The 68743-nt window shown below is 52.0% G+C and overlaps 7 protein-coding genes across 7 annotated transcripts; 2 read left to right on the forward strand and 5 right to left on the reverse strand.

The window, feature by feature from the left end:
* Positions 1–1822: 1822 nt before the first annotated feature.
* On the reverse strand, positions 1823–2125 carry LOC136496035 (uncharacterized). The gene has a single exon (XM_066491778.1). It carries the CDS (start codon positions 2123–2125, stop codon positions 1823–1825), a length of 303 nt encoding a protein of 100 aa, XP_066347875.1.
* Positions 2126–9874: 7749 nt separating this feature from the next.
* LOC136496036 (uncharacterized) lies at positions 9875–10995 on the forward strand. The gene is made up of 3 exons (XM_066491779.1): positions 9875–9919; positions 10032–10817; positions 10936–10995. Exons 1-3 carry the CDS (start codon positions 9875–9877, stop codon positions 10993–10995), a joined length of 891 nt encoding a protein of 296 aa, XP_066347876.1.
* Positions 10996–24769: 13774 nt separating this feature from the next.
* On the reverse strand, positions 24770–25639 carry LOC136498432 (brassinosteroid-responsive RING protein 1-like). Its single transcript, XM_066494368.1, has one exon. The coding sequence runs from the start codon at positions 25545–25547 to the stop codon at positions 25047–25049; it is 501 nt and encodes a 166-aa protein (XP_066350465.1). The 5' UTR covers positions 25548–25639; the 3' UTR covers positions 24770–25046.
* A 4608-nt stretch (positions 25640–30247) lies between these two features.
* On the reverse strand, positions 30248–34027 carry LOC136498200 (RING-H2 finger protein ATL56-like). The gene is made up of 3 exons (XM_066494154.1): positions 33355–34027; positions 31438–31555; positions 30248–30628 (listed from the first exon to the last, which is right to left on the reverse strand). The coding sequence occupies exons 1-3, from the start codon at positions 33971–33973 to the stop codon at positions 30595–30597; spliced, it is 771 nt and encodes a 256-aa protein (XP_066350251.1). The 5' UTR covers positions 33974–34027; the 3' UTR covers positions 30248–30594.
* Positions 34028–47077: 13050 nt separating this feature from the next.
* On the reverse strand, positions 47078–47380 carry LOC136496037 (uncharacterized). The gene has a single exon (XM_066491780.1). The coding sequence runs from the start codon at positions 47378–47380 to the stop codon at positions 47078–47080; it is 303 nt and encodes a 100-aa protein (XP_066347877.1).
* A 5688-nt stretch (positions 47381–53068) lies between these two features.
* LOC136496038 (calcium-transporting ATPase 5, plasma membrane-type-like) lies at positions 53069–55099 on the reverse strand. Its single transcript, XM_066491781.1, has 9 exons — positions 54754–55099; positions 54418–54488; positions 54263–54346; positions 54098–54175; positions 53945–54016; positions 53481–53564; positions 53325–53407; positions 53143–53242; positions 53069–53095 (listed from the first exon to the last, which is right to left on the reverse strand). The coding sequence occupies exons 1-9, from the start codon at positions 55097–55099 to the stop codon at positions 53069–53071; spliced, it is 945 nt and encodes a 314-aa protein (XP_066347878.1).
* A 317-nt stretch (positions 55100–55416) lies between these two features.
* LOC136496039 (uncharacterized) lies at positions 55417–56219 on the forward strand. Its single transcript, XM_066491782.1, has 2 exons — positions 55417–55875; positions 56160–56219. Exons 1-2 carry the CDS (start codon positions 55417–55419, stop codon positions 56217–56219), a joined length of 519 nt encoding a protein of 172 aa, XP_066347879.1.
* The last annotated feature ends 12524 nt before the right edge of the window (positions 56220–68743 follow it).

A 68743-nucleotide genomic window follows, 5' to 3' on the forward strand; every position in this document is an offset into this window, starting at 1 on the left:
CTGGGGCCCGTGCCGATGCCATCTTTGCTAGTTCATCCGTGGCCTCGTTGAATTTACGCGCAACGTGGTTGAGCTCGAGACCGTCGAACTTGTCCTCAAGGCGACATACCAGTTTGCAGTACGCCTCTATTTTGGGGTCATGGCAGTTTGACTCCTTCATCACTTGATCGACAATGAGCTACGAATCGCCCCATACATCGAGATGCCGTACTCCAAGTTCGATGGCGATTTGCAAGCTGTTGACGAGGGCTTCATACTCGGCCGTGTTGTTGGAGGCGGTGAAGTAGAGCCGAATCATGTAGTGCATGTGCACTCCGAGGGGTGAGATGAAGAGCAGACCCATGCCTGCCCTGGTCTTCATCAGGGACCCATCGAAGTACATGGTCCAACATTTCGCCTGGACTTGAGCAGGTGGCAGTTGGGTGTTGGTCCACTCGGCCACGAAATTGGCTAAGACCTGAGATTTGATTGCCTTCCGAGGCACAAAAGATAGGGCTTCCCCCATGAGTTCAACAACCCACTTGGCTATCCTACCCGAGGCCTCTTGGTTATGGATTATCTCCCCTAGGGGGAAAGATGACACCACGGTCATCGGGTGGGACTCGAAGTAGTGATGTAGCTTGCGTCGAGCCAAGACTACGGCGTAGATCAGTTTCTGGATGTAGGGGTAGCAAGTCCTAGTCTCGGAGAGCACTTCGCTGATGAAGTAAATAGGTCATTGGATGGGTAGGGCATGCCCCTCTTCCTGCCTCTCAACCACTATGGCTGCGCTAACCACCTGGGTTGTTGCGGTGATGTAGAGTAAGAGGGCCTCGCCCTTGGCCGGTGGTACCAGGACAGGAGGATTGGTCAGTAATGCCTTGAGCTTGGCGAGGGCTTCTTTGGCTTTAGGGGTCTAAGAAAAGCGTTCCGATTTCCTCAAGAGGTGGTACAGAGACAAGCCTTTTTCGCCAAGGCGCGAGATGAAGCAGCTTAGGGCCGCAAGGCATCCCATAATCCTCTGTACACCCTTGAGGTCTCGGATTGGTCCCATGTTGGTCACAGCCGAGACTTTCTCCGGGTTGGCCTCGATGCCGCGTTTCGAGACTATGAACCCCAAGAGCATGCCTCGAAGGACCTCGAAGACACACTTCTTGGGGTTGAGCTTGATGCCCTTCTATCTGAGGCATTTGAAGGCTATTTCTAGGTCATCGATGAGATTGCTGGCTTTCCTAGACTTGACCACGATGTCATCCACGTAGGCCACAACGGTCCGCCCGATGTGTTCACCAAAGACTTGGGTCATGCACCACTGGTATATGGCCCCTACATTTCTGAGGCCAAACGGCATAGTCACATTGCAGTACATGCCGAATGGTGTGATGAAAGAAGTCGCGAGCTGGTCAGATTCTTTCATCTTGATTTGATGATAACCAGAATAAGCATCGAGGAAGGATAGGGTTTCGCATCCCGCAATGGAGTCAATGATTTGGTCGATTCGAGGTAATGGGAAAGGGACTTTTGGACATGCCTTATTTAGACCGGTGTAGTCTATACACATTCTCCATTTCCCATTTTTCTTCTTAACTAATACATGATTAGCTAACCACTCTGGATGGGATACTTCCTTGATGAACCTGGCCGCCAAAAGCTTATGCACCTCCTCGCTGATGGCCCTACGCTTTTCCTCGTTGAATCGGTGTAGGCGCTGCTTCACCGGTCTGGAGCTAGCCCGGATGTCCAAGGCATGCTCGGCGACCTCCCTCGGTATGCCCGGCATGTCTGAGGGACTCCATGCGAACATATCAGCATTCACGTGGAGAAAGTCGATGAGCATGACTTCCTATTTGCTATCGAGGGTGGCGCTGATCCTCAATGCCTGGTCATTGGAGCCGATGGGGTCGACCGGGACGAGCTTGATGGTTTCCGTGGGCTCAAAAGTCCTGGCACGACGCTTGGAGTCAGACGCCTCGTCACCAAGCCGATCAAGGTTGACGATGAGGGTCTTGACTTCCACAAGAGCCTCGGCGTACTCGATGCATTCGACATCGCAATCGTATGCATGCCCATATGTGGACTCGACCGTGATAACGTCGTTGGGACCCGTCATCTTAAGCTTGAGGTAGGTGTAGTTGGGGACCACCATGAACTTGGCATAGCACGGATGCCCCAGGATGGCGTGGTACGTCCCCTTGAACCCAACCACGTTGAAGGTGAGGACCTCCTTGTGGTAGTTGGAGGGAGTACCAAAGCAAATGGGCAAGTCGATGCGCCCGAGGGGTCGCATGCGTTTCCCCAGCACGATGCCGTGGAAAGGCGTGGCATCACCCCGGAGCTACGACTAGTCAAGCTCTAGGAGCTCCAGGGTGTTGGCGTAGAGGATGTTGAGGCCGCTGCCTCCATCCATCAACACCTTGGTGAGCCAGGTGTTGTCGATGATGGGGTCGACGACAAGTGGGTACTGCCTGGGGTTCGAGACATAATCGGGGTGGTCATCCTGATCAAAGGTGATCGCCTCCCGAGACCAATTGAGGTACGAGGAGTGGCCACCTTCACCGAGAAGACCTCTCGGCGCTCCCTCTTCCGCTGGCGTGCTGTGAGGCACGCTGAAGGCCCACCGAAGATCATGAAGGTGTTGTGCACCTCGGGGAACCCGTCATCCCTATCGCCGGTGCCCCTCTTCTTTGCGTCGTCATCGGGGAGCCTGAGCTTGGTGTAATAATGCTGGAGCATGGTGCACTCCTCGAGGGTGTGCTTCACCGGGCCCTGGTGGTAAGAGCAGGCTTTCCTAAGCATATCGTCGAAGAGCCCGAGGCCTCTAGGGCCTCGAGGATTTTTGCGTTCTACGGCCGTGACTAGGCCGGCCTCTAGGACTTCTTGCTTCCTCTGGCGACCCTTCTTCTTTTTCTTGGAGAGGAGGGGAGCTGAGGCCTCAGGGGCCTCGTCCCTCCGCTTCCCCTTGGCGTCGTTGTCAGGGAAGATAGCTCCGATGGACTCTTCGCCCAAGGCAAAGTTGGTGGTGATGTCGAGGAGCACGGCCACCGAGGTCAGCACATTTCGGCCTAACTCTTAGACCAGGTCTCGGTAGGTGGTGCCAAAGAGGAAAGCCTGGATAATTTCCGAGTCATCGACGCTTGGCAACTCGGTGCATTTCTTGGAGAAGCGTCAGATAAAGTCTCGGAGAGACTCATCCACCCCCTGGCGACAACTCTTGAGGTTCCAGGAGTTCCCAAGGCACACGTATGTGTCCTGAAAGGTCTCGATGAAGACCCTTATCAAGTCACGTCAGTCGTGGATCTGTGAGAGAGGGAGGTGTTTGAGCCAGGCTTGCGCCGGGTCTGACAGGAACAACGGGAGGTTGCGGATGATGAGCAGGTCATCGTCCACGCTGCCTAGCTGACAAGCCAGGTGGTAATTGGCCAGCCAAAGTTCGGGGTTGGTCTCACCACTGTACTTTGTGAGGTTGGCCAGTTGCCGAAACCGGGCCGTGATATGAGCAGCGCGGATAGCTCTGCTAAAGACTCAAGGGCTAGGCGGCTCAGGAGAAGGACTACGGTCCTCCCCACTATCATAGCGGCCACCTTAGTGCGGATGGTAGCCTCGGGCAGGCCCCTCATTGTCGTGGCGCCGTCGCCTACTGACCACATCGTGGTCGCCCTACGCCTCGCGTTGGTTGCCGAGGCGGTCATGCACCGAGGGGAACCTGTTGGCCGTTGGTGCCTGAGCGGGCTCGGGGCGAACCGAGACCTCCCTATCCTGCCAAGGCGATGCCGTGGGAAGTTCTGAGGCGCCTCCGCGCCGTCGAGAGGCGGAACTTTTGGCCTGCTGCACCGCGGCAGTCTCAAGGAGGTCCCGATGCTCGCCGTGAGCCCATCGTCCCTCTGTGGTAGAGGGCTTGGGCATCGTCTAGAGTAGCATTGCCGCTGCCGTGATGTTTTGGCTAGCGCAATTGAAGATAGGGGGTTGATTGTCCCCTTCGTCGTTGTTGATGCGGCGGTTGACGTTGCGAGCCCTCCGCTGGGCTGCTCTACCATCATCGCGACCCCGCTGCTCTTGCTCGAGAGTGTCTCGGAGCTGCTACAGAAGGAGTCGGTCTTGTTCAACCTTGGTCTAAAGCTCATGGAGCTGCTCCAGGTCTAGACGTTGAAGTTGCTCGGGGGCAAGGTTCTCGTTCCACGCTGCTCGAGGCTCGATGCGTGGTCGTGCGGCACCGCCCGCCCCCTCGGGGGGGCAGGGAGCGAGAACCTACCCCTTCGTCCTCATTGCCTGTGCTTGGCATCCCGAGCTCGACGTGGATGCACTCATGAGTGGGGTCGTAAGCGCCTTCATCATCGAAGTCAGAGTAGCCAAAGCAGTAGTCGCTCGCGGCCAGGAAGCGGCACATGGCTTCAGGGTCGTGGAGTCTAAAGAAGTCCACTCTGGCCCATGCCTCATCCTCCTCCGAGGAGTCAGTGTGGGTGTGGGTCGAGGTCGTGGCGTCGAGGTCGAGGGCAAAGCGTTGGTGGCGCCCTAAGGGTTCCGCGTGAGTGGAAGCGTAGGCGGAAGCATAGGTGGCGGCAGCATTCCTTAGCCCAAAGGGGTACGGGGATGGTGCCATCGCCGGGCTTTGCTCCACCAGAGTCGACCCCTCAGGAGGTGGCGGGGCAGGGGATACTGGCAGAGCGCGGCGCGGCGCCCTGAGCTTGCACGGGGTCAGGGTGGTCTCGCCCGTGCCGTGCCTGGCGAGCGCGATGAGAGCGGCGGCCTAGGCACCGCCAGCGCCTAGGCTGTCGGGGCGTGACGTCGTCGATGGTCGGTGGGGCTCTGGGTGAGAGGAGTACCATATCGTACTCATGTCCTAGAGACATGAACTCTAGGCTCCCAAACTAGATTATCGTGCCAAGACACAGTGGTCGCACGGGGTCTGCTATCCAGAACTTATCGGGATGACAAAGATGACACGCAGTAGCACCACTACCTAGCGCGCCAACTGTCGGTGTTTTGGACCGGTGAGCCCTCAACCAACTAGTAAATTTGTACTGCGTGTTCCTAATCCCGGATGGTGATGAAAATAGACACAAGGTTTATACTAGTTCGGGCAATAGGTGCCCTATGTCCAGTCTGAGAGATCGATCTTGTATTCCTTGCACCGAGGTGCTCGTAGTAGGGGTTTACAAGCAGGGCGAGAGAGGGAGCTAGTCCTAGGTCTCTGTGTGGAGCGATGTGAATTGCTTGAGATGTTGATCTCAGGCAACGGGGAAGCATGGGTGTTACATAGTGTTGCTTGTGCGAGCGAGTGAGTCTGTCTGTCTGTGTTCGTGCTTGTTCATCTATCCGTCCCTAGAAACGGCTCCGGTCTCTCCCTTTTATAGTTGAAGGGGGGATAGGGGTGATACATGGGGTTGCTACGTAATGTCGTGTGAACAAAGGCGGCATGTCCGAGCCCTGTAGCCTGTCACTGTGGTGGCATGGTTGACGAAGTGGTCCTATTCTTGATGTGCTGGAGCGATGCGCCGGTCACACCCGATCCTGTGCGATATGGGAGCTCCAGTGATAGCTTGACGCAGGGCATGGCGGATGACGTGCTGGTTGCTGTGCGTTGATAGTGTGAAGAGCCGAGGCTCAGTTGGTGCCGAGGCCGAGCCATCGTGGGGGCTCGGCGGGCGCGAATCCCGAGGCTGCCGAGACCCTAAAGTGGATTGCCAAAGCTTGGAGGGAGCAGTTGGTCCTGTACGCTGATTTCGAGGCTACAGTGACCCGGACTTGACTCCCCACGTCGCGTTGTTCCTGAAGCAGGGGTTTAGGTAGCACAGTGCGGTGCGGGCGTCAGTCGTGGGCACAGTGCTGAGCACAGCGGTCGGTAACCCCGGCCCCATCCCGTCCTAGATGGCCTGGTGTTGATGCGACTTCCCGTCTTGTCGGCCACTCTGTTGTGTCGAGCTGTCGTCGGGCTGACATCATGGGAGTGATTGGTCGCGTCAGTTGGACGTGACGTTTTGTCAGGGAAATCGGTCGAGGCGGAGGCGATGAGGCTGTTGCCCAGCCGGCCTCGAGCGAGACGGAGAATTGATACCACGTCCGAGGCCTTACGTGCAAGGCCTCGAGCGAGACAGAGAATCGGTTCCGCATCCGAGGCCTTACGTGCGAGGCCTCGAGCGAGACGGAGAATCGGTTCCCTGTCCGAGGCCTTTCGTGCGAGGCCTCGGGCGAGGCAGAGAGTCGGTGGGCCGTCCGAGGCCTCTCATGCGAGGCCTCGAGCGAAGCGGAGAATCGGTAGACCGTCCGAGGCCTTTCGTGCGAGGCCTCGGGTGAGGCGGAAAGTTGGTGGGCCGTCTGAGGCCTCTCATGCGAGGCCTCGAGCGAAGCGGAGAATCGGTAGACCGTCCGAGGCCTTTCGTGCGAGGCCTCGGGTGAGGTGGAGAGCCGGTAGACTCGGACAAGGCCGGGGGTTAGCCAATATTTGTCTCTTGGCTTTGATTTTGATAGAGTCTAAGCGATTTTTTCGGTTTTCGCTCAGGGGACCCCTTTTTATGGTACCCGACAAATAGGAACATGGAGCTCCTGCAGGAGCTGGCGTAGCTAGCAACACTCGGCCACCACATGAGCAACAACACGGTACTCTGCTTTGGCACTGGAGCGGGAGACCGTGGTCTGACGCTTGGAGGACCAAGAAATCAGATTGTCGCCGAGGTAGACACAATAGCCGGAGATGGAGCGCCGAGAGTCGGGGCAGCCAGCCTAGTCGGCATCGGAATAGGCGACTAGTGACTGAACAGGGCCAACACCAATGTGGAGGCTGGAGGAGAGAGTGCCCTTCAGGTAGCGTAGAATCCGCTTGATCATCGAGAGATGCGGCTCGCGGGGATCATGCATGAAGAGGCACACCTGTTGGACGGCGTATGCCAAGTCAAGACGGGTCAGCGTGAGGTACTGCAGTGCACCGGCAAGGCTCCGATACACGAACGGATCAGCAACAGGGGCACCAACGGTGGCAGAAAGCTTGGCATGAGTGTCAACAGGTGTCGTCGTAGAGTGACACTCAGCCATGCTGGCGCGTTGAAGGAGCTCAACGACGTACTGTCGCTGTGATAAGAACAACCCGTCGGCGGAGCGAGTGACGGAGATGCCGAGAAAGTGATGGAGTGCACCCAGGTCAGTCATGGCAAACTCAGAGTGGAGGCGCCCAATGATCTGCTGTAGCAATGCCGTCGAGGACGCAGTGAGGACAATGGCGCATGGCTCCCGGTTGGCGCGGAAGATCCCTTCAATGGACACCCACAGATCACGGGCGGTGGGATCGGCACCGTCCATGGCGAGGTCGAGGACGGAGCCGGAGATCCAGCCCCGGACACAGCACTCCACGGCATCCCACTGAGGATCATCAGGACGAGGGGGAGCAGAGCCATCGATGTGCGAGCGAAGGCCGAACTTGCCGCACAGCGACTTGAAGAAGAACGTCCACTTAGAGTAGTTGGATTGCAGGTCCAGCGTGAATGGGATGTGGGACTTGACATTAACTGTGGCGTAGTTGTGAGCCACAATCGGGGCAGCAGCACCGGTGCCCATGGCAGGCACGGTTGGAGTGCCTGTCGCGGGCAGGGTGCCGGCACTGGTGGCCGAGGAGGAGGAAGAAGCCATCGGAGAGGAGAGAGGGAGTAGAACAGCCAATGAGGGTGGACGGGCGCGAGAAAGACGCGCGCGGTGGGCTGCTGCGTGAGCAGGAAGATCGCGCGTGGGAGGAAAGAGCAGGAAAAGAGGCTTGTCCTTCATCATTTTGCGCATTGAGAAAGCAAGCCTGACAAAAATAAAGCATGTTGAGTGGCAGGTGACGAAAGCGCTAGCAGAAAGTAACATGCAAACCATGCTTACGTCAGTGTGACCTATTTACACCTCAAGATGGTGAGACAAAAACTGTAAACACTAAAGCAGTATGCATAAACAGAGAACAGAATACCTACAGCCACTGTGAATATTCTACGTATCGTCTGGCCTACACCCATCTTCCCTTTCACATATTGCACAGATCCGTCAGGATTATAAGTATGCCCAGTGAAGTACCTACAAGAAAACAGGGTGATACAGATTGATGTAGATAAACAAGGTAGACAATTAGCACACTAAAATATAAAGGCAATTTTACCTGGCCAACAGTACAACCAGAACTGCAAGGGCAACAGAAAGTCCAACCATTCCAATGAAAGTAGAGACACCATTCAAACGAACCTGCACCAGAACAACAAAGGCACGTAAAGTCAATAAACTTGCACAAAAGCTGGCAGCAACAACAAAATCAAACCTGAAGTGGTGTCGCTTCACCCGAATCTTCAGATATGCTTGCCATTAGCAATCCCCATTCAGTGTTGATTCCAACAGCAGTTACCTGGACATTACAACAGTAGGGTTCAGTTGATAAATGCTCTACACTGTTCCAATCACTACTAGTGATTAAAGAGGTAATAGGCATTATATCATATGAAAGTAAGTTTGATACTGGAAAGTAACAACACTAAAGCTTTAGCACAAACTTGGGCAACAAGAAGTAGTCTACTATTTTCATGTACCTTTATCCACTATTTTCTTCTACACATCTATGAAATCGAATAATCCATAAGATTATTAAAGTATTTTCAAGACAGATCTAAACATACAATTTTCATGTCATAATCTAAATCTTAAAACTGGAAGTCGAAATTTCAGACGTTTGACTGGATTCCTGTCCAGAAAGTAATTGTGGCTGGGGAGTATGTGGATACAGAAACTTACCAGCATTGTGCCATAGCCATCGGCAACTTTGCAACCTGACATTAGAAATGGTGACTTCTGATCTTTATGTACCTTCAAATAACCCCCATGTGGCCAAGTTAGGGTCAGATGTAACGCGTATTACTTCCAAGGCTGCATATTGGAGTAACTTACAATTTTACTTTCTCCCGTCATGCTTGATTCATCTATGGAAAGGGAGTGGCCACTGACAAGTATACCATCTGCGGGGACCTGGCAAAGAAATTATAGGGTATCCTTAGAAATTGAAAGTACACACATGACTCGAAAATGAGGCTCATCCTCAGTGGCCTTCTCTACCTGGTCACCAATTTTGAGTGGGACAACATCTCCAACAACCAAATCATATATTGATACCGTGATTCGCCTTCCACCTCTAACAACCTGAATGATTCGTAACGTTATTTGGGATCAACAAAGAAACCGATAGCAATAGATGCGCCTCTAATCCTCACCTCCAAACGAATGTTCTGTTTTTCTTCATTCAGATTTTGGAATTGCAGTGATTGCTTGTAGTCGCTGATAGCTGAAAATTAACATGGAAAAACAATAGCCACTAGATTTTGAACAACTGTACACAAACCATAAAAGGGATGTGCGAGCCTCCCCGCCGCCCATTCCCAAGGACGCAGAGCGGTGGGCGGCGAACAAGGCGCATACCGAGGTGTATAAGGAGCGGAAGGACGCCGAGGAGGCAAGGCGCAAGAGGAAGAGCCTCGAGCGTGACGAGCTGGAGAAACGTCGCCGGCAGCAGAGGCACGACGGTCTCCCGGTGGAGCCGTCTCCGTCACCGTCGTTGACGGATTCTTCGAGCGATGACGATGAGAGCGAGGCGGGGCGGGGTCCTCTGGACCATCTCTTTGACGTCAGGGGGACGGCGCCCGGGGCGTCGGCGAACGGCCCGACATCTCCAGGAGGAGGAGGAGAGGACGCCTCAGGGCTGGCGATCGCCCGCCCCGGGGCCGAGGCCGACACGCCCGATGCACGGGCGTTGGGGAAGAGCGCCGTCAGCCCGGTGGGCTCGACGGCGAAGGCGGAACGGCCGACGACGGGGGCGACCCAACAGCCTCTGCAGAGGGTCGAGGGGGCGTCGGAGTCCAGCGAGGGCCGGCTGGCACCAGCGGACACGGGGGCCATGCCACCACCGCCGCCATCACCATTGCAGAGGACGAGGGACGCAGTGTGGAAGCTATTGTGTCCCCGTTCGAGGTAAGTGTTTTGTCAGTGGAGTTTGCAGCATCTTCCACTCGTTCTTTGGCCGTACGCTGACCTTGTGAGTGTTTTGTCTTCAGCCGGAAGCGTCCGCCCTGGCGTCACGTAAGGTGCTCAAGGTGAGCACCAGCTCCACCGCCCAATGGGTGGTGGAGGCGCAGGCCGCCATACAGCGTGGCACGGCGTCGGCCAGGGCCGACCCGAAGGAGCCGGTCGCCCAAGGAGAGGCTACCAAGGCGGCCATGAAGCAAGCGGGGGAGGAGGCGCCTACGCCCCACGAGGCCGAGGCCCTCGAGCCAGGTGAAGCCGAGGCACCTTCGATCGCTGAGGCCACCGAGGGCGAGGCCGAGGCCCTTAGGACCTCCGAGGTCGAGGTGGCGGACGCCGGGGCTCCCAGGACCACCGAGGCTGAGGTGGCAGAGGCTAGAGCTCCCAGGACCACCGAGGCCGAGGCGGCGGAGGCCGGCTTGGGCACAGCGGAGCCGGTGGCCCAGGATGCGGAGATGGAGGCGGGGCAAGCTTCAGTACCGCCCCCGGTCCAAGACCCGCCGCCGTCGCAGGAGAGCGTCCGGGAAGTGGAGGTTCATTCAATCTCCTCCGACGATACTTCCCAGGGGAAGGAGGTGGCGGACGCCGAGGCAGCCAGCACCACGGAGCAGCCGGCTCCGACCTCTGGCGAGGGAAGCTCGGCCCTCGTCTGGGTACAACCCGAGCCCCGCGGGTGGGATCACCCGCGTGTCTTGTGGCAGAGCCAGGACGACCCTGAGGGGGAGCCTCTGTTCGCCCTTGAGGATGTGGCCGAGGGGGCGCTGGGGCTCCTTCGAGCAATTCCGCCAACTAGCGGAGCGGTCACTGCGGACAGCGCTGTCCGTCGTGGCTGACGATCTGCCCGGCATTGCCCAGGTGCACGCTTTCTTTCCTTGTGCTGTGTCATCTTTTTCCTGAGTTTTCTCACAGTGCTTGACGTTTGTTCTGCCTATCCAGGAGCTTGAGGCCCGGTCCCTCAGGAAGTCGATGTTCCTCCGGCGGGAGAGGGACGTCTAGGACCAGCTCCGATAGCAAAAGGACCTGCTCGCCAATGCTAATGAGCTTCTGTCGGTGCGGAGCGCGGAGGTGGAGGACCTCCGCCTTTGCTGTGCTGATATGAAGGCCGAGGCGACCATGGCTCGGGAGCAGGCCGTCCCTTTGGTGGCGCGGATCAAGGAGCTAGAGGAGGAGTTGACCTGGGTGGCCAGCGAGCGGGACACCTTTAGGTCCCGGGCCGAACAAGTGGAGGTCTCTACCAAGGCCGTCGTCGGGCAGCTGGGGGTAAAGCAGGGCGCGCACCTGCTAACGAAAGGTGCCCTGGCGGAGGCCCTCAAGGTGGTCGAGGCCTCCCGGGTCGAGGCCTTAGCCTAGAAGGAAAAGGCCGAGGGTGAGTCCCATTGAGCCACGCCCCTTGTTTTATTTGTTTTTCTTGCGTTCGACCCCTGACTCCACGATGCGACGCAGAGCTGGAGAGGGAGGCTTCCAGGGCGGCCGAGGCCTCTCGGGTTGAGGTCCAAAACTAGAGGGAGAAAGCCGAGGGTGAGTCTTGTAGGCTTGCGCCCCTATTCAGCTTGTTTTTCTTTCATGATTGACCCCATCCCGCCTGTCTTGGCGTAGGGTTGGAGAAGGAGGTCACCCGGGCAACCGAGGCCTCCGTCGTAGTGCAAGCAATGCTCGAGGCCAAGATTCGGGAGCATAATGTACTGTAGAGCTCCACTCGTACTGCCTACGAGGCCCTAGAGGTCGGAGGGGTCGAGTCGGGCGGCTCCCTCGGGAGCCGCTTGATCGCGTTGAGCGACCGAGTCCACGAACGGCTCTGGGAGGCGCTGCATATGGGCGTCAAGCGTGCTCTGGCTGTCGTCTCCTCGCACTACACCAGCATCGACCTCAAGGCCGTCAGCGACGGTTACATCGTGGCTGAGGATGATGAGAAGGCCAAGGAGGAGGTCATGAAGCTGGTGGAGGCGGCTGAGGCCCCTGGCATGACGCTGGCCAAGCTTTTCGAAGAGGAGGTGGTTCCTCCTACGCCGACCACCGACGCTGGTGACCCTGAGCTTTGACCTGGGCCAAAGGGGCCATGTAAATAGATTAGGACTTACATTATTGTACCATAACGCTTGTGGCCGTCGAGGCCTTTTAAAGTACTTGCGCGTATACGCTTTTTTAATCATTTTTATTGTATTTCCGAGCCTCTGCCCTCTGTCTCGTCTTCGAACATATCTCTTGCAAAAAACTTTCTCGGAGCCTAAGCTGCCCTTCGGGCAAAAGGTGGTGAGGGAGTTGCCGTAGCCCGGAGGCGTAGGCCGTCTCACGGCTCGGCCGGCTTTTTGCCCCTAGGACGGACTTTCGGTCCTTAGGTTTTTTACAATCGATTTCTCAGAGTACGCGAGAGAGTTTGGCGTAGAAACTTTTTTGAAAAATGACTAAAAATTAGTGTCTAGGACTTAGGGGGGGTCCCCCCTTCTAGCCCCCGAGGGACAGCTTAGTTCTACAGAGGCAGAGCCGAGTCTTGTTCGAGCCCCACGGTGGGCACCTCTGCAGAGGTAGAGCCGAGTCTCCCTTATAGCGTTATCGTAACGCTGAGCTCCGTGATGGGCATGGGGGGTTTCTCGAAAAATTAGAACAACTAAAGAACACTTCTTTATTGTATTTCGAGAAACAATGTATACAATGCTTGGAAATTTAAGGGTAGAAGCGACGTAGCTGTTCTATGTTCCAAGCGTTGGTGAGGATTTTGCCCTTCTCGTTGGCTAGCTTGTAGGTCCTCGGCTTAAGCACTTGGGCGATGATGTACGGCCCTTCCCATGGTGGGGTCAGCTTGTGGAGGCCCTTATTGTTCTGCCTCAGTCTCAGCACCAGGTCACCCACCTTTAGGTCTCGACTTCGAATGCGCCGGGCTTGATTCGAGTGATCGGACGAGCCTCGATCCACATGGAGAACTTGTCGATCGCTACCAACAAATGGGTATAGCCCCCAGGGGCCTTCTGCAGAGGCCCAACCATGTCCAGCACCAACACGGTGAATGTCCATGTAACGGGGATGGTTTGGAGGGCTTGGGCCAGGAGGTGCATCTGCCGCGCATAGTACTGGCATCCCTCGCAGGAGCGTACCAGCTTGGTGGCGTCAGCAACCGCCGTTGGCTAGTAGAACCCTTGGCGGAAGGCGTTTCTGACGAGCGTCCGAGGCGCTGCATGGTGCCCGTAGGCTCCTGCGTGCAAGTCCCAAAGCAGGGCTTGGCCTGCCTCGGTGGTGATCCACCGTTGGAGGATGCCAGATGGGCTTTGCCTGTACAACTCGCCATTGCTGAGGACGTAAGTTTTGGCTCGTCACGTAAGTCGTCGGGCCTCGGTCTTGTCTACAGGAAGCTCTCCTCGAACGAGGCAATCAAGGAACAGGACTCGCTAGTCCATGCCCTGGTCGACCTTGGGAGGCTCCACGTCGATTTCCATGGCCTCGAGCTCGGCCACAGGGGCCTCGGTGATAGAGGGGGCCTCGGGCCCTGTGGTGGGCTCGACCGGTGGGCTCTCTTCTGCCATTGAGGCGTAGTCGATGGAAGGCTTGTGAAGGTCTCTGGCGAAGATGTTCGGGGGGACTGGGGCCCATGCCAATGCCATCTTTGCTAGTTCGTTTGCAGCCTCGTTGAATTTTCACGCAATGTGGTTGAGTTTGAGACCGTCGAACTTGTCTTCTAGGCGACGCACCAACTTGTAGTACGCCTCCATTTTGGGGTCATGGCAGTTCGACTGCTTCATCACTTGATCGACGACGAGCTGCGAATCGCCCCGTATGTCGAGACGCCATACTCCAAGCTCGATGGCGATCTGCAAGCCGTTTATGAGGGCTTCGTACTCAGCTGCGTTGTCGGAGGCGGCGAAGTGGAGTCGAATCTTGTAGCGCATGTGCACTCCGAGGGGTGAGATGAAGAGCAGACCTGCGCCAGCCCCGGTCTTCATCAGGGACCCGTCAAAGTACAGTGTCTAGCATTCCGCCTGGACTTGAGCATGTGGCAGTTGGGTGTCGGTCCACTCAGCCACAAAATTGGCCAAGACCTAGGATTTAATTGCTTTTCGAGGCGCAAAAGACAGGGCTTCCCCCATGAGTTCGACGACCCACTTAGCTATCCTACCCGAGGCCTCCCGGTTCTGGATTATCTCTCCTAGAGGGAAAGATGACACCACGGTCACCGGGTGGGACTTGAAGTAGTGACGTAGCTTGCGCCTAGCCAAGACTATGGCGTAGATCAGTTTCTGGATGTGGGGGTAGCATGTCTTAGTCTCAAAGAGCACCTCGCTAATGAAGTAAATAGGTCGTTGGATGGGTAGAGCGTGCCCCTCTTCCTGCCTCTCGGCTACTACGGCCGCGCTGACCACTTGGGTCGTTCTAGCTACGTAGAGTAAGAGGGCCTCGCCCTTGGTCGGTGGCACCAAGACAGGAGGATTGGTGAGTAGTGCCTTGAGCTTGGTGAGGGCTTCTTCGACCTTGGGTATCCAAGAAAAGCGTTCGGATTTTCTCAAGAGGCGGTACAGAGGCAAGCCTTTTTTGCCAAGGCACGAGATGAAGTGGCTCAGGGCCACAAGGCATCCCATAAACCCTCTGCACCCCCTTGAGGTCTCAGATTGGTCCCATGTTGGTCACGGCCAAGACCTTCTATGGGTTGGCCTCGATGCCGCGCTCCGAGACTATGAATCCCAAGAGCATGCCTCGGGGGACCCCAAAGACACACTTCTCAGGGTTGAGCTTGATACCCTTCTCTCTGAGGCATTTGAAGGCTACCTCCAAGTCATCAATGAGATCACCGGCCTTCTTGGACTTGACCACGATGTCGTCCATGTAGGCCTCGACGGTTCGCCCAATGTGCTCGCCGAAGACCCGGGTCATGCACCGTTGGTATGTGGCCCCTATGTTTTTGAGGCCGAACGGCATAGTCGCATAGCAGTACATGTCGAATGGGGTGATGAAAGAAGTTGCGAGCTGGTCGGATTCTTTCATCTTGATTTGATGGTAACCGGAATACGCATCAAGGAAAGATAGGGTTTCGCATCCCACGGTGGAGTCGATGATTTGGTCAATTTGAGGTAATGGGAATGGAACTTTTGGATACGCTTTATTCAAACTGGTGTAGTCTACACACATCCTCCACTTCCCATTTTTCTTCTTAACTAATACAGGATTAGCTAACCACTCTGGGTGGGACACTTCCTTGATGAATCCGGCCGCTAAAAGCTTCTGCACCTCCTCATCGATGGCCCTACACTTTTCCTCGTCGAATCAGTGTAGGCGCTGCTTCACTGGTCTAGAGCTGGCCCAGATGTCCAAGGCATGCTCGGTGACCTCCCTTGGTATGCCTGGCATGTCCAAGGGACTCCACGCGAATACATCAACATTCGCGTGGAGAAAGTCGACGAGCATGGCTTCCTATTTGCTGTCGAGGGTGGCGCTGATCCTCAGCACCCGGTCATTGGAGAAGGTGGGGTCGACTAGGATGAGTTTGACGGCCTCTGTGGGCTCGAAAGTCCCAGCACGATGCTTGGAGTCAGGCGCCTCGCTACCAAGTCAGTCGAGGTTGACGATGAGGGTCTTGGCCTCCACGAGAGCCTCGGCATACTCAATACATTCGACATCATAGTCGTATGCATGCTTGTACGTGGACTCGACAGTGATGACGCCATTGGGGCCTAGCATCTTGAGCTTGAGGTAGGTGTAGTTGGGGATCTCCATGAACTTGGCGTAGCACGGGTGCCCTAGGATGGCGTGATAGGTCCCCTTGTACCCAACCACCTCGAAGGTGAGGACCTCCTTGCAGTAGTTGGAGGGAGTGTCGAAGCAGATGGGCAAGTCGATGCGCCCAAGGGGTCACGTGCGTTTCCTTGGCATGATGCCGTGGAAGGGCGTGGCATCGCCTCGGAGCCATGACTGGTCGAGCTCTAGGAGCTCCAGGGTGTTGGCATAGAGGATGTTGAGACCGCTGCCTCCGTCCATCAACACCTTGGTGAGCCGGGTGTTGCCGATGATCGGGTCGACGACGAGTGGGTACTGCTCGGGGTTTGGGACATAATTAGGGTGGTCGTCCCGATCAAAGATGATCGCCTCCCGAGACCAGTCGAGGTACTAGGGAGTGGCCACCTTAACCGAGAAGATCTCCCAGTGCTCCTTCTTTCGCTGGCGCACCGTGAGGCACGCTGAAGGCCCGCCAAAGATCATGAAGGTGTTGTGCACCTCGGGGAACCTATCGTCCTTATTGTCGTCCCTATCGCTGGCGCCCTTCTTCTTAGCATCATCGTTGGGGAGCCCAAGCTTGGCATAGTAATGCCAGAGCATGGTGCACTCTTTGAGGGTGTGCTTCACCGGGCCCTGGTGGTAAGGGCAGGGCTTCTTAAGTATATCGTCGAAGAGCCCAGGGCCTCTAGTGGGGCCTCAGGGATTCTTGCGATCTGCGGCCGCTACTAGACCAGCCTCAAGGACCTCCTGCTTCCCCTGGCGACCCTTTTTCTTTTTCTTAGGGAGGTGGGGGGCCGAGGCCCCAGGGGCCTCGTCTCTCTACTTCCCCTTGGCGTCGTTGTTGGGGAAGATGGCCCCAACAGCCTCTTCGCCCGAGGCGAAGTTGGTGGCGATGTCGAGGAGCGCGGCTGTCGTGGTCGGTACATTTCGGCCTAACTCTCAAACTAGGTCTCAGCAAGAGGTGCTGGAGAGGAACGCCTAGACAATTTCTGAGTCACTGACGTGGGGCAACTCGGCGCATTGCTTGGAGAAGCGTTGGATGAAGTCTCAGAGAGACTTGTTCAACATCTGGCGACAACTCTTAAGGTCCTAGGAGTTCCCGAGGCACACGTATGTGCCCTGGAAATTCCTAGCGAAGACCTTTACCAAGTCGCGCCAGTTGTGGATCTGCAAGGGAGGGAGGTGTTCGAGCCAGGCTCGCGCCGAGTTTGACAGGAACAAGGGGAGGTTGCGGATGATGAGCAGGTCATTGTCTGCGCCGCCTAGCTGACAAGCCAGGCGGTAATTGGCCAGCCATAGCTCGGGGTTGGTCTCGCTGCTGTACTTTGTGAGGTTGGCCGGTTGCTGAAACCGGGCCAGGAAGTGAGCGCCACGGATGGCCTTGCTGAAGACTCGAGGGCCAGGTGGCCCAAGAGAAGGACTGTGGTCCTCTCCACTGTCGTAGCGACCGCCTCAATGCGGGTGGTAGCCTCGGGCGGGCCCATCATTGTCGTGGCGTCGTCGCCTGCTGACGACATTGTAGTCGCCTTGCGCCTCGCATCGGTCGCTGAGGCGGTTGTGCACCGAGGGGGCCTTGTTGGCTGTCAGTGCCTGAGCGGGCTCGAGACGAACTAAGGCCTCTCTATCCTGCCAAGGCGGTGCCATGGGTAGTTCCGAAGCGCCTCCGCGCCGTCGAGTGGTGGAACTTTTAGCCTACTGTACCGCGGCGGTCTCGAGGAGGTCTTGGAGCTCGCCATGGACCCATCGCCCCTCCAAGGTAGGGGGCTCAGGCATTGTTCGGAGTAGCATCGCCACTGCCGTGATGTTCTGGCTAGCGCGATTGAAGATAGGGGGTTGCTCGTCCCCTTCATTGTTGTTGATGCAGCGGTTGACATCGCGAGCCCTCCGTTGGGCTGCTCCGCCATCACTGCGACCCCGCTGCTCTTGCTTGAGAGTGTCTCGGAGCTGCTGTAGAAGGAGTCAGTCTTGTTCAACCTTGGCCTGAAGCTCACGGAGCTACTCCAGGTCCAGGCATCGAAGTTCCTCGAGGGCAAGGTTCTCATTCCACGCTGCCTGGGGCTCGACACGTGAGGTGCGGCGTCGCCTGCCCCTTCATGGGGCGCGGAGCGATTGCCTGCCCCTTCATCCTCATCGCCCGCGCTTGGCATCCCAAGCTCGATGTTGAAGCACTCATGAGTGGGATCATAAGTGCCTCTGTCATCGGAGTCAGAGTAGCCAAAGCAGTAGTCGCTCATGGCCATGAAGCGGCGCATGGCTTTAGGGTCATGAAGCCCGGAGAAGTCCGCTCTGGCCCATGCCTCGTCCTCCTCTAAGGAGTTAGAGTGGGTGTGGGTCGAGGTTGTGGCGATGAGGTCGAGGGCAAAATGTTGGTAGGTGGCGGCGGCATTACCCAACCCAAAGGGGTACGGGGACGATGTCGTCGCCGGGCTTCGTTCCGCTGGAGGCGACTCCTCAGGAGGTGGTGGGGCAGAGCTTGATGATGGGGCATCGCTGCGCGCCACCAGTGTCTTTACCCTGCCCTAGCTTAAGCTAGATAGGTCCCCAACCAGGGACTTTGTACCAATAGCCGGGCATGAGATACCGGCGGAGCACGGTGCGTCGCCCTGAGCTCGCGTGGAGTCGGGGTGGTCCCACCCGCGTCGCGCCTGGCGAGCGCAATGAGAGCGGTGGCCTGGGCGCTGCCTGCACCTAGGCTACTGGTGCGTGATGTCATTGTCGGTCGATGGGGTTCTGGGTGGGAGGAGTACCATATCGTACTCATGTCCTAGAGACATGAACTCTAGGCTCCCGAACTAGATTACTATGTCGTGACGCAGTGGTCGCACGGGGTCTGCTATCCGAAACTTGTTGGGATGACTAAGCTGACACGTAGTAGCTCCCCTACCTGACGCGCCAACTGTCGGTGTTTTGGGTCAGGCGGATCCTCAACCGACTAGTGAAAGTGTATTGCGTGCCCCTAATCCCAGATGGTGATGCAAAGAGACATAAGGTTTATACTAGTTTAGGCAATAGGTGCCCTACATCCAGTCTGAGAGAGCGATCTTGTATTCCTTGCACCGAGGTGCTTGTAGTAGGGGCTTACAAGCTAAGCGAGAGAGGGAGCTAGTCCTAGGTCTCTGCGTGGAGTGGGTTGCGTGAGATGTTGATCTCTTGCAGTGAGGGAGCACGTGTGTGTTATAGAGCGTTGTGCGTTGCTTGCCCGTGTCTGTCCTTCTGTGTCCCCTAGAAGCGGCCCGGTCACTCCCTTTTATAGTCGAAGGGAGGCACGGAGGCGGTACATGGATTTGCTACGTGGTGTTTTGTGAACAGAGGTGGCATGTCCGAGCCCTATAGCTCATCACTGTGGCAGCATGGTCGGTGGAGCGGCCTTGTCCTCGGTGCACTAGAGTGACACGCCGGTCATGCCTGATCCTGTGCGACGTGGGAGCTCCTACGGCTTGACGCAGGGTATGGTGCGTACTGCGGACGATGTGCCGGTTGTTGCATGTGGACAATGTAGAGAGCCATGGCCTAGTCGGTGCAGAGGCTTAACCATTGTGGGGGGCTCGGTGGGCGCGAGTCCCGAGGCTACAGGGGCCCAGAAGCAGATAGCCGAGGCTCGGTGGGAGTAGTTGGTCTTGTACGTTGATTCCGAGGCTACAGGGACCCGGACGTGACTCTCCACGCCGCGCTGTCCTTGGAGCAGGGGTTAGGCAGCACAGTGCAGCATGGGTGTCCATCGTGGGCACAGTGCCGGGCACATCGACCGATAACCCCTGCTCTGTCCTGCCCCGGACGGCATGGCGTCGATGTGTCTCAGGTCTCGTCGGCCACTCCGCTGTATCGAGCCATCATTTGGCTGACGTCGCGGGAGTGGTTGAACGCGTTAGTTGGACATGACGTCCTGTCAGAGAAGTCGGTCAAGGCGGAGGTGACGGGGTTGATGCCGAGCCGGCCTCGAGCGAGTCGGAGAATCAGTACCTCGTTCAAGGCCTTACGCGCGGGGCCTCGGGCGAGGCAGAGAATCGGTACCTTGTCCGAGGCCTTACGGGCAGGGCCTCAGGCGAGGCGGAGAATCGGTACCTCGTTCGAGGCCTTACGGGCGAGGCCTCGAGCGAGGCGGAGAATCGGTACCTCGTTCGAGGCCTTACGGGCGGGGCCTCGGGCGAGGCGGAGAATCGGTACCTCGTTCGAGGCCTTACGGGCGGGGCCTCGAGCGAGGTGGAGAATCGGTACCTCGTCTGAGGCCTTATGGGCGAGGCCTCGAGCGAGGCGGAGAATCGGTACCTCGTCCGAGGCCTTACAGGCGGGGCCTCGGGCGAGTCAGGGAATCGATACCTCGTCTGAGGCCTTACGGTCTCATTTTGGGCCGAGCCCGCTTCGGGTGAGCCCGTATATTGTTAGAGGTGGGCCAGGCGGTCTAGCCGAGCCTCGAATAAGGTGGGGGTTTGCCGTAGGTTGTCTCTTAGCTTTGATTTTTACAAGGTCTAAGCAATTTTTTCGGTTCTTGCTTAGGAGACCCCTTTTTATGGTACCCGACAGTACATGTATGCTATTCTTCATCTCTCGGTCACATGAATTCACATTAGTTTATAAATGTGTCTATAAACACTGTGGCACTGAAAATAAAACGTAAAATGCCTAGTGAACATTAATACAGTGTTATTCTTGGGAACCGCAAAACCCACTCAAGTTAGGTCATTGTGAAACCGCAAAGGGCTATTGCCATTGCGGTTTGTTTTGGAAACTAGTTAATTAGCAAGAAATTTATCAACTATTAACTTTCTTTCAGTGAGATTTATGCAATTTTGGTGTGCTCGAGTTTATAGGATGTATTATCCTTTCAGCATTATTATTAGGTAAAATTCACCGTGCTCTACTTGTACTTGATAGCATAACTACCCAGCACCTTGAATGCATGATACCTTGAAATAAATTGAGTAAGTACTAAATAAAATGTACCCTGTTGTTTGTAACTAATGCAAATTGTTCTAATCACCTAGAGACAGTTTTCAATTGTTGCTTTATTATGCGGCTTGCGTCCTTGGTAGCCCCTTCGTGTGCACAGTGGTGTCATGTTTTAGATTTTAGATTTGTTGCAAATGCATGGTTGTTTTTTTAAAGAATTCATCCTCTCACGGGTTTCCCTTGAGATATTGTTGTTAAACCTTTTTTATTCTGAAATCTAAGTGACATTTAGTTAGCTTATAAGAATCCATGCTACTAAAGGTCTTGTGCACCGAATACAACTGTTATGACATCACCTCACATTAGCCTTGTGGGATATACTCCTCAGTCCCAAATTTCTTCATTCCTGAACATGACTCTGTTAACACAGACCATAATATATAATCATTTATGTGAGAAATTGAATTTGATAATTCAATTTTTCCCCTTTGGCAAATATCCATGCTACTAAAGGTTTTATTATAAGCAAGTATTTGCTAACTTTCTGTGCAAGAGAAGGTTTTAAGCCTTTGTAACGAAAAAATTATTGAGTGTGTGTTCTTTTTGTTAACACTTAGCTCAACATTCCACTTACCCATATATGTTATCTTAATTTGGTTACCATAGGTTCGGTGATGTTCTTCCAATACTACTAGCATATTTTCGAAGTCGCCAAACTTCTGCCAAGCCAGTTCTGTGGATTGCTCATAATGCAAAAGGTTTTGATGTCCCTTTCCTTAACCAAGAGTTTGACTGTTGTTCAGCCCAGGTTCCTTTAGATTGGCTATTTATCGACAGTCTTCGTTTAGCGAGAAAGTTGAAGAAAATAGATGGTATGCCATCGTACATCTGGGTTCCTCTCATCATATAATGTTTGCTTGCACCTTGCTAAGACAATCCTAACAGCTCTTCTGGGGCGCTATCTAGGACTTTTTAAGACCGCTACCTCTTTCTATTCATGCATAGTAGTAGACAGAAAGTGTTTCTGTTGCGATGTGTATGAATTTAGTATCACAATTTAGTTAATCATATTTGTTCTAGTATTTGAATGGTTCTTGTGGTATATATCATTTTGCAGTTCTCAGTTTGATTGCATATTTTGTGTTGTTTGCCTATTATGGTATATCTGAAGCACAAGTAGATCTAGTTCTAAGTGGATTTTCTGTTCTATTACAGGAAAGAAAAATCTTGTGAACTTGGAGGCACTAGGAAAAAGCTATGGCATCAGTTCGGAACAATGTATTCAATTGGTAACTGTGGTCCTCCAGTCCAGTGGTTTGGTGTCTCTAGTCATCTTCTTGCATCATAGTATTATATACTGATTCCACTCACTTGTTGGAAATGGTGGAATATTGCACTTGGAGCTAGATTTATCAATTGATTGGACCATCTAAGTGCACGATTGAAAGGTCCTAATAGCTAGAGGGGGGTGAATAGCCTATTAAAAATTTCTACAACAACACTTGACAAACCGGTTAGATAATTATGAGACGAAGCAAGTATTGCGCTAGCCTACTAAAAATGCAAGCCACCTACCACAATTTTAGTTTATATAGTTTCTATCCTCACATTAGCTATGACACTACACTAAGTTAGTGTGCTCTCAAAAGCTAACTAAAGAGCCACACTAACCAAACTAACAAGCTCTCACAACTAGCTACACTAAAGAGCTTGACAACTAGTTTGCGGTAATGTAAAGAGAGTGAGCAATTTGTTTATACCGCCATGTCGAAGGAGCCAGTCAATCATAAAAATGAATACCAATGAAGACCAATCACCTCGGAATTAAATGATGAACACAATGATTTTTTACCGAGGTTCACTTGCTTGCCAGCAAGCTACTCCTCGTTGTGGCGATTCACTCACTTGGAGGTTCACGAGCTAATTGGCATCACACACCAAACCCTCAATAGGGTGCCGCACAACCAACACAAAGATGAGGATCACACAAGCCACGAGTAATCCACTAGAGTACATTTTGGCTCTCCACCGAGGAAAGGTCAAGAACCCCTCACAATCACCACGATCGAAGCCGGAGACAATCACCAACCTCCGCTCGACGATCCTTGCTGCTCCAAGCCGTCTAGGTGGCGGCAACCACCAAGAGTAACAAGTGAATCCCATAGTGAAATACGAAAACCAAGTGTCTCTAGATGCAAACACTCAAGCAATGCACTTTGATTCTCTTCCAATCTCACAAAGATGATGAATCAATGATAGAGATGAGTGGGAGGGCCTTGGCTAAGCTCACAAGGTTGCTATGTCAATGCAAATGGTCAAAAGTATGAGCTTGAGCCAGCCATGGGGCTTAAATAGAAGCCTCCACGAAAATAGAGCCGTTGTACCCCTTCACTGGGCACAACATGGGGTGACCGGACGCTGGACCTCAGCGTCCGGTCACGCGATGCGTGCCACGTGTCCCCTCTCTTCAAATGTTGATCGCCCGATCTCAACGGTCAAGTGATGACCGGACGCAGCAGCTCAAAGTGACTGGACGCTGGACCTCAGCGTCCGGTCGTTTCCAGTAAGCATCCAGAAATGATTATTCACGGCCGGACGTGTCCAGTCATGCTCGACCGGACTCTCCCAGCGTTCGGTCACTCGGCTTCTCCTCTATGTACTGCCATGTCAGCGGGACCGGACACAGCCTGTCAGCGTCCGATCACTGAGTGACCCAGCGTCCGGTTAGAGACCGACGCTGCGTGCCCTCTGCTACCACTGACCAGATGCGCCGGTCCAACAGAGACCAACGTCGGGTCACTTACAGTGACCTCCGTCTTTTCTGTCTAGGGCGCCGGTGGCACCGTCGGACTGTCCGCACTCTATAGGCGGACACTCTGCCGATGAAGTTTCTAACCCTTGCTCAAATGTGTCAACCACCAAGTGTATCACCTTGTGCACATGTGTTAGCATATTTTCACAAAAAAATTTCAAGGGTGTTAGCACTTCACTAGATCCTAAATACATATGCAATGAGTTAGACCATCTAGTGGTACTTTGATAACCGCATTTCGATACGTGTTTCACCCCTCTTAATAGTACGGCTATCGAACCTAAATGTGATCACACTCTTTAAGTGTCTTGATCACCAAAACAAAATAGCTCCTACCATTTATACCTTTGTTTTGAGCCTTTTGTTTTTCTCTTTCTTCTTTTCAAGTCCAAGCACTTGATCATCACCATGGCATCACCATCATCATGTCATGATCTTCATTTGCTTCACCACTTGGAATGTGCTACCTACCTCATGATCACTTGATAAACTAGGTTAGCACTTAGGGTTTCATCAATTCACCAAAACCAAACTAGAGCTTTCAACGATTGGCATGTTAGCTCGGACAGGTTGCGCATGGCTCTGCAAGAGCATGACACTTGGGCCGGGGAGCTGGAAATATGGACGTGGGCCAAGAGAGTCGATCCTGAACATTTGTCCCATATGTGTAAGATGGTTCGATTGTTCGACGAAGACGTCGAATCCTTTAAGGGTGGGTGGATGTGAGATCCAGCCCATTGGGCCAGACCGAATTCAGATTACTATAGCACCGAGCTAGTGTAGCTGTAGGAAACACTGTTCACCCAAGGTTTAGTACCTCTACAGAGATTATGTAATATAAAATGTTATAATCTTGTACGTAATAAAATGTTATAATTTGTGGCGCATCCTTTTTTTTTGAAGGACCATAATATGGGAGCATGAACTCTAGGTGGTTGCTAGCCGTTTTATACCCACTAATATTATGACACGGTCAGCTAACATCCATTTTTTCACTGTGAGGAATCCATGAGGACGTCATTTCAATAAGTCATTTAGTTCTCCATAGGGCTTTTCATCCCTGGGTTTGCCTCCCGTTTCCAAATTAGGCCTAATATTCTTTCTCTTATTACTCTAAATGTAAGTCACTTAGATATACTTTTGTTCAACATTGAGAACACCATCATAAAATTTAATTAAACAAATATTTTTTTCTAATTACTATATACAAATTAGAAAATAGGAAAGCTGTTGGAGAGTGAAAAAAAATATTGAAATGATTTTCCAAATAATTACTTAGTGAGTGAGTTTTAAAAATACTCTTGGAGCTGAACGCTCCACGCTCCAGCGCAGGCACCAAATTTAGCTGGCCGGCGCGGGCATCATCTGCACGGTTGCGCCCAGAAGCCAAAACATGCATTGTGTAACTTGATTTTCTGATATATGATACACAAGAGCGTTGCCCGTCTAACGCAGGCACACAATATATCGCGTCAAGTACGCTTTATGCCAACCTCCAGTTAATTTGGCTGACACATCAGGGTGGTGGTTAGTCGATCGTCGTCCTAATCGTAATCAGTTCGCGGTTGGTCCGCTCCTATCCGGCATCTGTACGCGTACCGGCCGCGCGGCCTGAAGCCAAGCACGTACGTGGCAAGGGAATCAGGGACGACTAGCCGAGCCGTGCCATACCCATGCCAAGTAGGCCGGCGCGCCGACGCGGCAGCAGGTGGGAGCGGCACAGCGGGCACGTCACCTCGCCCAGGTCGATCCAGCGGTCGATGCAGCGCGTGTGGAACGCGTGGGTGCAGTTGCCCAGCCGCCGCACCTCGTCCGTCGCCTCCAGCCTCTCCAGGCACACCCGGCACGTCGGCTCCGCCGCCCCCGACGACGGCGACGAAGCCACCGCCAGCTCCAGGAACTCGACGAGCGGGAGCCGCTGCTTCACCGCCTCCGGCCTCGGGGCGTCCCCGCGTGGGCGGTGGGCCGGGCCGTTGATGACCGGCGCGTGGTCCTCGGGGTCGTAGGGGAACTCGTAGAGGCCGAGGAAGCAGAGCACCAGCACAAACACCAGCGCCACGGCGTGGAGGAGCTTGAACAGCGCGGCCACGGGGCGCGGCACCGCGTTGCAGTAGCAGACCAGCGGGAAGGTCATGACCGGCGCGGCGTGCATGCATCTGCTTAGTTTGGCTCGGGTTTCGGTTTCGGAGGGCACACGAGAAGGCGCGGGGTCCGTCCTTGTGGATATATAGGGACGAGGCAACCGAAAAGAGGAAAAAGGGGTACGGTGTGGCTCACGCTGCGCAAAAAGGGCTGGTGGACCGCGGGGCGGGTGCAGCGTGGCTGTCGTTCTATATACAAGTCGTGGCCGGAACCGGATGGCAAGATGCATTGGGCTATGGCCAGTTTGGGCGAGCGGTTTGCGGAGGGCCGGCGTGGTGTCGTACGGGGCCGGTGTATCTAGATGGCTCATGCAAAAGCGCGAGCGCAATGGCGAAAGTCGTCGTCACGGCACATCAATATTTGGAGGAAGAAGAAACGGTGCATCGCACGGCAGGGACGCGTACCATTTCGGCTTTTCCCGACGGGACTCGTCCGGGCATATGCCATCACATTCGCAGCCATGGGTTCCGCGTGTTCCGGTAACCGGCCTGCCGTCTGAATGTGTGATATGTTTTATTCATTCATTCAGGTTTTGCCAGGTTGGTATACCTCTACTGCCCATATAGACATGATATGCTTATGCATCGTCCGTTATGGTAGCCTTGCAAGCCCTGTTTAGTGGAGTTATAGCTCCAGAAAATATCTAAATTCTTTTAAAATAGGGTATTCGTAGCTTTAGAAAACTTGGATCTAGCTAGAACTGCGGACATGTCTGATGCATTTTATATAACATGTTTTATTTATAGTTTAGATTAAATATAAGCATTTCAACCATTTTAATCTAGTCTCTACAAACTAGCAAATGTAGATCTAACACATGGATCTTGAAGCGAGAGTTATGCCAAACGAGCTCTAGTGTTTGACTCTTTAACGTAGTAATCTAGAAGGGTGAATATGTGATATGTAGTGTTGTTGTATATATGATGTCATATCATATCTTATCTCCCATGTAATCTTGACACGAGTTACGACAGATAATCACTGAAACGGATGGCTGTTCCTGTCTCTTTCTCCTATACTATAGAAGTATATTGATGTCTAAATTTTGACATCTTCTCAGGCGACAGGTTCACTGCCAGGGTTATAATAATTATAATGACCTCATAACTCCACCGTGTATGCTAGATTCAAAGATAACATGTATAGTACGATTTTGTACCACAAAAAATAATTTGTTCATACTACATAGAATTTTCAAATTGCAAGAAGAGCCTAGGAGCTGTGATAGAGAGTGGAGCTGATGAAAGATACATTCTATATATATATATATATATATATATATATATATATATATATATATATATATATATATATATATATATATATATATATATATATATATATATATATATATATATATATATATATATTGATCTTGGCCTAGACTGCTGTATTTAGGCATGTTTGTTCATATGTTTCATATTGTACTCAATCTTTGCAAATAAGAAAAATGAGTATGTGGCGGGTTTGATCCAAGCGAGAGATTCTCGCCCTGTTTGTTTGGGCTTGTTTGGCTTATAAGCCGTACTTTTTCAGCCAACGAACAATATTTTTCTCTCACACCAAATCAGCCAACAGTACTTTCAGTCATGATTTATCAGCCAAACAAGCCTAAACGAACAGTGCGATCTATCACCATCCATGTCCAACCTTATTAAAGGCCTGTTTATTTGCGCTACTTGGGAGCTTTTAATCTCAGCTTATGAACCTTTCAAAAGCCAAAAATCTCGAGGGAGCCAAAAGTCAGAAGCTTAGATGGTGACCTTCTAGGCTTTTGGCTTATCCCTCCAACAGTTTTCTATTTTAATTTTCTAAAACCTAAAGTAGGGTCCACGTAATTTATTATCGGTTCAGTCTGGAGCTAATCCGTGGACCGTGGATACTGCCGCCGCCCTTTCATCCCTGCGTGTGAGTGCTCTGCCGGCGACCATCACCTCACCTGGCACCGCATGCAGACCTGCACCTGCCGCAACTGCAGAGCAGCCAGCTGGGCGTGCGGTGCAGGCTTGCAGGCCCACTACAGGGAGGTTGCAGGCTTGCAGCAAGTGGTGTACTGGAGGGAGAGGAGGTAGCAGGGCTGCAGGTAGAGCCGTAGAGGTAATACACACCAACAACGATCGGGACGGAAACACTCGTGATCTCGAGCCACAAAAACAACGCCCGTGCCCACGGAAACCGTCCGACGAGGAATAGGAAGTTCACTCGACTAGGAACATTTATGAGTTATTAGGAACAATATTTGGCAACTTTTTATTTCGAAGGAGCTCTTAAACTCCTGAAGATGCTCTAAAGACACGTCGGTTGCGAAGGGAAAATTGAAAGTGCGAGGGAGCCAAAGCCATGCGGATAGCCGATGGCTCTGGATCACTACGGCAGGACAGTGGCCAGAGACATAGCGCCTGGGAGGCCACCAAGGATGGGCTCGCTGGTGGGAGGTGGGCCGGGGACGTAATCACTCAAGCCGAATTTGTTCAAGAAGACGAGCACAAGAGGTTAAAGATGAATCAAAACTGATTGCATTGGAGACGTCTTCTCTCCCTCTCTTGTCTGATGCCCTAGGGCACAGCCGTGGCTGCCGCCCCATGCCTCCACCATCGCTGGTTCCCCTCCCTTCCCCCTCCGGCATCTCGGCGGAGGTTGGAGGGAGTGAGGATCCATCTCTTCAATAAGTTTTTCAATAGATCAAATTCTTTGTGGTTAGGATCTCTCCATATCAAATTTCTTGGTATTGGGGGTTTGTGTCCTCCTCCTCCTTCTCGGCGACGACGAGGGGGTAGGGGGTGGATTTAGTTTCTTCATGGCGACTATGATAAAGATGAGGGCGACAACTATGGCATCAACAACTTTCACGACATGACGGCATATAGACTTAGGTTTTCGAACGCCGACATCAAGACGGAGATGATGTTGGCACCATGGAAAAATTTTCTCTGGTCTTTTCTCCATTTTCTTGTGGTTAGATTTAACCACGATGAAGGACTATTGACAATAAGTCTGCCACTCAAGCCAATTATTGGTATTGAGTTAGGAAGATTCATATTAGTTTTTCTTATTCTTCGGTGCAGAAGGAAGAAGGAAGCCACAAGAAAGAAGTTTTTCAACTCCGCCTGCAGAAATGTTGGCTGTTGTTCGCTGGGCATCTGTTCTCAGGCCTTTTGCCAAGTGTTTGCTTGTGCGGTCATACATGCGAATCGTCATACATGTTTGGGTTTGAGATTTGGAGCTATATAATGTAGATGAAGAATAGTTTCTGGGTATACGTACTGTATTCCAGAGTGTGCTAATAACATGATGATGTACTCAGCTATAATTTAATATAATTCTTCTTTCATTAAAAAAAAAGGGTTAAAGATGAATCACGTCTGATCCACGTCCGACTGCAAGGCTGTCGCCTAGGAAAAAAAACAAAAAGCCAAATACATTATGATATATATTGATTTTTCTATGACTCCATAAACTCTAATATTTGGTGGATCGGTGAAGGCAAAAGGAAGCTTTTTTTTTTTTTTTTTTTTTTTTTTTTTTTTTTTTGCGAAGAAGAAAGCTTACCATTGCAACAGATATGGTATAGTGTCCGTTGTTTAATTAGCGCTAAAGTTAACAACAATACAACATCTTGCGAGACTAGCTAGCAAGTAGGAATCCACTATAGACATCGAGCTATACCTGCATGTGATTATTAGCAAAAATGAAATTGAATATAATCGCTGTCACATTGATGGATAGTACTGAAAATTCTTGAGAGAATTATTTTCTTGGCCTAAAAAAAGTTCGGCTGACTTTCTTGGCCCTTTTATTTTTGAACTTACTTATTTAGCCAGAAAAGCTATCTTAGTTCCTTATATGGCCTTTCCGTTAGTTTTGGGACTTAACGGGGATAAATGACGATTTTGCTCCTAGATAAAAAGTAAATAAATGCAAAGTTCTGCTTGTCTGTGTTTCATTTTAAGAAATATTTTGCATGGTTTAAGGTTGTCATATTTATTCCATATTTAAAAATAATATACTCCTTATTTTATGTATTTTTCAGCATGGAAAATATTTTCCAAAGTTAAACACAGGTAAATTGAACTCTGCATTGATTCATTTTTTCACCTAGGGGCAAAATCATCATTTCACCCTTGACTTAACACCGTTAAGCCTCAAAACTAATGGAATACAAGGAACTAAAAATAGTTTTCTAACCAAATAGGCAAGTTCAAAAAAAGGGGAAGAAAGTAAGGCAAACCTTTTTTAGGCCAAGGAAATAATTCTCTTAAAATTATTCTACATAGCAGAGAAAACTTCGAGGCTAGTGCCCGGACGTCCCGTGTTCGGACGCCCACGCCTGCTGCACGTCTCCTGCACGCATAGGCAGGGACCGCCCACGCCCGCGCCTGCTGGCTGCTGCCCACCTCACGTGGGGACGTGGGGACCGCCCGAGCCCCTGTCGCCATCCCCTCCGCTTCCCGCGCCCACCGCTCCGCCGCGCTCCTTCCCTCCGCTTCCCATGCACATGCATAGCGCCCATGGAGCTGCATTAGGCGGCTACGGTAGGTGGGTCCCATTGCAATATGTACAACATCAAATCCACTTTTACAACATCAAGATGAAATACTTGCAATATACGTCCGAAAACAGCTGAAACACTTGTAAATACGTCTGAAACATTTGCAAAACACTTGAAAGCCATTTGCAAATATATGTAACATCTAGATAAAACACTTGCAACATATGTATAAACATATGCAACATCCAGATAAAACACTTGTAACATATGTCGGAAAAACAGATGAAACATTTGGAACAGAGGCTTACAACATACGTGTATAGCCATTGCAATATAAGCAACATCCGGATTTATTTTTGCAACATCAATATGGAACACTTGCAATATTTCTCTGAAACATCTGAAATACTTGAAACATATGCTTGCAACATGCGCTTTCACCGCAACATCTCCTTGCTGCTTGCGAGAATAAAGACTCATCGGCGTGTGGAGTTCACTAGAGGCAGTGGCATCGGCGATGGTCCGGCGGCGACGGCGGCTATGCGACGTGGCGGGGAGACAACAGCAACTAGGAGAGGGCATGTAACACCCCGCGTCCAAAGCTGCTTATATAGCATCCAAAAATAAGGATAAAATCCTTTTCTCAACCTTCAACTCACATATATGGCATTTTAATTTCAAGCTTGAACTATGAAACGGGTGATCGGACGTTCTTCTATTGTCAAAACCTTTTGGTTCTCTAACTGGTTTCAAAAGCAATTTCTATTTTCTAAAAAATATTAAGAACATAGTTTAATCTCTAAAAAATTATAACTAATTTATTTTAATTAGGAAAATACGAAACTAGTATATTTTTTAAATTGTTATCTGTCTACTTGTGATTTATTTAGAGTTATTTGGAACTTCTTTATTTCTATTCTATTGTTTTATTGCTCGATGTCATTCTCATTATTATTTTCCTGCAGATCAACCAATAGTATCTAGGACTATGATTATGTAGAAAGATATGAAAAACAAAGCTAGCATTTTAGAAAAAAGTTATTAGTTTTTTTTATATTTCAAATAAATTATTTATATTTTAGAGATTATATTAGGTTTTTATTATTGTTTTTTAGAAAATAGAAAATCATCTTTGAAACAAGCTAAAGGACTAAATTTGTCTTGTTCTACAGTTGAAGGATGCCCGTGACCCGATTTCATAGTTCAGGGTTCAAAATCGACCATCAAGTTGAAGGTTGAGTAATGAACTTTAACCAACAAATAAATCCACGAACTACCATGAATGTCATGCAATTTGTATGTCAGTTTCTGATATGCATAAGTGTATATGAAGCAAAACACGTCCTTTTTTTTTATTCCAAAACACGTCCTTTTGTTGCAGGCACAAAACGCAAAGATTTTGTCAGGTTACCGGTCTCTTTCCGAGTCTGGTAGCCGTCGCACCGAGCAGCTCGAGTGTGCAGGTGCACCGGCGTTGTTGACGATGGATAACCAACTAACCGTGTACGTCCATATATCCGTTCGCTTCGCTGAAAAAACAAACCAAAATATTGTTCCGATTGATTTATTATGATAGAAAAATACTCTTCCGACTAAAAAGATAAGTCAAAAAATACGGATTATAAGACAAGCGAACATAGTAGTATATGGTATGGTATGCCCAGGCCGGTGGTCCTACTTCAATTCAATTAATATATGGTTCGCTGACCAATTAAGCCCGTGTTTAGTTGCAAAAAAAAGTTCCAAAAAAGTGCTACAGTATCTGTCACATCGAATCTTGCGATACATGCATGAAGCATTAAATGTAGATGAAAAAAACTAATTACACAGTTTGGTGGGAAATTGCGAGACGAACGTTTTGAGCCTAATTAGTCCATGATTGAACACTAATTGCCAAATAAAAACGAAAGTGCTACAGTAGCCAAATTCCAACTTTCCCCTCAACTAAACAAGGGCTAAAATGAAAGATACTAATAATGGTGCACGTTTTGACACCATATATACTTTGTGGTACCCATGTTATAGGAGTCAAACGTGCACCATGTCTAGCTAATAGGAGCACTAGTATAAACTGGAGTAATTAACTAGAGATGAGCTGGCATCCACGGAGCTTGGCTCGCCAGTGAAACTTGAGCGCATGAGCGGAGGCAGGATCTGGGGATGCAAATGCATGTGTAGATGCAAGCAACAACAGTGGAACCATCCATCCAAACAATGTTTCTTTCAAAGTTTATACAGATCCGCTCGTGCAGGCTGGCTGCGTGTAGCCATCCAAACACGTCCCTGATATCCTACTCCGATCGAGGCGAAGGCACAGGACCAGGAGGAAGGAGCCTGGCAATCTGTTAGTCGCGCCGCTCAAGTCTCCCGAAATGAGAACGGTGCGGGAGCCGAGTCATACCATGCGTGGTACACTGGCAGTTGCACGTATTGTATGGTGTTTAGCATAAAACAACCATCAACGTTGCTAGGATTGGAAGAGACCATTGAAGTCCCATCCCGTGGGAGCTAGGATGGACAACAATAGAATAAGCGATATATAACCTGTTCGTTTGATCATATCAGTCATGATACACTATTTTTCTCTCACCATAAAACAGCATCAGCCGGCTTATAAGTCACAAAAACAATCAAGCGAACAGAGTGATGCAGATTGGCTTCAACCAGTGCGATTGTGGGTCTTGCAAGAAGCAAAATGTAGTAGGCTAATCTCAATGTGATTTCATCGGAGTTCCACACGTTTTCGAAAATAGCATGGATCTGAGGGGTCGTTTGGTAAGGTGAAACAGTTCCGATTCTTATTTGCAACGCAAGAATCATTGCCAAACGAATTTCGTTCCAGAATCCGAGAGAAACGATTCTCCTTTTGACACACGTGAAATGGCTCAGCCCTGGTTTCAGCCGATTCAGTTTCTAGCTCCAGTTACCCTTTTTGACCCTAAAAAGCGGAATAACTTTAAAAGAGTTGTATTTAAATTGTTCTTCACCTACAAAAAGTTTCAAAAAATTTTGAAGCATATTTTCATTTATATGATTTCTATTTAAAAATATTTTTTTGTTGAATTAGAATCCAATTTAGCAGACAAATGGTTTTATAAAGTCGTTGTGATTCATCACCTAAAACGTTTGTTAAGAGAATCTGAATACGAAACGTTTCTATGGGAATCCAGATCACTACCAAACACACACCATTTTAGTTGCACCAAGACTGCCACCACAGCTCTGGTAGTGCAAGGGAAACGATCGATCGGCACGAATACATGCACACTGGTGTGTGTTTATATCTATCTATCATATCACGGTGAAATTAAGGGACAGAGACAGAGACCTCGGTCACCGGGGCGAGCGCGGGACAAACTCTGCCCGTCGTCGTCCCACATGCGCGCGCGGCACAGCGGGCAGGTTGCCGCATCGTCGCCACTGCCGACCCAAGCATCGATGCACGCGGCGTGGAACGCGTGCGAGCAGCTGCACAGCTCCACGACCGTCTCGAGATCTCCAGACTCCAGCCCCGCCAAGCAAATCGCGCAAACGGCCGCCGCGTCCTCGGCGTCGCCTTCTGCGGCCATCTTGTCGTCCGCTGGCTGCGCAACCCGCCGCCGCCTGTACCGCGTTGCCGTGAGCGACCGCGTCCCGGTCTCCCACAACCTCGCCTCCAGGAAGCGTTCCAAAGTGGCATCGCTGGTATGCTCTCCGCCCCAAGGCTGTCCTGGCAGATCCACCTCGCCCAGCCACGACGCGACGCCGAGGCGGTCCAGGAGCACCCCGGCGATGAAGCGGATGAGGCCGAGGACGTCGAGCAGAAGTAGGAGGTTTCGCCGCAGAGGGAGCTCGTAGCTGTGATCGAAGCTGGTGGGGTTGCTCATCGGCAACATGGCGGTAGGCGGTAGCGTATCACCGACGCCTGATCGAGCGTGCAGCCGCGTGGTGCTGCACTGCCGCTGCATGCGTGGATTTCTTGCTCGCAACAGGCGCTTCTTTATAAACTGTGATTATGAAGCCTGTTTGGTGCGTGCGATGGATCGAGACTTCAATTGCGGAGGTTGCGAGTTGCCTATCAGATCAGATGGATCGATACTTGAGAGGAAGCAGCAATCGCACGTTGCGGGCCTGTGGCCAAGCACTTGGCGTGGTGGTATTTTTCGAGCCGTAGCTTTAGCCATATTCGCTTGTCTAATCCGTACTTTTCGGCTTTTCTTTTCAGCCGAAACAGTATTTTTCTCTCATAACAAATCAGCCGAAACAATGTTTCAGCTTGTTTTTTCAGCGAAGCGAACGAGGCCTTATTAGCGTGTAGTCGTCGCAGCATCTGGACCACAAATGGAACATCAGCGCATTATGGAACTTGATGACCTAAAAACGTGTTGGTCACAAGTTGGAGAAGTTGGGAGTTGGAAAAAAGTCCATTTTATACCTCCTTAAAACATCATCATAGCCTAATTTTTCTCTCAAACTGTAAAATTAGATATATTACTGCCTAATAAACTCTTAAAACCGTTTAAGGCCCCGTTTGGTTCTTTCGGAATGGGCCGTTCCGCGCCTCGAAGTACTTCTGTAGTATAAAGTAGTATAAATTAGTGAAGGAAAGGGTTCGGCTGGGAATTAATCCTAGATAACCGAACGAGGCCTAAATATATTATCTCCCTACTCTATTTTCAAAAAGATTTTAAAGACAATTTTATCTTCTTTTAGTTAAAAAATATGGTAAATACTTGATAAAGCTATTAAACCGCAGAAAATGTCTCTAAGCTTTAAAAATTCCAATTTTTTTCCCTAGAGTCTAGAGATATATTTGGATATGTCCAATCCAAAGAAAATATCTAGAGCTAATACATTTAGAAGATTCCATAAGTTAGATTTATCTCTAAGAAAATAGAAAAATATCCTAAAAATCTATGAAATTTCCAGAACATTCTACCTGATGTATAAACATATTTTAAAAAATTTCCGCAACAAAAACATAAGACACAACTAGCATGAATGCATAACATAAATGTATTCATGTTTTGCAATGCGAAGTTTTAAAACATGTTTATACACTTTTAGAATGTTTTGGAAAAATATTCTAGATTTTTTTAATATTTTTCTCATTTTTCTAGAGCTAAATCTAAATTCTCAAGCTTTATATACATTTTCATGAGCTCTAAATATTTTATTTGTATTATTAATATCCCAATGTGCTTCATGATTTTTTTTCAAAAATTTAGAAAGTTGGAGACATTTTTTGTGGTTTAAAAACATTATCAATTATTTACCAGGGTTTTTAACAAGAAAAGGACAAAACTTCTCTAAAAACAAGACAAGAAGGTAATTTAAATGGAGTTGAGAGTAAGATGTCTTGTTGTAGAGTTTGAAGAGAAAAATTCAAACTACGACGATAGTTTATATAGGTGGTATAAAAATATAAAATAGACTTTTTGCTCGGGAGTTTGGACTTGGGCTGTAGTTGGGATCGATGCCTCGGTCTGTCTAAGCAGCCTAGCAGGCTAGAAGGCACCGGTCCACACTTTCAGGGAGAACGAGCCCGGAAACGCGGAGCCTGCCCAAAAACACGGTTTGCAGTCGCTGGGCAGGGCCGAGATGTCTCCGTTAGGCCTCTCTATGTATCAGATATCAGATGTGGCCCCGTTTCTTCTTTGTAAATGGGCTTCCGGCCGTCTCATACTGATACTGCGCTTGCTGAGAGCTAGGCAGCTAGCACTAGGCCCATACTTTCTTTGTGCTCGGCTCGCCCAACCCTGTGGGCTGTGGCCCTGTCGCTGCTTCCAAAAAAAGAGAGTACTCTTGATTTCGGTCATGCTTGCTACCATGCGCGTCTTTTGCAACGTGGTCACGTGGAGAGCAGCTTTACGCCATGTATACGGCAGTTTCACAAAGTGAAATCAGGTCTATTATGCGTCCAATGGCAAGTAGGTAACAGCGCTTGCAATGTCAGAAGCCACCGAACCAGTGCAAGGGGAGACGTTACAGAATCGTTTCAGGATCTACACTTCCCTCTATCTTGTGCCTTTCCGGTCATAGTCAATTTTCTTCACCGGAAATCACGCTTTTACTACCTGCTGCCAGAGCACTGAAAGTCCAGCGCGACGTTAACTGCACACTCTGCCGACGTGATGGTCTCTTGTGCCGACGCCGACAGCCCGGCCGGCACCGCCCCTTCATTTTCGTTCGGTATCTGCAGTCTACGTTTCCAGTTTCATTACCGAGAACTACCGGCAAATCGTCCTGATACCACAAGACATATCGCAGCCGCGAGCAGTCTCCAAAAGTTTCGTCACTTATGTCAATGGTAACTCGGTCGCAAACACTTCATTGAAACGTGCAACACTGATACGCATGAACGTCCTATGAGCCAAAAGTGACAGGGGGCAAAGATTTCCATGGCATCAAACAGGAAATGCAAAGAGAAGCTAGCTTTGTTTTAATAAATGGAAAACGAGTTTGACTTCAACTTCTTGAAGTATCGGTCCACACCAAAGTATGGACCATGCTATGACAATCGTAACCACTTGGGCAATCAAAAGGTGCCACAAAAGGAACATTATTGTCAATTCTAAAAATTAAGTGGCAGACTGACAGCCATGATCCTAGCCAAAAAAAAAAAAACATCCATGACAAGCGAAGAACTGCATATATAGCTCTTGATTAAAAATTAATTGTCGCAGCAAGTATGGATCACCATTTCCTTTTGTTTCTACTCTATTGTAACGACGCGCCTCCATAAACGAGACATACAGAAACATTTTCGATTAACTGGTATTTGTCAATCACAAAACATTATTTCGAATGATCCACAGTACCCCGTGCATTTCGTCTCTGCATGCATCATGAGTGGTGATTAAGCACTTTTTTTTTTTTGGAAAGATTTCATTTTTCTGACTCACGCTAGGAAAGAGGAAAGAATAAAATCACATCAGTGTAGGAAGACAGGAGGCGAAAGAAAGACAGAGACGGGCAGAAGAAAGTGGTATGAGAGTGGATTTTTCGTTTCCGTGTGTGTGGCCGCACGCCCTATCCTAGCAGTCGAAATGTCCCTGGCTTCCGGATTCATGCGTAGCTTTTCAGCCGGGTACTATTCAACGAGGAAGGGTAAAGTTGGAAATGTACATGAGGACCATCGGACACCGTGGGCATGCGAAAAGTTAAAGTTACTGTTGTCGTCTCAGCTGGGATTCAAAAGGAGAACACTTCGCCTACCAACCTGTATGCAAAAGCTGAAGTGGGGGAGGCGCATAGGAGCGTAGCCATTGCAGAGAGGATTGGGGCAATTCCCTTCCACTAAAATAGAGTCCACTGAGGATGGAATCGCAACTGAGTGCGAGCAAGTGAGCCAAGTGAACTGGAGCAGCAGACCAGAGAGCGAGGGAAAGTGAAGAGCGCAGGTAGAATGACGAACAAGTGAAAACAGAGCACATATATGAGAAAGACATCCAATTATTTGAGAGAGAAAACATTTCACTACAAGAAATACCCCTGCCAGCTGATCCACTCCTCAGCAGAAACCGTGAAGCATGAAGACAATCTACACAGTCCTATAGTGGGACCGGGTACTGAAATGGACGGCCAGGATAACCGGTGCGGCCACACATGGATGCGGATCTGGTCGTGCTTTTTTCAGAAATGGAAGCAAAGGAACGTGTTCATCCTCAGGGACTGTAGAAGATCAGCAATTAAGGACACTGGCTACTGCTGGTCCTTAGTATGAGGGGCAACCCTTAAACCCCTAATAGTAGTTCAACTTTGTAGTGAGTAATCAATCTTTGTAAAACCCAAACCTACGCAGCCTAGACTACGGTAGGGAGCGCCTGTCGCGCATGTAACCAACTGTTGTATGCTACCTTCTCCTTAATATTAACCAAAGCCGGTGAATCTTTCGAGAGAGAGAAAAATTCCCTTCTCGCTTCCAGTTGGCCTTCTAATTTTGATCGTGTGCGTTAGTGTGTTGGCAGCGGCAGCTCCTTTTCTCCCCTACCTGTTTCTGTTTGGTCCACAGTCCACACACATGCGTAATTCACGGGGGCACTGGAAGCGCGCGACCCATGCAAAAGTCCGGGTCCAGCCATCCCCAGGTACGTCTGGTCCTCGGCAACGAGCGATGGTTCCAAAAAACTCGCCGTCCGAGCACCGGCAAGCATTTCTGCTTCACTGCTTTCCGTGTGTTCCCGTGCTCCGGCGTCGAACGTGTTGTGTGGGAGACGGCGGGCAGTGTACGTTTTCCTCGATTTGGTGCGTCAACGCATGGGCAGGTCAAGATGCCGTCTGGCTCGCTGCCGTGCACGTCGACGCGAGTCGTTATGCTGTTGTCGGAGCCACTAATAACAAGCTGAAGCTTACGTACCCGGCGACTTCGATCCGGTCTCGCCTAGTACGTACAGAGCTCCTAGAAGCAGGAATTCGCCACCTGATTTTGATTGCCAAAGACAAAGAGGCGAGGCAAGAGGCGGCGTGCATTGTGCTTCCAAAAGTTGCAATGACCTCGGTAACTGTGTCTTCTTTTGGTCAAGGTAAAAGACAAAATAGGATAACCACTTTCATGGAAAATGTTTTTTTCTCCCGAAATATTCAAAGCTTCGAGTATGTGTGCAATGTTTGGGCGCTTCTTTTTGATGTGCAGCTCCCTGCTTTACCATTTGAAATATATTATGCGGCAAAGCAATTGCTTATACACGTTCTATACTAAAATTAGCTAGAGTTATCTATAATATTCTATATCTGAAGGACCGGAAACGGCGATCAGAGGGGGGAGTGAATGGGAGCCTCAAATTTCTTTCGAAATCTTCGACCACTGTCCCAACATCAATCCCCAAAAAGCATACACGAAAGACTTGATGACCACGACCCTAGAGAAGGGTGGATGCTCCCTCAGAACAGAGCGGGTCACCACAGAGCAAACAGAACACAGATCGAAGCCCAAACGAGCAAACTCCCAAAAGAAAACAGCACTGCTCCTGCAAATATCGGACACGTCCGGTATTTTCGGACACGTCCGGTATGATATCGGACACGTCCGGTATTTTCAGCAGCAAGCTGACCAAAAGAGAAAAATCCAAAACCCCGTCAAATGGTGTCCAAAAATCATGAAATTTTAACCATAGCTCTTTAGACACCAAGGGAAGGTCTTCACCAAATTTCAGCTCAAAACTCCAAAGTGAGTATCGGACACGTCCTAGATCATATCGGACGCGTCCGGTATGAACAAGCAGTTTCTCGGAAAAAATCAAATCAAGCCATAACTTGATCAAATCAACTTCAAATGACTTGAAACTTTGCACAAGGGTTCACGAGCGAGTAGAAAGGCAACCTCTAAAGGACCATGGCCCGAAACAAACTCTAACTCCGTGAATCGAAGGAATTGAAGAATCCCCCAAAAAATAGGTCAAGAACTTAAATTGCTCGGATCTGTGATCTCGTGAGGAATTAGTGGATTTCCTTCGGTGGAAAGCTTCTACTCATGTCATTGATCGATCCAAGGCAACAAGAACGAACCAAAACCATCCCAAAACGAAGAAACGAGAGGGGAAACAAGAAGGGACAAAAGGAGCTCGTGAAGAACACCAAAATCACATCAAGAACACAACTAAATCATGAATCCTGGTGGGCATACGGTGGTTACGGCCACCGATTCCTTCAAAACCAAGTCACAATTTGAGTTGTGGACCTCTCTCATACATGGAAGCAAACTAGAGGAAGAAACCCTAAAGGAGAAAATGAAAACTGGAGGAGGTGAGGGAGATGGGGGCTCCCTCATCCTATTTAACAGGGCTATTACACATTCCCAGTTTTGCCCCTGGATACAAATGAGTTGAACCGCTAAGCCCAAGGGCGTTGTTGTCCAACCCGGTGTAATCTTGATCCGACGGCCACCGCGCCTTCTCATCGGTAGCTTCGCCTCGACGCGAACTCCTCGATGCCGCCACGTGCCGTCCGTCCCTCCTCGGAACCTCCGCCCGGGTTTTGAGGCCCAAACCCGTAAACCGTTCATCCGATGGTTTTGAGGCCCAAACCATCAAACCGTCCACGAGTAGCGTACTCCATACGCGTCCCCCGCCATCCGACGCATGTCACCACCGTCCTCGACCGGTCGGCCCGCCAAGTCCTCCTGAGCCTCGCTCGACTCATGCGTCCGCCGTCTTGACCCGGTCAACACCGTCACTCCATGTCTTCTTGCACTTGTCGATGTCCCAAGTGTCAGCCACCACGGCTAGTCACCCGGCCTCTGGGTCCCTCGGTCCAAGCCTCACGTCCGTCCTTCACCGCTCCCGGTCTGTCGGCATGGCACGCCTCCTTAACCTTCACCTCGCCGTCGACCACCGCATCCGAGCTCCACACCTGCACAACACAAGCCAAAAGACATGTCGCACATATAGCTTTCACCATGGTAGGGTTAGTCACCACTCAACCTACTTCGTGGATCATATTGACAATCACTCATCACAAAACGAACACACAAGGGTACTTATCAACCTTGTGTTCGCAATCTCCCCTTGATGAGTGCATTGTCAACACCAATACACGAACAGTTTGAGCAAAAGAAAATGAAGAAGAAGAGAAAAGAGAGAACTCACCCAAATGACCAAAAGCCAAAGAAAAGCCAAGAACCGGGTCATTTGAAAATGAGCAAAACTTGGTCCCCAAAGACATGGGGCAACGGCTTGACGCAACCAAGTAAAACAAAGCTAGCCCTCAAGAAGAGGCAATGGCTCAACACCACTAGCAAAGCTCGAAAAACCGAAAAACTGCTAGACCCTCCAGAAGAGGCAAAGGCTCAACACATCTAGCAAAACACCTCAATGCAACTCCCCCTGAACGATCTCTCTCAAATGAATGCATATCTCTCTACTTTAGGTGAAATTGGAAGTTTCTTCCCCCTTTTCTTGAATATTTTCTCCCCTTGTGTCATTGGTGAGTGTGGAAAACTTCTCCCCCTTGTTGACCACATGCACTTATCAAGCTAGAGCCCCAAAGATTGCATCTCTCCCTCAAATCATGCTATGAATGCAGAAATGCAGGAATGCAGAAGCTTCAAGATTATAGTAAGTAGATTGAAAAGAGGCTCTAGTTGATGCTGTCATGTATATATAGCAACACATACAGTGCTAGCAATGCTCAAAGTGACCAAATGAGACGAAATATGGTATTTAAGCAATTTTGATCAAGTTTGAGTAATTTTAAAAGAGGGTTCACACACCAAAGGAGCACATAGCAAAAATAACAGGAGATCGACCTTGTGCTACACATGTATGCAAAGTGAACTACCCCAAACAAAGTTCACACATCATGTCATGAGACAAACTTGTGGTTTGATCAAATTTTAGACACCAATTGAAATTTATCGAGTTATGCAGCTTATTACCAAAGTTTGTCAGACAAGTGTGTGCGGGAGGTTATCTGTGCCATCAAAACCTGACTTAGCGACCATGTCAAGCCTATGCCAAAGGCAATCAGAAGCTTAAGACAATGATCTCGGTATCCATTACAGAGCTCAAGTTCACCAATGTGCAATTTGGAGCTGTCTCGATACTCTGACATAGGATAGTACAGACCCATCCCGATCTTTTCAAATCACTTAGTTTGATTTTCAAGTTTTAGCACAAATTCAAGTTTCTCAAGCAAGTGTGTAACTCAAGTATGAGCCGTAGCAACTAAGCATATATGAAGCAAGAAAAAGATCTCGACACATTCTACACATGCTAGTGCCACAAGTAGTGGTGAACACATTTCATGTTTCAACAAGTTTTAATCAAGTTCACAGTTTGGAAAACAAGCTTAGCTCATAACATGCATCAATTGATCAAGAGGAGCCTAAGCCAAAAGCACATCATGTATATCCATAACATCCCCAACAAGAGCATAGTGTCAATCTAGCTACTATAAGGATGAAGCTCAGGATGCAATATGATACATGATGATATGATATGCAAGTATGATATAAAAACAAAAACAAAGGCTAAACTACAAAGAAAAGCAAAACTAGAATACAACAACCAAAGTTCCCTCCTCTAAAAAGGGAAACAAACTCCAAGCTCCCCTCGCAAGCGAAACTGGGCTTGGTCAAGTGGTTTGGTGAAGATATCTGCAGCTGGTTTTGGGTATCAATGTGGTGCAGATCGATATCACCTTTCTCATAGTGGTCACGCAAGAAGTGAAAGCGAACTTCTATGTGCTTTGTCTTTGAGTGAAGGACTGGGTTTTTGGCTACACTTATGGCACTGGTGCTGTCACAAAACAAAGGCACTCGCCTCCTCCGCCTTCACTGTGCTAATATGAAGGTCGAGGCGGCCACGGCTTGGGAATAGGCCGCCCCTTTGGCGGCGCAGATCAAGGAGTTGGAGGAGGAGCTGACCCGGGCGGCCGGTGATCAGGACACCTTCAGGTCCCAGGCTGAAGAAGCGATGGCCTCTGCCAAGGCCCTTGCTGGGTAGCTAGGGGCGGAGCAGGGTGTGCACCTACTAATGAAAGGCGCCCTGGCAGAGGCCCTCAAGGTGGTTGAGGCGTAATGGATCGAGGCTCTGGTCTAGAAGGGAAAGGCTCAGGGTGAGTCCTGTTCCCCTCGTTTTACCTGTTTTTCTTATGTTCGACCCCCTAACTTCCTGGTGTGATGCAGGGCTGGAGATAGAGGCTTCTAGAGTGGCCGAGGCTTCTTGGATCGAGGTCCAAAGCTGGAAGGAGAAAGCCGAGGCCTCCCAGGTCAAGGCCCAGCGCTAGAAAGAGAAAGCCGAGGGTGAGTCCTGTAGGGCATCGCCCCTGTTTGGCTTATTTTCTTTTGCGCTTAACCCCATCCTGCTTGTTTTGGCGTAGGGTTGGAGAAGGAGGTTTCCCAAGCAGCCGAGGCCTCTGTCGCAGTGCAGGCGGTGCTCGAGGCCAAGATCGGGGAGCACGACATGCTACAGAGCGCCGCCCGTACCATCTGCGAGGCCCTGGAGGTTGAGGGGGTCAAGTCGGGCAGCTCCCTTAAGAACCGCTTGACCGCGTTGAGCGGCCAAGTGCGCGAGCGACTCCGAGGGGCGCTGCACATGGGCGTCGAGCGTGCCCTGATCGTCGTCTCTTCGCACTACATCGGTGTCGACCTCGAGGCTGTCAGCGACGGCTACATCCTGGATGAGGATGATAAGGAGGCCGATGAGGAGGTTGTGAAGCTGATGGAGGCGGCTGAGGGCCTCGGCACAGCGCTGGCCAAGCTATTCGAAGAGGAGGTGGTTCCTCCCACACCATCCGCCGATGCAGGAAACCCTGAACCTTGACCTGGGCCAAAGGGGCCATGTAAATAAATTAAGATTATTGTCGTGACGTTTGTGGCCGTCGAGGCCTTTTTTTAAAGTACTTATGCGTCTACGTTTTCTAATCATTTTTACGGTATTTTTGAGCCTCTGCCCTCTGTCTTGTTTCTGAACATATCTCTTGTAAAAACGTCCTCGGAGCCTAAGCTGCCCCTCGGGCAAAAGGTGGTGAGGGAGTGCCGTAGCCCTGAGGCGTAGGCCGTCTTGCGACTCAGGCCTTTTGGCCCTGAGACAGACTTTCGGTCCTTGGGTCTTTTACAATTGATTTGTCAGAGCGCGCTAGAGAGTTTGGCATAGAATTTTTTTTTGAAAAACGAATAAAAATGGTGTGTGGGACTTAGGGGGGAGTCCCCCCTTCTAGCCCCCGAGGGAGGCTCAGTTCTACAGGGGCAGAGCCAAGTCTCCCTTATGGTGTTATCGTAACGCTGAGGCCCACAATGGGCTTGGGGGGGTTTCTCAAAAATTAGAACAATTAAAGAACGCTTCTTTATTGTATTTCGAGAAACAATGTATACAATGCTTGGAAATTTAAGGGTAAAAGCGACGTAGCTGTTCTATGTTCCAAGCGTTGGTGAGGATTTCACCCTTCTCGTTGGCTAGCTTGTAGGTCCTGGGCTTCAGCACTTGGGCGATGATGTACGACCCTTCCCATGGCGGGGTCAGCTTGTGGCAGCCCTTGTTGCTCTGCCTTAGGCTCAGCACCAGGTCACCCACCTTTAGGTCTCGACTTCGAATGTGTCGGGCTTGATAGCATCATAGGGCTTGCTGGTACTTGGCTGAATGTAGTAGTGCAATGTCTCGGGCTTCCTCCAGTTGGTCGAGGGCATCCTCACGGGCAGTGCGGTTGCTTTATTTGTTGTAGGCCTGTAGCCTCGGGGAACCGTACTCTAAGTCAGTGGGGAGGATGGCCTCAGCTCCATAGACCAGGAAGAACAGTGTAAACCCCATGGCTCAGCTCAAGGTGTTCCTTAGGCTCCAGGTGACCGATGGGAGTTTGGCAAGCCATTTCTTGCCAATTTTCTTCAACCGGTTGTATATTCTTGGCTTAAGGCCTTGTAGGATCATGCCGTTGGCACGCTCTACTTGGTCGTTTGTCCTAGGATGTCCTACGGCCGACTAGGCCATACGGATGTGGTGGTCATCGCAGAACATCAGGAATTTGTGGCTGGTGAACTGCATCTCATTGTCAGTGATGATGGTGTTTGGAACCCCGAACCTATGGATGATATCAGTGAAGAACAGCACCGCTTGCTCGGACTTGATTCGATTGATTGGGCAAGCCTCGATCCACTTGGAAAACTTATCGATTGCTACCAGCAGATGGGTGTAGCCCCTGGGGGCCTTCTATAGAGGCCCAACCATGTCGAGCCCCCACACAGCGAACAACCATGTGATAGGGATGGTTTGGAGGGCTTGGGCTAGAAGATGCGTCTGCCATACGTAGTACTGGCATCCCTCGCAGGAGCGTACAAGCTTGGTGGCGTCAGCAACAGCCGTTGGCCAGTAGAACCCTTGGCAGAAAGCATTTCCGACGAGCGTTCGAGGCACTGCATGGTGCCCGCAGGCTCCCGCGTGCAAGTCCCAAAGTAGGGCTCGACCTGCCTCGGTGGTGATGCATCGTTGGAGGACGCTAGATGGGCTTTGCCTGTACAACTCACCGTTGTTGAGGACATAAGTCTTGGTTCACCAAGCAAGCCATCAGGCTTCGGTCCTGTCTGTGGGAAGCTCTCCTCGGACGAGGCAATCAAGGAACAGGCCTCGCCAGTCTGTGCCCTGGTTGGCCTCAGGAGGCTCCGTGTTGACTTCCATGACCTCGGGCTCAGTCGAAGGAGTCTCGGCGATAGAGGGGGCCTCGAGCCCTGTGGTGGGCATGACCAGTGGGCCCTCTTCCACTGCCGAGGCATAGTCAATGGAAGGCTTGTGGAGCTCTCTGGCGAAGACGTTTGGGGGGACTGGGGCCCGTGCCGACGCCATCTTTGCTAGTTCATCTGCGGCCTCGTTGAATTTACGCGCAACGTGGTTAAGCTCGAGACCGTCGAACTTGTCCTCAAGGCGACATACCAGTTTGCAGTACACCTCCATTTTGGGGTCATGGCAGTTTGACTCCTTCATCACTTGATCGACAACGAGCTACGAATCGCCCCGTACGTTGAGATGCCGTACTCCAAGTTCGATGGCGATCTGCAAGCCGTTGACGAGGGCTTCATACTCAGCCGTGTTGTTGGAGGTGGTGAAGTGGAGCCGAATCATGTAGTGCATGTGCACTCCAAGGGGTGAGATGAAGAGCAGACCCATGCCTGCCCTAGTCTTCATTAGGGACCCATCGAAGTACATGGTCCAGCATTCCACTTGGACTTGAGCAGGTGGCAGTTGGGTGTTGGTCCACTCGGCCACGAAATTGGCCAAGACCTAAGATTTGATTGCCTTTCGAGGCGCAAAAGACAAGGCTTCCCCCATGAGTTCGACAGCCCACTTGGCTATCCTACCCGAGGCCTCTCGGTTATGGATTATCTCCCCTAGGGGGAAAGATGACACCACGGTCACCGGGTGGGACTCAAAGTAGTGACATAGCTTGCGTCGAGCCAAGACTACGGTGTAGATCAGTTTCTGGATGTAGGGGTAGCATGTCCTAGTCTCGGAGAGCACTTCGCTGATGAAGTAAATAGGTCATTGGATGGGTAGGGCATGCCCCTCTTCCTACCTCTCAACCACTACGGCCGCGCTAACCACCTGGGTTGTTGCGGCGACGTAGAGTAAGAGGGCCTCGCCCTTGGCCGGCGGTACTAGGACGGGAGGATTGGTGAGTAATGCCTTGAGCTTGGCGAGGGCTTCTTTGGCTTTAGGGGTCTAAGAAAAGCGTTCCGATTTCCTCAAGAGGTGGTACAGAGGCAAGCCTTTTTCGCCAAGGCGCGAGATGAAGCAGCTTAGGGCCGCAAGGCATCCCATAATCCTCTGTACACCCTTGAGGTCTCAGATTGGTCCCATGTTGGTCACGGCCGAGACTTTCTCTGGGTTGGCCTCGATGCCGTGTTTTGAGACTATGAACCCCAAGAGCATGCCTCGGAGGACCTCGAAGACACACTTCTCAGGGTTGAGCTTGATGCCCTTCTATCTGAGGCATTTGAAGGCTATTTCTAGGTCATCGATGAGATTGCTGGCCTTCCTAGACTTGACCACGATGTCGTCCACGTAGGCCACAACGGTCCGCCCAATGTGTTCGCCAAAGACTTGGGTCATGCACCACTGGTATATGGCCCCTATGTTTCTGAGGCCAAACGGCATAGTCACATTGCAGTACATGCCGAATGGTGTGATGAAAGAAGTCACGAGCTGGTCAGATTCTTTCATCTTGATTTGATGATAACCAGAATAAGCATCGAGGAAGGATAGGGTTTCGCATCCCGCAGTGGAGTCAATGATTTGGTCGATTCGAGGTAATGGGAAAGGGACTTTTGGACATGCCTTATTTAGACCGGTGTAGTCTATACATATTCTCCATTTCCCATTTTTCTTCTTAACTAATACATGATTAGCTAACCACTCCGGATGGGATACTTCCTTGATGAACCTAGCCGCCAAAAGCTTATGCACCTCCTCGCTGATGGCCCTACGCTTTTCCTCGTCGAATCGGTGAAGGCGCTGCTTCACCGGTCTGGAGCTGGCCTAGATGTCCAAGGCATGCTCGGCGACCTCCCTCGGTATGCCCGGCATGTCCGAGGGACTCCACACGAACATATCAGCATTCACATGGAGAAAGTCGATGAGCATGACTTCCTATTTGCTATTGAGGGTGGCGCTGATCCTCAGCGCCCGGTCATTGGAGCCGGTGGGGTCGACCGGGACGAGCTTGACGGTTTCCGTGGGCTCGAAAGTCCTAGCACGACGCTTGGAGTCAGGCGCCTCGTCACCAAGCCGATCAAGGTTGACAATGAGGGTCTCGGCTTCCATGAGAGCCTCGGCGTACTCGATGTATTCGACATCGCAATCGTATGCATGATCATATGTGGACTCGACCGTGATAACGCCGTTGGGACCCGTCATCTTGAGCTTGAGGTAGGTGTAGTTGGGGACCGCCATGAACTTGGCATAGCACGGATGCCTCAGGATGGCATGGTACGTCCCCTTGAACCCAACCACGTCGAAGGTGAGGACCTCCTTGCGGTAGTTGGAGGGAGTACCAAAGCAAATGGGCAAGTCGATGCGCTCGAGGGGTCGCGTGCGTTTCCCTAGCACAATGCCGTGGAAAGGCGTGGCATCACCCCGGAGCTATGACTAGTCAAGCTCTAGGAGCTCCAGGGTGTTGGTGTAGAGGATGTTGAGGCCGCTGCCTCCGTCCATCAACACCTTGGTGAGCCAGGTGTTGTCGATGATGGGGTCGATGACAAGTGGGTACTGCCCGGGGTTAGGGACATAATCGGGGTGGTCATCCCGATCAAAGGTGATCGCCTCCCGAGACCAATTGAGGTACGAGGAGCGGCCACCTTCACCGAGAGGACCTCTCGGTGCTCCCTCTTCCACTGGCGTGTCGTGAGGCACGCTGAAGGCCCACCGAAGATCATGAAGGCGTTGTGCACCTCGGGGAACCCATCGTCCCTATCGCCAGTGCCCCTCTTCTTGGCGTCATCATCAGGGAGCCTGAGCTTGGTGTAATAACGCTGGAGCATGGTGCACTCCTCGAGGGTGTGCTTCACCGGGCCCTGGTGGTAAGAGCAGGCTTTCCTAAGCATATCGTCGAAGAGCCCGAGGCCTCTGGGGCCTCGGGGATTTTTGCGTTCTACGGCCGTGACCAGACCGGCCTCTAGGACTTCTTGCTTCCTCTGGTGACCCTTCTTCTTTTTCTTGGAGAGGAGGGGAGCCGAGGCCTCGGGGGCCTCGTCCCTCTGCTTCCCCTTGGCGTCGTTGTCAGGGAAGATAGCTCCAATGGCCTCTTCGCCCAAGGCAAAGTTGGTGGCAATGTCGAGGAGCGCGGCCGCCGAGGTCGGCACGTTTCGGCCTAACTCTTAGACCAGGTCTCGACAGGTGGTGCCGAAGAGGAAAGCCTGGACAATTTCCAAGTCATCGACGCTTGGCAACTCGGTGCATTTCTTGGAGAAGCATCGGATGAAGTCTCGGAGAGACTCATCCGCCCCCTGGCGACAACTCTTGAGGTTCCAGGAGTTCCCAAGGCGCACGTATGTGTCTTGAAAGGTCTCGACGAAGACCCTTATCAAGTCACGTCAGTCGTGGATCTGTGAGAGAGGGAGGTGTTCGAGCCAGGCTCGCACCGGGTCTGATAGGAACAATGGGAGGTTGCGGATGATGAGCAGGTCATCATCCATGCCGCCTAGCTGACAAGCCAGGTGGTAATCGGCCAGCCAAAGTTCGGGGTTGGTCTCACCACTGTACTTTGTGAGGTTGGCCGGTTGCCGAAACTGGGCCGAGAAATGAGCAGCGTGGATAGCTCTGCTAAAGACTCAAGGGCTAGGCGGCTCAGGAGAAGGACTGCGGTCCTCCCCACTATCATAGCGGCCACCTTAGTGCGGATGGTAGCCTCGGGCAGGCCCCTCGTTGTCATGGCGCCGTCGCCTGCTGACCACATCGTGGTCACCCTACGCCTCGTGTCGGTTGCCAAGGCGGTTGTGCACCGAGGGGACCCTATTGGCCATTGGTGCCCGAGCGGGCTCGGGGTGAACCGAGGCCTCCCTATCCCGCTGAGGCGATGCCATGGGAAGTTCTGAGGCGCCTCTACGCCATCGAGAGGCAGAACTTTCGGCCTGCTGCACCACGGTAGTCTCAAGGAGGTCCCGATGCTCGCCATGAGCCCGTCGTCCCTCTGTGGTAGAGGGCTCGGGCATCGTCTGGAGTAGCATTGCCGCTGCCGCGATGTTCTAGCTAGCGCAATTGAAGATAGGGGGTTGATTGTCCCCTTCGTCGTTGTTGATGCGGCGGTTGATGTCGCGAGCCCTCCTCCGGGCTGCTCTGCCATCACCACGACCCTGCTGCTCTTGCTCGAGAGTGTCTCGGAGCTGCTGCAGAAGGAGTCGGTCTTGTTCAACCTTGGCCTGAAGCTCATGGAGCTGCTCCAGGTCTAGGCGTTGAAGTTGCTCGGGGGCAAGGTTCTCGTTCCATGCTGCTCGAGGCTCGATGCGTGGTCGTGCGGCACCGCCCGCCCCCTCGGGGGGCGGGGAGCGAGAACCTGCCCCTTTGTCCTCATTACCTGCGCTTGGCATCTCGAGCTCGATGTGGAAGCACTCACGAGTGGGGTCGTAAGTGCCTTCATCATCGGAGTCAGAGTAGCCGAAGCAGTAGTCGCTCACGGCCAGGAAGTGGCACATGGCTTCAGGGTCGTGGAGTCCGAAGAAGTCCACTCTGGCCCATGCCTCATCCTCCTCCAAGGAGTCAGCGTGGGTGTGGGTCGAGGTCATGGCGTCGAGGTCGAGGGCGAAGCGTTGGTGGTGCCCTAAGGGTTCTGCGTGAGTGGAAGCGTAGGCAGAAGCATAGGTGGCGGTGGCATTCCTTAGCCCGAAGGGGTACGGGGATGGTGCCATCGCCGAGCTTTGCTCCACCAGAGTCGACCCCTCAGGAGGTGGCGGGGCAGGGGATACTGGCGGAGCGCGGCGCGGCGCCCTGAGCTTGAGCGGGGTTAGGGTGGTCCCGCCCGTGCCGTGCCTGGCGAGCATGATGAGAGCGGCGGCCTAGGCGCCGCCAGCGCCTAGGCTGCCGGGGCGTGATGTCGTCGATGGTCGGTGGGGCTCTAGGTGAGAGGAGTACCATATCGTACTCATGTCCTAGAGACATGAACTCTAGGCTCCCAAACTAGATTATCGTGCCAAGACGCAGTGGTCGCACGGGGTCTGCTATCTAGAACTTGTCGGGATGACAATGATGACACGCAGTAGCACCCCTACCTGGTGCGCCAACTGTCGGTGTTTTGGACCGGTGAGCCCTCAACCAACTAGTAAATTTGTATTGCGTGTTCCTAATCCCGGATGGTGATGAAAAGAGACACAAGGTTTATACTGGTTCGGGCAATAGGTGCCCTATGTCCAGTCTAAGAGATCGATCTTGTATTCCTTGCACCGAGGTGCTCGTAGTAGGGGTTTACAAGCAGGGTGAGAGAGGGAGCTAGTCCCAGGTCTCTGTGTGGAGCGATGTGAATTGCTTGAGATGTTGATCTCAGGCAACAAGGAAGCATGGGTGTTATAGAGTGTTGCTTGTGCAAGCGAGTGAGTCTGTCTGTCTATGTTCGTGCTTGTTCATCTATTCGTCCCTAGAAACGGCTCCAGTCCCTCCCTTTTATAGTTGAAGGGGGGATAGGGGTGATACATGGGGTTGCTACGTAACGTCGTGTGAACAAAGGCAGCATGTCCGAGCCCTATAGCCTATCACTGTGGCGGCATGGTTGACGAAGTGGTCCTATCCTTGATGTGCTGGAGCGATGCGCCGGTCACACCTGATCCTGTGCGATATGGGAGCTCCAGTGATAGCTTGACGCAGGGCATGGCGGATGACGTGCTGGTTGCTGTGCGTTGACAGTGTGAAGAGCCAAGGCTCAGTTGGTGCCGAGGCCAAGCCATCGTGGGGGCTCGGCGGGCGCGAATCCCGAGGCTGCCGAGACCCTAAAGTGGATTGCCGAAGCTTGGAGGGAGCAGTTGGTCATGTACGCTGATTCCGAGGCTACAGTGACCCGGACTTGACTCCCCACGTCGCGTTGTTCCTGAAGCAGGGGTTTAGGTAGCACAGTGCGGTGCGGGCGTCAGTCGTGGGCACAGTGCCGAGCACAGCGGTCGGTAACCCTGGCCCCGTCCCGTCCTAGATGGCCTGGTGTTGATGCGACTTCCCGTCTTGTCGGCCACTCCGTTGTGTCGAGCCGTCGTCGGGCTGACATCGCGGGAGTGATTGGTCGCGTCAGTTGGACGTGACGTTTTGTCAGGGAAATCGGTCGAGGCGAAGGCGATGAGGCTGTTGCCCAGCCGGCCTCGAGCGAGATGGAGAGTTGATACCACGTCCGAGGCCTTACGTGCGAGGCCTCGAGCGAGACGGAGAATCGGTTCCACGTCCGAGGCCTTACGTGCGAGGCCTCGAGTGAGACGGAGAATCGGTTCCCTGTCCGAGGCCTTTCGTGCGAGGCCTCGAGCGAGGCGGAGAGTCGGTGGACTGTCCGAGGCCTCTCATGCGAGGCCTCGAGCGAAGCGAAGAATCGGTAGACCGTCCGAGGCCTTTCGTGCGAGGCCTCGGGCGAGGCGGAAAGTCGGTGGGCCGTCTGAGGCCTCTCATGCGAGACCTCGAGCGAAGCGGAGAATTGGTAGACCGTCCGAGGCCTTTCGTGCGAGGCCTCGGGCGAGGCGGAGAGCCGGTAGACTCGGACAAGGCCGGGGGTTAGCCAATATTTGTCTCTTGGCTTTGATTTTGATAGAGTCTAAGCGATTTTTTCGGTTTTCGCTCAGGGGACCCTTTTTATGGTACCCGACAAATAGGAACATGGAGCTCCTGCAGGAGCTGGCGCAGCTAGCAACACTCGGCCACCACATGAGCAACAACACGGTACTCTGCTTTGGCACTGGAGCGGGAGACCGTGGTCTGACGCTTGGAGGACCAAGAAATCAGATTGTCGCCGAGGTAGACACAATAGCCGGAGATGGAGCGCCGAGAGTCGGGGCAGCCAGCCCAGTCGGCATCGGAATAGGCGACTAGTGACTAAACAGGGCCAACACCAATGTGGAGGCTGGAGGAGAGAGTGCCTTCAGGTAGCGTAGAATCCACTTGATCATCGAGAGATGCGGCTCGCGGGGATCATGCATGAAGAGGCACACCTGTTGGACGTCGTATGCCAAGTCAAGACGGGTCAGCGTGAGGTACTGCAGTGCATCGGCAAGGCTCCGATACACGAACGGATCAGCAACAGGGGCACCAACGGTGGCAGAAAGCTTGGCATGAGTGTCAACAGGTGTCGTCACGTTGAAGGAGCTCAACGACGTACTGTCGCTGTGATAAGAACAACCCGTCGGCGGAGCGAGTGACGGAGATGTCGAGAAAGTGATGGAGTGCACCCAGGTCAGTCATGGCAAACTCAGAGTGGAGGCGCCCAATGATCTGCTGTAGCAATGCCGTCGAGGACGCAGTGAGGACGATGGCGCGTGGCTCCCGGTTGGCGCGAAAGATCCCTTCAATGGACACCCACAGATCACGGGCGGTGGGATCGGCACCGTCCATGGCGAGGTCGAGGACGGAGCCGGAGATCTAGCCCCGGACGCAGCACTCCGTGGCATCCCACTGAGGATCATCAGGACGAGGGGGAGCAGAGCCATCGATGTGCGAGCGAAGGCCGAACTTGCCGCACAGCGACTTGAAGAAGAACGTCCACTTAGAGTAGTTGGATTGCAGGTCCAGCGTGAATGGGATGTGGGACTTGACATTAACTGTGGCGTAGTTGTGAGCCACAATCTGGGCAGCAGCACCGGTGCCCATGGCAGGCACGGTTGAAGTGCCTGTCGCGGGCAGGGTGCCGGCACTGGTGGCCGAGGAGGAGGAAGAAGCCATCGGAGAGGAGAGAGGGAGTAGAACAGCCAATGAGGGTGGACGGGCGTGAGAAAGACGCGCGCGGTGGGCTGCTGCGTGAGCAGGAAGATCGCGCGTGGGAGGAAAGAGTAGGAAAAGAGGCTTGTCCTTCATCATTTTGCGCTTTGAGAAAGCAAGCCTGACAAAAATAAAGCATGTTGAGTGGCAGGTGACGACAGCGCTAGCAGAAAGTAACATGCAAACCATGCTTACGTCAGTGTGACCTATTTACACCTCAAGATGGTGAGACAAAAACTGTAAACACTAAAGCAGTATGCATAAACAGAGAACAGAATACCTACAGCCACTGTGAATATTCTACGTATCGTCTGGCCTACACCCATCTTCCCTTTCACATATTGCACAGATCCGTCAGGATTATAAGTATGCCCAGTGAAGTACCTACAAGAAAACAGGGTGATACAGATTGATGTAGATAAACAAGGTAGACAATTAGCACACTAAAATATAAAGGCAATTTTACCTGGCCAACAGTACAACCAGAACTGCAAGGGCAACAGAAAGTCCAACCATTCCAATGAAAGTAGAGACACCATTCAAACGAACCTGCACCAGAACAACAAAGGCACGTAAAGTCAATAAACTTGCACAAAAGCTGGCAGCAACAACAAAATCAAACCTGAAGTGGTGTCGCTTCACCCGAATCTTCAGATATGCTTGCCATTAGCAATCCCCATTCAGTGTTGATTCCAACAGCAGTTACCTGGACATTACAACAGTAGGGTTCAGTTGATAAATGCTCTACACTGTTCCAATCACTACTAGTGATTAAAGAGGTAATAGGCATTATATCATATGAAAGTAAGTTTGATACTGGGAAGTAACAACACTAAAGCTTTAGCACAAACTTGGGCAACAAGTAGTCTACTATTTTCATGTACCTTTATCCACTATTTTCTTCTACACATCTATGAAATCGAATAATCCATAAGATTATTAAAGTATTTTCAAGACAGATCTAAACATACAATTTTCATGTCATAATCTAAATCTTAAAACTGGAAGTCGAAATTTCAGACGTTTGACTGGATTCCTGTCCAGAAAGTAATTGTGGCTGGGGAGTATGTGGATACAGAAACTTACCAGCATTGTGCCATAGCCATCGGCAACTTTGCAACCTGACATTAGAAATGGTGACTTCTGATCTTTATGTACCTTCAAATAACCCCCATGTGGCCAAGTTAGGGTCAGATGTAACGCGTATTACTTCCAAGGCTGCATATTGGAGTAACTTACAATTTTACTTTCTCCCGTCATGCTTGATTCATCTATGGAAAGGGAGTGGCCACTGACAAGTATACCATCTGCGGGGACCTGGCAAAGAAATTATAGGGTATCCTTAGAAATTGAAAGTACACACATGACTCGAAAATGAGGCTCATCCTCAGTGGCCTTCTCTACCTGGTCACCAATTTTGAGTGGGACAACATCTCCAACAACCAAATCATATATTGATACCGTGATTCGCCTTCCACCTCTAACAACCTGAATGATTCGTAACGTTATTTGGGATCAACAAAGAAACCGATAGCAATAGATGCGCCTCTAATCCTCACCTCCAAACGAATGTTCTGTTTTTCTTCATTCAGATTTTGGAATTGCAGTGATTGCTTGTAGTCGCTGATAGCTGAAAATTAACATGGAAAAACAATAGCCACTAGATTTTGAACAACTGTACACAAACCATAAAAGGGATGTGCGAGCCTCCCCGCCGCCCGTTCCCAAGGACGCAGAGCGGTGGGCGGCGAACAGGGCGCATACCGAGGTGTATAAGGAGCGGAAGGACGCCGAGGAGGCAAGGCGCAAGAGGAAGAGCCTCGAGCGTGACGAGCTGGAGAAACATCGCCGGCAACAGAGGCACGACGGTCTCCCGGTGGAGCCGTCTCCGTCACCGTCGTTAACGGATTCTTCGAGCGATGACGACGAGAGCGAGGCGGGGCGGGGTCCTCTGGACCATCTCTCTGACGTCAGGGGGACGGCGCCCAGGGCGTCGGCGAACGGCCCGACATCTCCAGGAGGAGGAGGAGAGGACGCCTCAGGGCTGGCGATCGCCCGCCCTGGGGCCGAGGCCGACACGCCCGATGCACGGGCGTTGGGGAAGCGCGCCGTTAGCCCGATGGGCTCGATGGCGAAGGCGGAACGGCCGACGGCGGGGGCGACCCAACAGCCTCTGCAGAGGGTCGAGGGGGCGTCGGAGTCCAGTGAGGGCCGGCTGGCACCAGCGGACACGGGGGCCATGCCACCACCGCCGCCATCACCGTTGCAGAGGACGAGGGACGCAGTGCGGAAGCTATTGTGTCCCCGTTCGAGGTAAGTGTTTTGTCAGTGGAGTTTGCAGCATCTTGCACTCATTCTTTGGCCGTACGCTGACCTTGTGAGTGTTTTGTCTTCAGCCAGAAGCGTCCGCCCTGGCGTCACGTAAGGTGCTCAAGGTGAGCACCAGCTCCACCGCCCAATGGGTGGTGGAGGCGCAGGCCGCCATACAGCGTGGCACGGCATCGGCCAGGGCCGACCCGAAGGAGCCGGTCGCCCAAGTATAGGCTACCGAGGCGGCCATGAAGCAAGCAGGGGAGGAGGCGCCTACGCCCCACGAGGCCGAGGCCCTCGAGCCAGGTGAAGCCGAGGCACCTTCGATCGCTGAGGCCACCGAGGGCGAGGCCGAGGCCCTTAGGACCTCCGAGGTCGAGGTGGCGGACGCCGGGGCTCCCAGGACCACCGAGGCCGAGGTGGCAGAGGCTGGAGCTCCCAGGACCACCGAGGCCGAGGCGGCGGAGGCCGGCTTGGGCGCGGCGGAGCCGGTGGCCCAAGATGCGGAGATGGAGGTGGGGCAAGCTTCAGTACCGCCCCCGGTCCAAGACCCGCCGCCGTCGCAGGAGAGCGTCCGGGAGGTGGAGGTTCATTCAATCTCCTCCGACGATACTTCCCGGGGGAAGGAGGTGGCGGACGCCGAGGCAGCCAGCACCACGGAGCAACCGGCTCCGACCTCTGGCGAGGGAAGCTCGGCCCTCGTCCGGGTACAACCCGAGCCCCGCGGGTGGGATCACCCGCGTGTCTTGTGGCAAAGCCAGGACGACCCTGAGGGGGAGCCTCTGTTCGCCCTTGAGGACGCGGCCGAGGGGGGCGCTGGGGCTCCTTCGAGCAATTTCGCCAACTAGCGGAGCGGTCGCTGCGGACAGCGCTGTCCGTCGTGGCTGACGATCTGCCCGGCGTTGCCCAGGTGCACGCTTTCTTTCCTTGTGTTGTGTCATCTTTTTCCCGAGTTTTCTCGTAGTGCTTGATGTTTGTTCTGCCTATCCAGGAGCTTGAGGCCCGGTCCCTTGGGAAGTCGATGTTCCTCCGGCGGGAGAGGGACGTCTAGGACCAGCTTCGATAGCAGAAGGACCTACTCGCCAATGCTAATGAGCTTCTGTCGGCGTGGAGCGCAGAGGTGGAGGACCTCCGCCTTTGCTGTGCTGATATGAAGGCCGAGGCGACCACGGCTCGGGAGCAGGTCATCCCTTTGGCGACACGGATCAAGGAGCTGGAGGAGGAGTTGACCTGGGTGGCCGACGAGCGGGACACCTTCAGGTCCCGGGCCGAACAAGTGGAGGTCTCTGCCAAGGCCGTCGCCGGGCAGCTGGGGGCAGAGCAGGGCGCGCACCTGCTGACGAAAGGTGCCCTGGTGGAGGCCCTCAAGGTGGTCGAGGCCTCTTGGGTCGAGGCCTTAGCCTGGAAGGAAAAGGCCGAGGGTGAGTCCCATTGAGCCACGCCCCTTGTTTTATTTGTTTTTCTTGCGTTCGACCCCTGACTCCCCGATGCGACGTAGAGCTAGAGAGGGAGGCTTCCAGGGCGGCCGAGGCCTCTCGGGTTGAGGTCCAAAACTGGAGGGAGAAAGCCAAGGGTGAGTCTTGTAGGCTTGCGCCCCTATTCAGCTTGTTTTTCTTTCATGATTGACCCCATCCCGCCTGTCTTGGCGCAGGGTTGGAGAAGGAGGTCACCCGGGCAGCCGAGGCCACCGTCGCAGTGCAAGCAGTGCTCGAGGCCAAGATCCGGGAGCACAATGTACTGTAGAGCTCCACCCATACTACCTACGAGGCCCTGGAGGTCAGAGGGGTCGAGTCGGGTAGCTCCCTCGGGAGCCGCTTGATCGCATTGAGCGACCGAGTCCGCAAACGGCTCTGGGAGGCGCTGCATACGGGCGTCAAGCGTGCTCTGGCCGTTGTCTCCTCGCACTACGCCAGCATCGACCTCAAGGCCGTCAGCGACGGTTACGTCGTGGCTGAGGATGACGAGAAGGCCAAGGAGGAGGTCATGAAGCTGGTGGAGGCGGCTGAGGCCCCTGGCACGACGCTGGCCAAGCTTTTCGAAGAGGAGGTGGTTCCTCCTACGCCGACCACCGACGCTGGTGACCCTGAGCTTTGACCTGGGCCAAAGGGGCCATGTAAATAGATTAGGACTTACATTATTGTACCATAACGCTTGTGGCCGTCAAGGCCTTTTAAAGTACTTGCGCGTATACGCTTTTTTAATCGTTTTTATTGTATTTCCGAGCCTCTGCCCTCTGTCTCGTCTTCAAACATATCTCTTGCAAAAAACTTTCTCGAAGCCTAAGCTGCCCTTCGGGCAAAAGGTGGTGAGGGAGTTGCCGTAGCCCGGAGGCGTAGGCCATCTCGTGGCTCGGCCGGCCTTTTGCCCCTAGGACGGACTTTCGGTCCATAGGTTTTTTACAATCAATTTGTCAGAGTACGCGAGAGAGTTTGGCATAGAAACTTTTTTGAAAAACGACTAAAAATCAGTGTCTAGGACTTAGGGGGGGTCCCCCCTTCTAGCCCCCGAGGGAGGCTCAGTTCTACAGAGGCAGAGCCGAGTCTTGTTCGAGCCCCATGGTGGGCACCTCTGCAGAGGCAGAGCCGAGTCTCCCTTATAGCATTATCGTAACACTGAGCTCCATGATGGGCATGGGGGGTTTCTCGAAAAATTAGAACAACTAAAGAACACTTCTTTATTGTATTTCGAGAAACAATGTATACAATGCTTGGAAATTTAAGGGTAGAAGCGACGTAGCTGTTCTATGTTCCAAGCGTTGGTGAGGATTTCGCCCTTCTCGTTGGCTAGCTTGTAGGTCCTCGGCTTAAGCACTTGGGCGACGATGTACGACCCTTCCCATGGTGGGGTCAGCTTGTGGCGGCCCTTATTGTTCTGCCTCAGTCTCAGCACCAGGTCGCCCACCTTTAGGTCTCGACTTCGAATGCGCTGGGCTTGATTCGAGTGATCGGACAAGCCTCGATCCACATGGAGAACTTGTCGATCGCTACCAACAAATGGGTATAGCCCCCAGGGGCCTTCTACAGAGGCCCAACCATGTCCAGCACCAACATGGTGAATGTCCATGTAATGGGGATGGTTTGGAGGGCTTGGGCTAGGAGGTGCATCTGCCGCGCATAGTACTGGCATCCCTCATAGGAGCGTACCAGCTTGGTGGCGTCAGCAACCGCCGTTGGCTAGTAGAACCCTTGGCGGAAGGCGTTTCTGACGAGCGTCCGAGGCGCTGCATGGTGCCCATAGGCTCCTACGTGCAAGTCCCAAAGCAGGGCTTGGCCTGCCTCGGTGGTGATCCACCGTTGGAGGATGCTAGATGGGCTTTGCCTGTACAACTCGCCATTGCTGAGGATGTAAGTTTTTGCTCATCGCGTAAGCCATCGGGCCTCGGTCTTGTCTGCAGGAAGCTCTCCTCGAACGAGGCAATCAAGGAACGGGACTCACTAGTCCGTGCCCTGGTCGACCTTGAGAGGCTCCACGTCGATTTCCATGGCCTCGAGCTCGGCCACAGGGGCCTCGGTGATAGAGGGGGCCTCGGGCCCTGTGGTGGGCTCGACCGGTGGGCTCTCTTCTGCCACTGAGGCATAGTCGATGGAAGGCTTGTGAAGGTCTCTGGCAAAGATGTTTGGGGGGACCGGGGCCCATGCCAACGCCATCTTTGCCAGTTCGTCTGCAGCCTCGTTGAATTTTCATGCAATGTGGTTGAGTTCGAGACCGTCAAACTTGTCTTCTGGGCGACGCACCAACTTGTAGTACGCCTCCATTTTGGGGTCATGGCAGTTTGACTCCTTCATCACTTGATCGACGACGAGCTGCGAATCGCCTCGTATGTCGAGACGCCATACTCCAAGCTCGATGGCGATCTGCAAGCCGTTTATGAGGGCTTCGTACTCGGCTGCGTTGTCGGAGGCGGCGAAGTGGAGCCGAATCATGTAGCGCATGTGCACTCCGAGGGGTGAGATGAAGAGCAGACCCGCGCCAGCCCCGGTCTTCATCAGGGACCCATCAAAGTACAGGGTCCAGCATTCCGCCTGGACTTGAGCATGTGGCAGTTGGGTGTCGGTCCACTCAGCCACAAAATCGGCCAAGACCTAGGATTTAATTGCTTTCCGAGGCACAAAAGACAGGGCTTCCCCCATGAGTTCAACGGCCCACTTGGCTATCCTACCCGAGGCCTCCCGGTTCTAGATTATCTCTCCTAGAGGGAAAGATGACACCACGGTCACCGGGTGGGACTCGAAGTAGTGACGCAACTTGCGCCTAGCCAAGACTATGGCGTAGATCAGTTTCTGGATGTGGGGGTAGCGTGTCTTAGTCTCAAAGAGCACCTCGCTAATGAAGTAAATAGGTCGTTGGATGGGTAGAGCGTGCCCCTCTTCCTGCCTCTCGGCTACTACGGCCGCGCTGACCACTTGGGTCGTTCCGGCTACGTAGAGTAAGAGGGCCTCACCCTTGGTTGGTGGCACCAAGACGGGAGGATTGGTGAGTAGTGCCTTGAGCTTGGTGAGGGCTTCTTCGACCTTGGGTATCCAAGAAAAGCGTTCAGATTTTCTCAAGAGGCGGTACAGAGGCAAGCCTTTTTTGCCAAGGCATGAGATGAAGCGGTTCAGGGCCGCAAGGCATCCCATAAACCCTTTGCACCCCCTTGAAGTCTCGGATTGGTCCCATGTTGGTCACGGCCAAGACCTTCTATGGGTTGGCCTCGATGCCGCGCTCCGAGACTATGAATCCCAAGAGCATGCCTCGGGGGACCCCAAAGACACACTTCTCGGGGTTGAGCTTGATACCCTTCTCTCTGAGGCATTTGAAGGCTACCTCCAAGTCATCGATGAGATCACCGGCCTTCTTGGACTTGACCACGATGTCGTCCACGTAGGCCTCGACGGTTCACCCAATGTGCTCGCCAAAGACCCGAGTCATGCACCGTTGGTATGTGGCCCCTGTGTTTTTGAGGCCAAACGGCATAGTCACATAGCAATACATGTTGAATGGGGTGATGAAAGAAGTTGCGAGCTGGTCGGATTCTTTCATCTTGATTTGATGGTAACCGGAATACGCATCAAGGAAAGATAGGGTTTCGCATCCCACGGTGGAGTCGATGATTTGGTCAATTTGAGGTAATGGGAATGGAACTTTTGGATACGCTTTATTTAAACCGGTGTAGTCTACACACACCCTCCACTTCCCATTTTTCTTCTTAACTAATACGGGATTAGCTAACCACTCTGGGTGGGACACTTCCTTGATGAATCCGGCCGCCAAAAGCTTCTGCACCTCCTCATCGATGGCCCTACACTTTTCCTCGTCGAATCGGCGTAGGCGCTGCTTCACTGGTCTGGAGCTGGCCCAGATGTCCAAGGCATGCTCGGCGACCTCCCTTGGTATGCCTGGCATGTCCGAGGGACTCCACGCAAATACATCAACATTCGCGCGGAGAAAGTCAACGAGCACGGCTTCCTATTTGCTGTCGAGGGTGGCGCTGATCCTCAGCACCCGGTTGTTGGAGAAGGTGGGGTTGACCGGGATGAGTTTGACTGCCTCTGTGGGCTCGAAAGTCCCGGCACGATGCTTGGAGTCAGGTGCCTCGCTACCAAGTCAGTCGAGGTTGACAATGAGGGTCTCGGCCTCCATGAGAGCCTCGGCATACTCAATACATTCGACGTCGCAGTCGTATGCATGCTTGTACATGGACTCGACAGTGATGACGCCGTTGGGGCCTAGCATCTTGAGCTTGAGGTAGGTGTAGTTGGGGATCGCCATGAACTTGGCGTAGCACGGGTGCCCCAGGATGGCGTGATAGGTCCCCTTGTACCCAACCACCTCGAAGGTGAGGACCTCCTTGCAGTAGTTGGAGGGAGTGTCGAAGCAGATGGGCAAGTCGATGCGCCCAAGGGGTCGCGTGCGTTTCCCTGGCACGATGTCGTGGAAGGGCGTGGCATCGCCTTGGAGCCGTGACTGGTCGAGCTCTAGGAGCTCTAGGGTGTTGGCATAGAGGATGTTGAGACCACTGCCTCCGTCCATCAACACCTTGGTGAGCCAGGTGTTGCCGATGATTGGGTCGATGACGAGTGGGTACTGCTCGGGGTTTGGGGCATAATTAGGGTGGTCGTCCCAATCAAAGGTGATCACCTCCTGAGACCAGTCGAGGTACTAGGGAGTGTCCACCTTAATCGAGAAGACCTCCTAGTGCTCCTTCTTTCGCTGGTGCACCATGAGGCACGCTGAAGGCCCGCCAAAGATCATGAAGGCATTGTGCACCTCGGGGAACCTGTCGTCCTTATCGTCGTCCCTATCGCTGGCGCCCTTCTTCTTAGCATCATCGTTGGGGAGCCCAAGCTTGGCATAGTAACGCCGGAGCATGGTGCACTCTTCAAGGGTGTGCTTCACCAGGCCCTGATGGTAAGGGCAGGGCTTCTTAAGTATATCGTCGAAGAGCCCAGGGCCTCTAGCGGGGCCTCGGGGATTCTTGCGATCTGCGGCTGCTACTAGACCAGCCTCGAGGACCTCCTGCTTCCCCTGGCGACCCTTTTTCTTTTTCTTAGGGAGGTGGGGGGCCGAGGCCCTGGGGGCCTCGTCTCTCTACTTCCCCTTGGCATTGTTGTTGGGGAAGATGGCCCCGACAGCCTCTTCGCCCGAGGCGAAGTTGGTGGCGATGTCGAGGAGCGCGGCCATCGTGGTCGGTACATTCCGGCCTAACTCTCGGACTAGGTCTCAGCAAGAGGTGCTGGAGAGGAATGCCTAGACAATTTCTGAGTCACCGACGTGGGGCAACTCGGTGCATTGCTTGGAGAAGCGTCGGATGAAGTCTCAGAGAGACTTGTTCAGCATCTAGCGACAACTCTTGAGGTCCTAGGAGTTCCCGAGGCACATGTATGTGCCCTGGAAATTCCTAGCGAAGACCTTTACCAAGTCGCGCCAGTTGTGGATCTGCAAGGGAGGGAGGTGTTCGAGCCAGGCTCTCGCCGAGTCTGACAGGAACAAGGGGAGGTTGCGGATGATGAGCAGGTCATCGTCTATGCCGCCTAGCTGACAAGCCAGGCGGTAATCGGCTAGCCATAGCTCGGGGTTGGTCTCGCTATTGTACTTTGTGAGGTTGGCTGGTTGCCAAAACCAGGCCAGGAAGTGAGCACCGTGGATGGCCTTGCTGAAGACTCGAGGGCCAGGTGGCCCAGGAGAAGGACTACGGTCCTCTCCACTATCGTAGCGACCGCCTCAATGTGGGTGGTAGCCTCAGGCGGGCCCATCGTTGTCGTGGCGTCGTCGCCTGCTGACCACATTGTAGTTGCCTTGCGCCTCGCGTCGGTCGCTGAGGCAGTTGTGCACTGAGGGGGCCTTGTTGGCTGTCGGTGCCCGAGCGGGCTTGGGACAAACCGAGGCCTCTCTATCCTACCGAGGCAGTGCCGTGGGTAGTTCTAAAGCGCCTCCACACCGTCGAGTGGCGGAACTTTTGGCCTGCTGTACCGCGGCGGTCTCGAGGAGGTCTTGGAGCTCGCCATGGACCCATCGCCCCTCCGAGGTAGGGGGCTCAGGCATCGTTCGGAGTAGCATCGCCGCTGGCGCGATGTTCTGGCTAGCGCGATTGAAGATAGGGGGTTGCTCGTCCCCTTCATTGTTGTTGATGCGGCGGTTGACATCGTGAGCCCTCCGCCGGGCTGCTCCGCCATCACCGCGACCCCGCTGCTCTTGCTTGAGAGTGTCTCGGAGCTGCTGTAGAAGGAGTCGGTCTTGTTCGACCTTGGCCTAAAGCTCACGGAGCTACTCTAGGTCCAGGCGTCGAAGTTCCTCGAGGGCAAGGTTCTCGTTCCACGCTGCCTGGGGCTCGACACGTGAGGTGTGGCATCGCCTACCCCTTCATGGGGCGTGGAGCGATTGCCTGCCCCTTCATCCTCATCGCCTGCGCTTGGCATCCCAAGCTTGATGTTGAAGCACTCATGAGTGGGATCATAAGTGCCTCTGTCATCAGAGTCAGAGTAGCCGAAGCAGTAGTCGCTCACGGCCATGAAGCGGCGCATGGCTTCAGGGTCATGAAGCCCAGAGAAGTCCGCTCCGGCCCATGCCTCGTCCTCCTCTGAGGAGTCAGAGTGGGTGTGGGTCGAGGTTGTGGCGATGAGGTCGAGGGCAAAATGTTGGTAGGTGGCGGCGGCATTACCCAACCCAAAGGGGTATGGGGACGATGTCGTCGCCGGGCTCTGTTCCGCTGGAGGCGACTCCTCAGGAGGTGGCGGGGTAGAGCTTGATGATGGGGCATCGCTACGCGCCACTAGTGTCTTTACCCTACCCTGGCTTAAGCTAGATAGGTCCCCAACTAGGGACTCTGTACCAACAGCAGGGCATGAGATACCGACGGAGCACGGTGCGTCGCCCTGAGCTCGTGTGGAGTCAGGGTGGTCCCACCCATGTCGTGCCTGGCGAGCGCAATGAGAGCGGTGGCCTGGGCGCCGCCTGCGCCTAGGCTACTGGTGCGCGATGTCGTTGTCGGTCGATGGGGTTCTGGGTGGGAGGAGTACCATATCGTACTCATGTCCTAGAGACATGAACTCTAGGCTCCCGAACCAGATCACTATGTCATGACGCAGTGGTCGCACGGGGTCTGCTATCCGGAACTTGTTGGGATGACTAAGCTGACACGTAGTAGCTCCCCTACCTGACGCGCCAACTGTCGGTGTTTTGGGTCAGGTGAATCCTCAACCGACTAGTGAAAGTGTATTGCGTGCCCCTAATTCCGGATGGTGATGCAAAGAGACACAAGGTTTATACTAGTTTAGGCAATAGGTGCCCTACGTCTAGTCTGAGAGAGCGATCTTGTATTCCTTGCACCGAGGTGCTTATAGTAGGGGCTTACAAGCTATGCAAGAGAGGGAGCTAGTCCTAGGTCTCTGCGTGGAGTGGAGTGGGTTGCTTGAGATGTTGATCTCTTGCAGTGAGGGAGCGCGTGTGTGTTATAGAGCGTTGTGCGTTGCTTGCCCGTGTCTGTCCTTCTGTGTCCCCTAGAAGCGGCCCCGGTCACTCCCTTTTATAGTCGAAGGGAGGCACGGAGGCGGTACATGGATTTGCTACATGGCGTTTTGTGAACAGAGGTGGCATGTCTGAGCCCTATAGCTCATCACTGTGGTAGCATGGTCGGTGGAGCGGCCTTGTCCTCGGTGCACTAGAGCGACGCGTCGGTCATGCCTGATCCTATGCGACGTGGGAGCTCCTACGGCTTGATGCAGGGTATGGTGCGTACTGCGAACGATGTGCCGGTCGCTGCATGTGGACAACGTAGAGAGCCATGGCCCAGTTGGTGCAGAGGCTGAACCATTGTGGGGGGCTCGGTGGGCGCGAGTCCCAAGGCTACAGGGGCCCAGAAGCAGATAGTCGAGGCTCGGTGGGAGCAGTTGGTCTTGTACATTGATTCCGAGGCTACAGGGACCCGAACGTGACTCTCCACGCCGCGCTGTCCTTGGAGCAGGGGTTAGGCAGCACAGTGCAGCATGGGTGTCCATCGTGGGCACAGTGTCGAGCACATCGGCCGATAACCCCTGCTCTGTCCTGCCCCGGACGGCATGGCGTCGATGTGTCTCATGTCTCATCGGCCACTCTGCTGTATCAAGCCGTCGTTTGGCTGACGTCGCAGGAGTGGTTGAATGCGTTAGTTGGACATGACGTCCTGTCAGAGAAGTCGGTCAAGGCGGAGGTGACGGGGTTGATGCCGAGTCGGCCTCGAGCGAGTCAGAGAATCAGTACCTCGTCCGAGGCCTTACACGCAGGGCCTCGGGCGAGGCAGAGAATCGGTACCTCGTCCGAGGCCTTACGGGTAGGGCCTCAGGCGAGGCGGAGAATCGGTACCTCGTTCGAGGCCTTACGGGCGAGGCCTCGAGCGAGGCGGAGAATCGGTACCTCGTTCGAGGCCTTACGGGCGGGGCCTCGGGCGAGGCGGAGAATCGGTACCTCGTTCGAGGCCTTACGGGCGGGGCCTCGGGCGAGGCGGAGAATCGGTACCTCGTCTGAGGCCTTACGGGCGAGGCCTCGAGCGAGGCGGAGAATCGGTACCTCGTCCGAGGCCTTACGGGCGGGGCCTCGGGCGAGTCGGGGAATCGGTACCTCGTCCGAGGCCTTACGGTCTCATTTTGGGCCGAGCCCACTTCGGGTGAGCCCGTATATTGTTAGAGGTGGGCCAGGCGGTCCAGCCGAGCCTCGGATAAGGTGGGGGTTTGCCGTAGGTTGTCTCTTAGCTTTGATTTTTACAAGGTCTAAGCAATTTTTTCGGTTCTTGCTTAGGGGACCCCTTTTTATGGTACCCGACAGTACATGTATGCTATTCTTCATCTCTCGGTCACATGAATTCACATTAGTTTATAAATGTGTCTATAAACACTGTGGCATTGAAAATAAAACGTAAAATGCCTAGTGAACATTAATACAGTGTTATTCTCGGGAACTGCAAAACCCACTCAAGTCAGGTCATTGTGAAACCGCAAAGGGCTATTGCCATTGCGGTTCGTTTTGGAAACTAGTTAATTAGCAAGAAATTTATCAACTATTAACTTTCTTTCAATGAGATTTATGCAATTTTGGTGTGCTCGAGTTTATAGGATGTATTATCCTTTCAGCATTATTATTAGGTAAAATTCACCGTGCTTTACTTGTACTTCATAGCATAACTACCCAGCACCTTGAATGCATGATACCTTGAAATAAATTGAGTAAGTACTAAATAAAATGTACCCTGTTGTTTGTAACTAATGCAAATTGTTCTAATCACCTAGAGACAGTTTTCAATTGTTGCTTTATTATGCGGCTTGCGTCCTTGGTAGCCCCTTCGTGTGCACAGTGGTGTCATGTTTTAGATTTTAGATTTGTTGCAAATGCATGGTTATTTTTTTAAAGAATTCATCCTCTCACGGGTTTCCCTTGAGATATTGTTGTTAAACCTTTTTTATTCTGAAATCTAAGTGACATTTAGTTAGCTTATAAGAATCCATGCTACTAAAGGTCTTGTGCACCAAATACAACTGTTATGACATCACCTCACATTAGCCTTGTGGGATATACTCCTCAGTCCCAAATTTCTTCATTCCTGAATATGACTCTGTTAACACAGACCATAATATATAATCATTTATGTGAGAAATTGAATTTGATAATTCAATTTTTCCCCTTTGGCAAATATCCATGCTACTAAAGGTTTTATTATAAGCAAGTATTTGCTAACTTTCTGTGCAAGAGAAGGTTTTAAGCCTTTGTAACGAAAAATTTATTGAGTGTGTGTTCTTTTTGTTAACACTTAGCTCAACATTCCACTTACCCATATATGTTATCTTAATTTGGTTACCATAGGTTCGGTGATGTTCTTCCAATACTACTAGCATATTTTCGAAGTCGCCAAACTTCTGCCAAGCCAGTTCTGTGGATTGCTCATAATGCAAAAGGTTTTGATGTCCCTTTCCTTAACCAAGAGTTTGACCGTTGTTCAGCCCAGGTTCCTTTAGATTGGCTATTTATCGACAGTCTTCGTTTAGCGAGAAAGTTGAAGAAAATAGATGGTATGCCATCGTACATCTGGGTTCCTCTCATCATATAATGTTTGCTTGCACCTTGCTAAGACAATCCTAACAACTCTTCTGGGGCGCTATCTAGGACTTTTTAAGACCGCTACCTCTTTCTATTCATGCATAGTAGTAGACAGAAAGTGTTTCTGTTGCGATGTGTATGAATTTAGTATCACAATTTAGTTAATCATATTTGTTCTAGTATTTGAATGGTTCTTTTGGTATATATCATTTTGCAGTTCTCAGTTTGATTGCATATTTTGTGTTGTTTGCCTATTATGGTATATCTGAAGCACAAGTAGATCTATTTCTAAGTGGATTTTCTGTTCTATTACAGGAAAGAAAAATCTTGTGAACTTGGAGGCACTAGGAAAAAGCTATGGCATCAGTTCGGAACAATGTATTCAATTGGTAACTGTGGTCCTCCAGTCCAGTGGTTTGGTGTCTCTAGTCATCTTCTTGCATCATAGTATTATATACTGATTCCACTCACTTGTTGGAAATGGTGGAATATTGCACTTGGAGCTAGATTTATCAATTGATTGGACCATCTAAGTGCACGATTGAAAGGTCCTAATAGCTAGAGGGGGGTGAATAGCCTATTAAAAATTTCTACAACAACACTTGACAAATCGGTTAGATAATTATGAGACGAAGCAAGTATTACGCTAGCCTACTAAAAATGCAAGCCACCTACCACAATTTTAGTTTATATAGTTTCTATCCTCATATTAGCTATGACACTACACTAAGTTAGTGTGCTCTCAAAAGCTAACTAAAGAGCCACACTAACCAAACTAACAAGCTCTCACAACTAGCTACACTAAAGAGCTTGACAACTAGTTTGCGGTAATGTAAAGAGAGTGGGCAATTTGTTTATACCGCCATGTCAAAGGAGCCAATCAATCATAAAAATGAATACCAATGAAGACCAATCACCTTGGAATCAAATGATGAACACAATGATTTTTTACCGAGGTTCACTTGCTTGCCAGCAAGCTACTCCTCGTTGTGGCGATTCACTCACTTGGAGGTTCACGAGCTAATTGGCATCACATGCCAAACCCTCAATAGGGTGCCGCACAACCAACACAAGATGAGGATCACACAAGCCACGAGTAATCCACTAGAGTACATTTTGGCTCTCCACCGAGGAAAGGTCAAGAACACCTCACAATCACCACGATCGAAGCCGAAGACAATCACCAACCTCCGCTCGACGATCCTCGCTGCTCCAAGCCGTCTAGGTGGCGGCAACCACCAAGAGTAACAAGTGAATCCCATAGTGAAACACGAAAACCAAGTGTCTCTAGATGCAAACACTCAAGCAATGCACTTTGATTCTTTTCCAATCTCACAAAGATGATGAATCAATGATAGAGATGAGTGGAAGGGCCTTGGCTAAGCTCACAAGGTTGCTATGTCAATGCAAATGGTCAAAAGTATGAGCTTGAGCCAGCCATGGGGCTTAAATAGAAGCCCCCACGAAAATAGAGCCATTGTACCCTTTCACTGGGCACAACATGGGGTGACCGGACGCTGGACCTCAGCGTCCGGTCACGCGATGCGTGCCACGTGTCCCCTCTCTTCAAATGTTGATCGCCCGATCTCAACGGTCAAGTGATGACCGGACGCAGCAGCTCAAAGTGACTGGACGCTGGACCTCAGTGTCCGGTCGTTTCCAGTAAGCATCCAGAAATGATTATTCACGGCCGGACGTGTCCGGTCATGCTCGACCGGACTCTCCCAGCGTTCGATCACTCAGCTTCTCCTCTATGTACTGCCATGTCAGCGGGACCGGACACAGCCTGTCAGCGTCCGATCACTGAGTGACCCAGCGTCCGGTTAGAGACCGACGCTGTGTGCCCTCTGCTACCACTGACCAGACGCGCCGGTCCAACAGAGACCAGCGTCGGGTCACTTACAGTGACCTCCGTCTTTTCTGTCTAGGGCGCCGGTGGCACCATCAGACTGTCCGCACTCTATAGGCGGACACTCTGCCGATGAAGTTCCTAACCCTTGCTCAAATGTGCCAACCACCAAGTGTATCACC

This window comes from Miscanthus floridulus, chromosome 12 (genome assembly GCF_019320115.1).
Source record: "Miscanthus floridulus cultivar M001 chromosome 12, ASM1932011v1, whole genome shotgun sequence".
NCBI lineage: Eukaryota > Viridiplantae > Streptophyta > Magnoliopsida > Poales > Poaceae > Miscanthus > Miscanthus floridulus.

Bases quoted from the DNA above. Each gene is read 5' to 3' on its own strand.
- LOC136496035 (XM_066491778.1), bottom strand. From the start codon at position 2,125: ATGGTGGTCCCCAACTACACCTACCTCAAGCTTAAGATGACGGGTCCC.
- LOC136496036 (XM_066491779.1), top strand. From the start codon at position 9,875: ATGCCACCACCGCCGCCATCACCATTGCAGAGGACGAGGGACGCA. The intron at 9,920-10,031 runs GTGTGGAAGCTA...TTTTGTCTTCAG, and splicing joins TGCAGAGGACGAGGGACGCA to CCGGAAGCGTCCGCCCTGGC. The intron at 10,818-10,935 runs GTCCGTCGTGGC...CTGCCTATCCAG, and splicing joins CGGTCACTGCGGACAGCGCT to GAGCTTGAGGCCCGGTCCCT.
- LOC136498432 (XM_066494368.1), bottom strand. From the start codon at position 25,547: ATGCACGCCGCGCCGGTCATGACCTTCCCGCTGGTCTGCTACTGCAAC.
- LOC136498200 (XM_066494154.1), bottom strand. From the start codon at position 33,973: ATGCAGCGGCAGTGCAGCACCACGCGGCTGCACGCTCGATCAGGCGTC. The intron at 31,556-33,354 runs GTCTCTGTCTCT...TTGTTTTTTCAG, and splicing joins CGCTCGCCCCGGTGACCGAG to CGAAGCGAACGGATATATGG. The intron at 30,629-31,437 runs GTAACCTGACAA...CTATATAAGCAG, and splicing joins CCAGACTCGGAAAGAGACCG to CTTTGGACGCGGGGTGTTAC.
- LOC136496037 (XM_066491780.1), bottom strand. From the start codon at position 47,380: ATGGCGGTCCCCAACTACACCTACCTCAAGCTCAAGATGACGGGTCCC.
- LOC136496038 (XM_066491781.1), bottom strand. From the start codon at position 55,099: ATGGCCCCCGTGTCCGCTGGTGCCAGCCGGCCCTCACTGGACTCCGAC. The intron at 54,017-54,097 runs GTAAGTTACTCC...GGTTATTTGAAG, and splicing joins TGACGGGAGAAAGTAAAATT to GTACATAAAGATCAGAAGTC. The intron at 53,243-53,324 runs GTAAAATTGCCT...GTTTTCTTGTAG, and splicing joins CTGGTTGTACTGTTGGCCAG to GTACTTCACTGGGCATACTT.
- LOC136496039 (XM_066491782.1), top strand. From the start codon at position 55,417: ATGAAGCAAGCAGGGGAGGAGGCGCCTACGCCCCACGAGGCCGAGGCC. The intron at 55,876-56,159 runs GTACAACCCGAG...CTGCCTATCCAG, and splicing joins GAAGCTCGGCCCTCGTCCGG to GAGCTTGAGGCCCGGTCCCT.